At 35.4% G+C, this 68,056-nt stretch overlaps 5 protein-coding genes across 6 annotated transcripts; 2 read left to right on the top strand and 3 right to left on the bottom strand.

The window, feature by feature from the left end:
* The first annotated feature begins 8,623 nt into the window (after nucleotides 1-8,623).
* LOC129237359 (sin3 histone deacetylase corepressor complex component SDS3) lies at nucleotides 8,624-10,524 on the top strand. Of its 2 annotated transcripts, none has more exons than XM_054872047.1 (6): nucleotides 8,624-8,833; nucleotides 8,907-9,006; nucleotides 9,084-9,300; nucleotides 9,508-9,757; nucleotides 9,831-10,057; nucleotides 10,127-10,524. In XM_054872047.1, exons 1-6 carry the CDS (start codon nucleotides 8,731-8,733, stop codon nucleotides 10,217-10,219), a joined length of 990 nt encoding a protein of 329 aa, XP_054728022.1. In that variant the 5' UTR covers nucleotides 8,624-8,730; the 3' UTR covers nucleotides 10,220-10,524. The 2 variants fall into 2 exon arrangements, with proteins under 2 accessions (XP_054728022.1, XP_054728021.1); XM_054872046.1 differs by having other exon boundaries at nucleotides 9,508-9,775.
* On the bottom strand, nucleotides 10,384-12,261 carry LOC129237360 (RING finger protein 141-like). Its single transcript, XM_054872049.1, has 4 exons — nucleotides 11,837-12,261; nucleotides 11,552-11,780; nucleotides 11,194-11,480; nucleotides 10,384-11,128 (listed from the first exon to the last, which is right to left on the bottom strand). The coding sequence occupies exons 1-4, from the start codon at nucleotides 11,986-11,988 to the stop codon at nucleotides 10,987-10,989; spliced, it is 810 nt and encodes a 269-aa protein (XP_054728024.1). The 5' UTR covers nucleotides 11,989-12,261; the 3' UTR covers nucleotides 10,384-10,986.
* A 552-nt stretch (nucleotides 12,262-12,813) lies between these two features.
* On the bottom strand, nucleotides 12,814-13,688 carry LOC129237358 (40S ribosomal protein S10b). Its single transcript, XM_054872045.1, has 2 exons — nucleotides 13,616-13,688; nucleotides 12,814-13,360 (listed from the first exon to the last, which is right to left on the bottom strand). The coding sequence occupies exon 2, from the start codon at nucleotides 13,357-13,359 to the stop codon at nucleotides 12,886-12,888; it is 474 nt and encodes a 157-aa protein (XP_054728020.1). The 5' UTR covers nucleotide 13,360; nucleotides 13,616-13,688; the 3' UTR covers nucleotides 12,814-12,885.
* A 17,611-nt stretch (nucleotides 13,689-31,299) lies between these two features.
* LOC129238448 (nose resistant to fluoxetine protein 6) lies at nucleotides 31,300-43,170 on the top strand. The gene is made up of 8 exons (XM_054873472.1): nucleotides 31,300-31,639; nucleotides 39,363-39,768; nucleotides 39,845-39,918; nucleotides 40,558-40,757; nucleotides 40,828-40,943; nucleotides 41,030-41,243; nucleotides 42,071-42,727; nucleotides 42,796-43,170. The coding sequence occupies exons 1-8, from the start codon at nucleotides 31,372-31,374 to the stop codon at nucleotides 43,030-43,032; spliced, it is 2,172 nt and encodes a 723-aa protein (XP_054729447.1). The 5' UTR covers nucleotides 31,300-31,371; the 3' UTR covers nucleotides 43,033-43,170.
* A 4,700-nt stretch (nucleotides 43,171-47,870) lies between these two features.
* LOC129237557 (nose resistant to fluoxetine protein 6-like) lies at nucleotides 47,871-61,575 on the bottom strand. The gene is made up of 10 exons (XM_054872374.1): nucleotides 61,211-61,575; nucleotides 60,352-60,691; nucleotides 54,445-54,518; nucleotides 54,193-54,380; nucleotides 54,016-54,128; nucleotides 53,726-53,942; nucleotides 48,813-49,000; nucleotides 48,610-48,745; nucleotides 48,210-48,545; nucleotides 47,871-48,132 (listed from the first exon to the last, which is right to left on the bottom strand). Exons 1-10 carry the CDS (start codon nucleotides 61,449-61,451, stop codon nucleotides 47,950-47,952), a joined length of 2,016 nt encoding a protein of 671 aa, XP_054728349.1. The 5' UTR covers nucleotides 61,452-61,575; the 3' UTR covers nucleotides 47,871-47,949.
* Between the last annotated feature and the right edge of the window lie 6,481 nt (nucleotides 61,576-68,056).

Raw genomic sequence — 68,056 nt, 5'->3', positions numbered from 1 at the left:
TGGTCTGCCTCCTGAGTGCTTTAATTCAAGCCTGTTTTCTTTTTCTGCGCGTTCAATAATATTATAAATAGTTCTGAGCTTAATTGAAAACATTTCCGCCAACTCTTTAGCCGACTTCCCCTTATAATAGTTAAAATAAACTAACTGAATAACATTTTCATTAATTCGTTTGCCCGGCATTGCTTAACTGATTTAAATGTTCACTTTTTAAAAGCATAAGTCATACTAAATGTGTGCTAACAATGAACGACTACGACACGCGTTTATTTGCGTTCAAAATAAAAGTACCGTTAGCTAGCTTCAGTTTATTTTCAGTTGTGTTTGCATTTTGCAAAGAATTAATTGACAACGCAATATGTGCCGAATTGTAATGCTGCTTGTTTATTTTACTGTTATGTTTTGGTTTTTGTATATGTTGTACGTAAAACGGGTAACGAATATTGCCTTTATTCATATTGTAAAAAAATTGTCTAAGAAAAGACATTTTAGATGATAAGGCGTAAGACTAAATATGAGCTTATAGAATTTTTTTCATTTTGCAAACAATTAATTGACATACTGTATATTTTTTCTAAAAAACTGACAAGTGTATGCCTACTTACTATGTACAAGAAAACATACCTATAAACATACATACATACATATGTATGCACATGTAAATTGGTTAAATGGCCTTCAAACTCATAATCATGGAACTAAAATTTAAATTTTAAAATTTAAAATTTAAAACTAAATTAAAATTCGAAAGGCGTTAAAAAGTCAAATTTATTTGCATTTATATGTAACTAAATGCATGGGTACATACACACATACACACGTACTGTCTAAGCATTAAAACACTGTCACACTTCAATCGACTGATTAATGTTATTAAACAAATACTGATTTTAACAAATGTAAAAGTTACGTAGAAAAAAGTTGATTACGCTCATTGCTGTTTGCATTTAGTTATAAAAAAAACTGATCTTTGAAATATATAACATTTCCATATTAATTATTATTTTTATACTGCCTTCTCTCTGCCTACTCTTCTTTAAATTGCAAACGATATTAATAGTATGTAAAACCAAGTAAATAAAAAGAAGTTAATCACTCAAAACGCAGTACTAGATCGACTCAAGTAAAATGACGACGGCGAGTGACAAACATCAATACACTTTCATATAAATTTAAGCACTATTTATTTCTTAACCCGTAGACGAAATGCGCTGCAAACAAAAATTAAATCGATTAGCATAGTTAGACTAGGCTAAGCATAATGATTGATTCAAATCGACCAAGTGTGTGAAAATGTTAAAAAATAAAATGATTTCAAATTTAATTAAAAAACAAAAAATGAATACTAATTACAATAAAACGTATTGAAAATGAATAAAGCGCACGAAATTGCACTGCTTTGTCGGTGGAAATTGTTCGACAAAAGTCTTGTATGTATGTATAAGTTAGAAAGTAATGATTATAAATTTAAATGCAACTAGAATGCAAGAAAAGTATTAAAATGTACTTGAACTAAGAAATGCAAAATAATAAAATGCGAAGAAAAAATATAAAACCTATGAGTTGATTAATTTCTAATGATGCCTTGAAAAAGTCAAGAGGAAAAGTAAAATAAAGGGTGATCAGATTGGAGGTACTTTTTCCAATGTGGTTTTTTTGACCGATCACGTGTGACTACTGTCAAACTAAATACATAATTTTTTCAGTACATATTCCCTGCTATTCCATCATAACGGGTGATTTTTTTTTTGTTTCACTGTCAAACAACTTCAGTTTGGTCTATAATTTAACCATGAATCGTCTTACAAACGAACAACGCTTGCAAATCATTGAATTTTATTATAAAAATGCGTGGTCTGTTAAGGGTGGGTAGGGTTAATTCCACTAAAAATATTCACTTATTTATGAATTATTTTTGGAAAGATGATTCATGTAAATTTATTTATCCAATTAGTATACTGTAAACTCATATTTCAAAAATATTTTCAAAAATTTTCACAAGAAAATATACAAAATTGAGCCGTTGACAGCAGATCTACGCAGACGTCTCGAAAAAAAGGCAATTTGCCGTGGACAGTTTTTCTCAACATTGGATCATCTGTAATCAAAAAATCAAAGAGTTTTCATTAGGTAATCAATTGTCCGAGGTAACCCTGTCGAGTTTTTATAAAAAAAAAATTTTTTTTTTCAATTTTTTTTAACATTTGAAGTAGAAGTGCGATTTTTAGACGATAAATCGCATAATATTGTTTATTGTATATTAAAATAAATAAAAATTGAAAAAAAAACCTCTCAGGGTTACCTCGGTAATTATGTAGAGAAAGTGTGTACAAAATTTCAGGAAGATCGGTCGAGTAGATTCAGAGAAAAAGTGTCCACCGACTTGAAAAACGTCGTTTTCCAGAAAATCGATTTAAAGTTTTCCATAGCAGGTAGCCGAGTCGGAGCGGCCAACGGTTATAATCCTCTAACTTTGTGAGTTTTGCACCGATTCACTTAAAATTTGGACACAACATTCTTGAGATTATGTACATTCATTTTCTCAAATAAACCAAAATCGATTTTTTTGACCCTCACTCTTAAATAAATATCAGTTAAATCAAAGCTCAAGTTATTATAAGATTTTTAAAACTTCAATTTTCACCAAATTTCAAACATTTTAATCAGAAAAGGAACAAAAATCGGAACGCTGTTTAAAGCTTATTAAATTTTAGTATAATGAAGTGCAAAGGAGCTACAGCTGGTCTTCGAGAGCTCCTCTCAAAAAAGACGTTTTGCGGTGTCCACTATGTCTCTGAACTGGATCCCCTGAAATTAAAAAACCAAACAGATTTCGTTAAAATAATGTTAAATCTAGTAATTAATCGAAGGAATAAGCAAATAAATTTGTTTGACAAAATAGCGGTTTTAAAAAAAAAATCGATTTTTGACAAAAATTTAAGCCTTAAATTGTTTATAAAAAAAATATTTATATTATTGATCACCGACTTTGAAAACACCATTTTGAGAAAAACGCGTTTAAAGCTTGGACTTGTACTCTCAAGCACTCTGAAACGCCTTTTCAAATTTGCATGTAACTTCGAAAATATTCACCGGAACGATATTAAATTTTCTGTGTGTATTCTTAAATATTTGTACATCAAGAAAAAAATAAAAAAATCGATTTTTTGAAAATTGTAACTGTATATAACCCCTAAATTTCCGAGAACTCGCTCTCAAAGAGATAAATATCAAAAAAGGTACAGGAACGCAAAACCAGCAACAATTTGCAAGTTTTACCAGCAGCTTTTTTACTTGAGTTACCACGTATTAAATTAAAAAAGAAAAAATAAAGCAAATAAAATGCAAAATAACGAGTTTCGGAATCACATAGTTTCATTTTGTCCACAATAATTTCTCCATTTCATCATCGCTGTCAGATTAAAAACATTCCATTAGCAATTGCAATTCGCAAATTTTAATTCGTGCTTATTCTTACTTTGCGATCAGCTGTTTTTCTCACTTGCAAATTCTTACAAGCAAAAATGTATCCGGTAAAAACTTGCAGCTTCCGCTCAGAATGAAATGTCATTTTGCTCTCTCACTTTTCCCAACTTTGCAAGTTTTTTTGGGTACATGAACACCAATACGTGATAATTTGTAACAATTGTTACAAACTATTTGCGTCACGAACAGACCTATTATAAACAAAAAACAAAAATAACCAAACGTGGTCAAAATGTTTATGTGCTATCGTTTGTCGTGGACTGTAACCGGTTCCTGTTTGTTATTTCAGTTTGAAAGGTCCTTCCTTCCATTTCCTGTAACCTGTTGTATTTTCCATGCTTTGCTGTTAATTTATTTATTTTTTGGAATTAATTTTTTTTGTAAAACTAATTTTTTCTAATTTTTTACAAAATCGAATTATTTTGGAAGCTATAGCTTCTTGATTGGCGCAATAACCACTTACGCGATTTTGACCTGAAAACGAAAACAAAGCAAATTATAGCTATTAACTGTTTTTCGAAATTGTCTGGACTTTATTTATTTTGCCTAGCCTTGGATATAAAAACGCACTAAAATGCCCATTTAAAGAAAATAAAACACCAAATTTTTTAAAGAACTTTGTATGCGTGACAAATTGTCTTGAAAATGTGCGTTTTTTTTAAATAAATGTGTTATGGTTATATACAATTTAATTATATAATCTTTTGTTAAGAGAAACTCTTTTGTTAAGTGAACGACTTTTTTGCTATATTTGAGGTTATGTAACAAAATAAGGTACTCTTTTTGTAAAAATGCCGTTATAGTTTCTTCAGTAGTATTTTTTGCTTATTTTTACTATGAATACACCTCTTGATCCCACTAAGGATTGAGAACCGGATGAAACGATTACACCACTATGGTTTTAATTCGCAATCAGTGAATTCAAACGCTTTTTAAAATGTGTAAAAAGTTTTCAATGTTACGAAGAGTTGAGAGAAGGGCATTTAATATTCTTGCATAACCTTAAATGGAGCAAAAAATTAAATTTACACTTTCAAAATATCAAACTTTTTAAGAACCAACAAATTTTCATTAACACTAAAATCTTCTCAGAGTGACCTTTTTTAACATTCTTTTGTTTAATAATAAAGTTTTTTATCTTATAGTTTCAGTAGCTTTAAAATAAAAATAATAAACAAACACAAACTTAAAAATTTTCGCATTTTGATATATAAAAAAACACTAAATTTATTGCGAAGAGCAAATGGTTGGCAACACTACACAACTCGGCCAATGGGACGTCATGCACTCTCTGAGGGGCGCAATTTTCTTTCAAGAAGAGTAAAGGGTTGGCAACACTGCACAACTAGACTAGTGCGTCGTCACGCACTCTCTGATGCTTACTCAATTCCCCTTGGGCGCAATCTTGTTTCAAGAATAAATGTAGTGCTTTTGTACCTAAAATAAGAAAATTTTAATGCTGTGAATATCTCAGTGCTGTTGAAAATTTGTTCATTCTTATAAAATTAGATGTTTGAAAATGCAAATCAAATTGTTTTCTGCTTATGCAAGAATATTGAATCTTCTTCTCGTCAACTCTTCTTAACATTTAAAACCTTTTTATAAATTTTAAAAAGCTTTTGAATTTACTAAATATGAATTAAAGCCGTAGAGGTCATAGTGAAAAAATAAAACAATGAAATATCAGATACAAAAAGTGGTTTCGGCCTTTTTTTAAAGAAATTCTCTTAACATAAGCCTTAAAAAAAACGATGCACTTTTGAAACTCTTCTATTGTACATAATCATAGCCCATTTATTTAATAAAAACGCACACAGTAAAAACAATTTGGCTCGTATACAAAGTTCTTTAAGTAATTTAATAAAAATTTGGTATTTTATTTTCTTTAAATTAGCATTTTCGTGCTTTTTATATCCAAACTAGGCAACACTGCAATTGCGACAGAGAGACAGACATGAAAAAAAAGCGAAGAAATGGCCCATACAAATAAAGCCGACCGCAGACGGGAAAGAAATCAAAACAATCGGTTTAAATTCATTTCGCCACACACGTGTGGATTTACGATTTTAGTTTCACGTTGTCCGTTGCTGAACGAACATGGAACGTGGAAGAAAATGATTGCTATGTATGGTATTTATTTGTGAGCGAAAATAAGGGAGGAGAGGAAGAGAAAAAAATTTGTTTCAATTTGGGTGCAGAACTAGTTTAATAATAAATAAATATTCGCATATACATTTTTTTTCACACTTTCTTTATCAGAATTTTTATCTACTTCTTTATATTTATATATATTTTTCTAATGAAATTTAGACATTATTATGAACCATCATCTAGTGCAACATTGCTTTTATTTGTGCGTAAATAGATGGCATCACTACAAGCGAAATAAAAAATGGCTTACCATCCTGTATGTGAAGCCGCCGCACACTACAGATTTTTTAGTTAGCTAACTATTTGATCGGTTGGTGGAGACTGTTCGCACAGCGGATTAAATCCCCAGGTAATTGCTTACCCAGGATTGGATTCGTACTAACTATATAATTAAGGTTTTCATTCATATATTTCATCCCTGGATTGGTGTCGAACAACCCCTTCAGCATGTTGGTCGACAAAATGGTTTCCAAAACAGTTATTATCACAATTATTGAAAAATATGGACAGTGTGAAGCAATATTTAATTTCTCCCCAAGGCTCCGTTGACTTACAATATCGTAAAATCATTCGTACATTTGGGTTTAAGTGGCAGCGTGTTTAAAGGGGTAAATAGAGTTAGAATAAAAAAAAAATATTTTCTTAATGTACATATATTTAAGAATACACACAGAAAATTTTATATCGCTCCGGTGCTTTTCAAACTTTAAACGCGTTTTTCTCAAAATGGTGACCAAAGTCGGTGACCAACATTACTCTTAAATATATTTTTTAGTAATTAATAATAAGCAGATTTTTCCTCACCGATTATTTTTTTTTTATAAACAATTTAAGACCGACATTTTGGTCAAAAATCGTTGTTTTTGGAGTTTACTCCTTAAGAAACGATATATAAGGCCCACGGTATGAAAAAAATATGAGTAGTAAAATCGTGTGAATCCCTGGCGTACGCTGACGGAAGTGACGCGCTGCCCTTTTTCTATATTCTAGTGAGAAAAAGCACTGCCTACCTTGTGGCGCTACTTTGTTGGTGCAAACTTGTAAGAAATATATATTTCCTTCTAGTTGCTAATTTCCAGTGAGAAAAAGCACTGCATATCTTGTGGCGATTGGTTGTTGGTGCAAACTTGTAGGAAATAAATTTTCCTTGTGGTTGCTGATTTCTCGTGAGAAAAAGCACTGCATACCTTGTGGCGCTGGTTTGTTGGTGCAAATTGTAGGAAATATATATTTCCTTGTGGTTCCTAATTTCCAGTGAGAAATAGCACTGCCTGCCATGTAGCGCTTGGTTGTTGGTGCAAACTTGTAGGAAATATATTTTCCTTGTGGGTGCTAATTTCTAGTGAGAAAAAGCACTGCATACCTTGTGGCGCTTGTTTGTTGGTGCAAACTTGTAGGAAATATATTTTCCTTGTGGGTGCTAATTTCTAGTGAGAAAAAGCACTGCATATCTTGTGGCGATTGGTTGTTGGTGCAAACTTGTAGGAAATAAATTTTCCTTGTGGTTGCTGATTTCTCGTGAGAAAAAGCACTGCATACCTTGTGGCGCTGGTTTGTTGGTGCAAATTGTAGGAAATATATATTTCCTTGTGGTTCCTAATTTCCAGTGAGAAATAGCACTGCCTGCCATGTAGCGCTTGGTTGTTGGTGCAAACTTGTTATATAATATTTCCTTGTGGTTGCTAATTTCTAGTCAGAAATAACACTGCCCACATTTTGGTGCTTATTTCCGTTTCCTATCTAGTGCTTGTGCGTTCGTTGAGAACCTACATATACCAGTGATATCGTCTGAACCTTTGGAGGAGATTGTCTTCAAAAACCCTTACAATGGTTCATCTGCCAATTACACGCCAATGAACTACCGCTTAGACATTTGTTTGAATACATTGATGGCTCTACGTCTAAAAGCTTTAACGGTGAAATAGAAAAAAAATTGAAGGATTGTGAGAAGCTTTCTTTCGTCAATTATAAACCAATTGTATTCACACTACCAGATATATCCAGTGAAAAAGATTTAAGTACGGATCAAAAATACATATTTGATATTTGTAGTGCTATTATAAGTGGGCATTGCAACGACAGCTTAAAAAAGAAAAACCCCAAAAAAATTGTTCATTCCAGGTGGCTTACTATAGCGAATAGAATAAATAAATTTATATTTTTCCAGTAATATAGAAAAGGTCTTCTTTTACTCCTTCACCATGTAAGTGCATTAAATGGTGGCAATAGTGTTCATTTCCGTAATTTTTCTCTTTTATTATTCTATTCTTATCAAAACATGGCAACAATATTTTGCAGCTTGTCAATATCGGAGCAATTTGATTGGCCGCCGGTGTCTAAAATGTAGATATATACACATACACAGGATTGAAAAAAAAAAAACTATTTACACTTTATACACAATCTCCATCAAACACGCAGTGGAAACAGTTGACATTTCTTTCAAACCCAAAACTTATAAACCTTGATTTTGTCTTTGGTGAAAATATAGCTAGCAGCAACAAACCCAAAAGTAAACTGCGATTGAAACGTTATATTATTTTATACATCTTGCTCCCACTTGCCCAGGAATGCCCCTACTTACAATTAAAGCTGGTACTAACTTCACAGCCGTGAAATTTCGCCGGTTAAGTTTTGCTGTCAACATTGATTGTCAAATGAGAAGAAATGTCAAATTTATGAGCACCGCCCCAAATGCAAGGAAAAATCAAAGTTTTTAGTCAATCCGTTTTTATTGCAAAAGAGATTTGGAAACAATTAAAATAGCGGAAAACAAGATAGAGCAAGTGACTAATTTCAATGAACATTTCATTATGGATGAGCATTTCATTGAGATAAAATATTGGCTATCAAACTACCAGGTAATTCTTATGGCAAAAAATGAACGGTCTCCATTGGCAATATATTGCCTAGCCTATCAAGATATAAACTTTTACTTTCGATGTTTATAGGCAAACGTCAAAAAAAGGCTTGGCAGCCAATTTTGTTGTATTTTTGTTTCTCGCTTTGTGAGACATTTGCAGATTATTAAAGATCTCCAAGGAAAATATATAAATTAAAAATTATAAAAGGACAGCGCGAATAAATGTAGAAAATATGCCGTTCCCAGGGTACCCAAGCCAATTTTACGACAACTATGAGGATAACGACGATTCGCGGTCCAACCATTACGATCAAAATGCATATGATAGTGAAGAGGGTAATTAAAGAAATTTCACATACATATATATATTTGTTGCAAAAGTGTTAAAACAATTAAAAAATACTTGCAGACACGGACGACGCGAGTGAAACGGAATTTAGAAATCATAGTCGTTGCAGCAATGCTACAAACACAACAAATGGTGGCAGCAATCATGAGCTGAAGGAACAGTACGTCAAAATTTAATATAAAGGGCGTTTGCTTATAAATTCATTAAAAATGTTAATATATTTCTTTGTAACTGTAGAGTGTATCAACACAAGCTAGCCATATTAAACAAACAGCGGGAGGAACTGAGGTATCTCACGCATCCCGACTACATTAAACGTGTGAAAAAGCTTGAATATCAATGCAAAGAACGTGTGAGGCTCAATGACATCTACAGAGAATATTTAAAAGAGTGTGTGGAAAAGGACTACCAATCCGAACGACGAGCAGGGCAAAAGGAGTACGAGGAAAAGAAGGTAAGAGTCATTGTCCGGTAAATTGTATGAATATAATAAACAAGCATTTCCACGACAGTCTGGTCTACTCTAAGGAAAAGACCCCGTTTTATATCCGGTCATGGGCTGTCACTTCATCAGTATCACAAAGAGATTTTGAAGAGTGTTTCAAAGTGTTATTATAAAAACAAAAATATAATGATTTTGCATCAATATCCATACTTATAGATCGACTTAAAGGAGAACATTCTAGCTGATTTAGAGGAACGAAAGAAGCTTATCGAAAATGAACGGTATAATTTAGAACTAACAAATGACTCGACGGAGATAAAGCCCACTATTACACGTAAACTAAGACGGCGCCCAAATGAGCCAGTACCGGTGGTCGAGAAGCGGCGGAAACCTACAACCGGCCAATTACTTGTGTACTTGTTGGACGAAAAGGAAATCGAAATCGATGTGAAAACGATACTACGAGGCAAGCCACTAGCACAAAGTGAGTGCTTTATAGAATAAACCCATAAATTGATTTTTTGCTTAATTACTTATAGCAACGCAACAAAATGGTATAGGTGGCAGCCCATTTAGTAGCCTACAGCACGGAGGTATGCTAGCCGAAACCACCAACTCAAATGTCAGCCCTAGTGTTGAGACACGTATTGAAGATGGCAAACTACTATATCAGCGCCGATGGTTCCATCGAGGTCAACAGGTATATGTAGAAGGAAAGGATTTGGTAAAATTTGCAGCAACAATAACAGCCATCGGCAATGAAGTTGTAAGCATTCGAGTTAAAATCTGTTTTACAAAATTTTATTATAGCAAACATTTTATTTATCTGTTGAAGGTGTGGGTGAAAAAAACAAATGACAGCAAAGTTAAAATTAGCATGTCCCATTTGGCTAAGGGTAAAGTTACAATTAAACGACGTGCCAACTGATCCAACGCCAAATGCGGCTCAGTCGGCTGCAATTCTAACAAACCGAGCACCACTTCTTCTACAGTAACAATAGCAACATAGTTGATATTGTTATAAATTTAATAAATATTTAATTTTAATTGCGTGTAATTATAGCTGTAGTATTTTATGTTTAAACATTAATGTTATGTCTCGCAATAACTTATTTATTGTTCCAACAAGAGAAAAAACTAGTTTATAACACAAGTGTATAATACTTATATATGCAAATTTGTCAGTAAGCAGTACATGATTAAATTGTGGTGTAGCAAATAACATTACACATATTTGAAAATGTATAATTCTTTGTGGGATGATGGTAAGGCAAGGGTGAGCATACGTATGTATTAAATATGTGTAAAATAAAGTTAAATGAAATCAACCTGGTTATTATGTTAATGTTATGGTTTAAATATTGGATTCAAAATACTTAATAGGGAATAGTTTTCTCCTCCAGATGTGAAAAAAAACAATATTTAAGATTCCAAAAAAAAATAATTAGTTTGATTTAGATTTTGTTAAATTAATGGTAGTCACAGTTTAATTTCAAATCGCTGGTAAATTCGTAGCACGGGACTGACCATTGAAAGTTGTTTGGCATGCATTACATATTTGGACATTTTTGAGTTACTTCTTCTATTCAATCTGGAAATGGTTTTTTTGTTTCTTAATTTATTTTCGTCAATACACAAAATACTGGCGAAAAAATGCCGCTCAACTATGTATAGACGCACGTTTGGAATATTTCTTTAATTTTTTGCCAAATTCATGAATTCAGCACATATCTTCTCGTTTATCTCTTCTACTCCTGGTATATCAGGCATAACCCAAGTTTCATCTGTGCTGTCCAGTGTTTCAGAGCAAATAGGGCATGTTTTGTTGTTGACATTCCTAGAAAAGTACAATTCAAATAAAAAATAAATTATTTTGCTCAAGTTGCAATGCAATACACAAACCATTGTTCAATGCAGGGTGTACAGAAGCTATGCATACATGGCAATATGACCTCTGTACGCCGATCCAAACAAATTGAGCATTCATCAACATGGGCGACATGCGAACATGACGTAGGACTATTCAGGCCACTTGAAGTTTCACTACTTGAACCATGCCTATTATTTACAAGCGAGTTTACTCTCTCCATTAAAATTGAGGCTGTAATAAAATTGCTGCCGCCAACCGAAGATGCGCCAGTTGTATCATCGTCGTTGGGTGTTTGGGAAAGTGAGCTACGGCGTGAATCCTGTAATACGCGCACAAGTTCAAGCAGTTAAATATCATGCGGAATTTGGTTAATAAATTATCTTTACTTACCACTAGATTTTCACTCGACACTAAACTTTCCAAATGTGATTGGAATGTTCTAAATACGCACAAAAATTGCTTTAAGTTCAAAAATTTATAGCTATCGATTTTCCGCGTAGCAGGATCCACCTTGATGCAAGCAATTTTAACCGTGGCTTTCCACAATAGTGACGTGTCCGTGCCACGTTTTACAAGGAATACAAGCTGTTTGCCGTTGGGATCGATGCACTTACGAGAGCTGCAAGCGTTGAATTCAGAAAATGAATCGCAAAGCAAATGATGCAATTTACTTACAGCGCATTTAGGCTATCCAAGCAAGCTTTAAAATCCTCATAGCTCAGAGAGTTAATTTCGGAAAGAACTTTGGCGTGTCGCACCACCTGCATATGCATAGCATCTACGGTGTCCGGTATAGTGCAATCGCTAATTGACTGCACTTGGCCCATCACTTCTTGTTGTATTTGTGGCTTAAAAATGTGGTTATTAATATTCTCGGTGTTGAGCTTTCATAATAATTTTAACCAAATGTTGTTCTTTTAATGACTTTTACACAATTGTGATTATTATACGTTTGTCGATAAACAACATCCGTTCAATGAAATGGCGAAGTTTACAAGAAAACAAACCACATTTTGACATTTGTGCTATGGCGCTGCTGTAGATATGTGCACAAATATACAAACAAAGCGAAGCAAGCTTTAGATAAGGTAAATGGAGAGGAAACAAGCAAAAAATATGCCAGCTCGGGCCAGACGAAGGAGACGCTGCAAAACAAATCTCACAGTATTGTTGTGAAAAATTAGTATGCTTATTTTTTAATACTTTAAATGCAATCCGCTAGTACCCGAAGTGAAATTTCAATATCGGTACTACAGCCATAATCTATAATTTATTTCCCCCCCCCCGAGATTTAAAAAAATGTGTAAATGAGCAGCGTTTGTTTACTCTTCAAAAAATAACTTCTAGGTTTTAGAGGACTCTTAGTCCTGAGGTAATTGAATTTGCATTATCGGCCTTGATAAAACTTGTGCATAATTTTACAAACATTACAATACCTTCGTCACATTGCGCGCCAAACTGTATGTAGATGATGTAGTCCATCATGCACACTTTTGATTTGCTCTTCGTCCTCTTAAATGGCTGCATACTTTGTTTAATCTTTTTTCTGAAAATGTGCACATTGTCCAAATGTACGAGTAAACATTCGAAGCTGAATATCAATCGCACAAAAACTCGTTCACTATTATATTTTAACAAAAAAAAAAAAACTCTTTTCCGTGATTGTTTTTTTTTATTTACTTTAAAATAAAAACTTCCATCTGTAACATCGTTTTACAACTAAATTATTGAGGGCGTGCGCCACGACCGAAACCACCACGGAAATCAACATCGGCAGCACCTGGACCAGCATCACCTTTCTTGTCGGGTCCACCGGGCGCACGTCTGTACGCTGTACGGTCCTCACCGGTCTTGGAAGAGTCGCCAGTGCGAGTAGATGCCGCTGGGCGTGGACGCATTGTCTCTGAGCGCGCTGGGCGTTTCAATGTAGCCGGCACAATTTCTGGAGGCAAATGCAGGTAGCTGCGGAGGTACTCAATACCTTCGTTGGTCAAGTACCAGTAATAATGTCTCCATGCGAACTGTTCCTTCACCAGGCCGCGTGAGTGTAATGACTGCAATGTTTTGATTACATGCAAGTTGGGAATAGTCTCCAGCTCGGGGTGCTTGGGAGCGTGGAAATCCTTTTTGGCAACGATGACTCCCTCTTTGAAGAGGTACTCATAGATAGCGACACGATGAGCTTTTGGCATAAACATCCTGAAACGTAAACAAAGAGAAACAATGTAGTATTCAATACTATTTCAATTCCAAAATCTATGGGTTGAGTTTTAGTTATTCGTTTTGTCGATAAGAACATGAATGATAAAAGGCAGTTAATATATTTTGAACACTCTAATTTGCATATATCTTTAATACGCAAATAAATTTCACAACCACTTTTAAGTTCAGTGCACTCATTGCCAAAACGATTAGATAGATTTTACACGATATAATTTAACAAATTTTACATACTTTAGCGTCTTTTGTGTAGCAGTCACCGGAAAGAAAGGAAAGGCCAGCTGACAGCTGTCACTTGTCGTTTGACATTCAGCTAATCAGCGCGTTCGACGTTTTACACGATTTCAGCGCATTGCCAACAACCTAGAAAACCATTGTGAATAATAGACAAAGTAGCAAAAGAGGACTTCACACCGAATTCGCTATAATTTTATTTCGTTAGTAGATTCTTGAGAGCAAACAAAGCCTAAAAGTGCGTTCACTTATGCATTAATTGCCAATAAATCCACCAAATTAACCTGTCCGTTCACTTACGGCAGATTACCTGCAAAATTGACAATCAGCTGTCAATATTGTTGTGAAAGGTTTTTCTTCATAGAAATAATTTTGGTGGAATATTTCGATATTTTCGGTTTGTTTAATTATTATTAACGATATGAAGAAAAGACAAGGAGAAGGAATAGCTAATTTATTTGCGCAATTGGCTGCTAATAACAAACAGTTGGAGGAAATCCGTAAACGACGTTTCAAAAAATTATAGCAGCAATCCGCTTGCAAAAATATATATTATATTATATTTTATAATAAGTAATAAGAGGGCACACATTTATGCACACGCTTCTTTTTCTGTTATATACTAAAATACTTAATAATACCTAACAACAATTTTATTAGAATTATGTCTACAAACCTGTATCCATTTTATTTAGTTCTTACTTTGGTGTTTTTCTTTACACTCGTAAAAATAATGATATATTACACAGAAAATTAGATTATAGAATTATTTTATAACCTCAAAATCTGAGAGAAATTTTGTATGAAAAATCTCGCTTTTTAATTACGGATTGGGAGTTAAGCACGAAAAAGTAGGTATTAGAAGATTTTATGACCTTCCTTATATTTCCTTAATCCAAAACCGATACTTGGCGATGTCTCGAAACCTGCTTCACCGAAAAAAATTATATGGATTTGTGACATTAGTTACAGCATACATGCCTGGAGGAACAACCTGACTTTTAGGGACCACTGGGGCTCTTTTCATTTCATCAATGCACAAAACCAAAAAAAGCTAGCATATTTGAAACTCTGTTTTTGAAGAACTTTCATTTTTAAAGTGCATTTTTTTTTACTACCAGAAAACTTCTAAGTGAGTGATGAAGGAAGTTTTTTTGAACTTAATGTAACCAAAATTAGATCATCAGCTGCTAAATATTGGGTGCTTATAACTATGTAACTAACCCCGGGCATTAGACACCAAATGACAGAACATTTTTTTTCTAATAGCGGTCGCCCCTCGGCAGGCAATAGCAATGCTCCAGGAGTATTTCTGCCATGAAAAAGTTCTTCATCAAAACCATCTGCCGCTCGGATGCGGCATAAAAATGTAAGTACTTCCATTTGTCGAAAGACGCACACCACAAATGGGAGGAGAAGCTCGGCCAAACACAAAAAAAGGAGCCATTATATATAAGTATGTATGTATGTATGATCCAGAAGTAAATAATTGGAATTGGCAAGAGTGTATTGAATGTTGGCCTCTAGCTCATCTGAAGTAGTTGGATTTTTATTATTTTCCCACGACACGTAACTTGCTTTCTAAACAACTCGCCATATTTTATTAAAATATTCAAAAGTCCACATAAACTTTTTAAATATCTAACTTTCTTCCAGGTTAAACTTTCAGAGGTTAATGATAAACTGCAACTGCTTCTCATAGAGGTGGTCTCCTCCTCTCCTTCTCGATATAATAATCGTTTTACAAATTCTCTTTTTTTTTTGCTTTCATTGATGTAAAATAGCTTTTTCTGGTAATTATTCAATGTTGATTTACTATCTTTCTGTCTGTCTTGACGAGTAAATAAACAGCGACAAATTTTCCGTTTAAAATTATAGAAGTAATGATTAGTTCGTAATTCGTAAGGTAATTCCGATTGAAACCCTCTTCGATTTTCCATCCGTTAGCGAGTAGCAACTGGCATAAATAAGCATGCGTTGGCAGCACTGGAAGAGAGCTGCCAAAAATGGCATTTGTTTGGAAGCAGTTAATGAGTATTAGTAAAACAGTGTCCAGACACAACTCTAATCGAGTTGCTTGCATTTGTTTTTGTGTTTAGTCTGCAATCGAAAACTTTAGTCTGCAACTCGAGAACACAAAGCATGTTGCCCGAGCAATGAGCAACTCGGTGCCCTCTCCCCTACCCGTCGACTCTATACCAAAATTACGACCCGTTACAACAAAGATTGTCGTGTCTGAATATAGCCCAACGACGCTTGCCTAATATCAGAAAAGAGAGTTGGCAGCATTGAAAATAGTGAGTTATACCAGTTTTATGGCGCATAATCATACTCGCTAGTAGTGATTTCTGGTCGTTGTTGTTGCTTTCACATGCAAATTTTTCGTCCATCGAGCAGAGCCGAAACATAGCGAACAGAGAAGTGGCGAATCGAAAACGACCTGAATTACTTATTTATATATATATTATATATAATATAATATATAATTTGCGCGTACACCATTTTTGGGTGTTTGGCCGGGCTCCTCCTCCTATTTGTGGTGTGCGTTTTGATGTTGCTCCACAAATGGAGGATGTACAGTTTCAAGCCGACTCCGAACGTCAGATATTTTTATGAGGAGCTTTTTCATGGCAGAAATACACTCGGAGGTTTGCCATTGCCTGCCGAGGGGCAACCGCTATTAGAAAAATGTTTTTTTTAATTTATGGTGTTTCACCAAGATTCGAACCGACGTTCTCTCTTTGAATTCCGAATGGTAGTCACGCACCAACCCATTCAGCTACGGAGGCCTTTCAATCCTTACTCTCGCACAATAGTTAACATTGTGGCTGCTAAAACAAGCAACAACAAACAGGCCCAGTTACATATTTCATCAGTGGCGCCAGCAAGAGGAAGCGGGCAATCGCGGTAATAGCGCAGACATACCAAATTTAGCGAAGTCCTCAACCATCTGTGCGATCTTTCTGGCAGAAAAATTTGAAACACAGATGGCGCTCCAAGCAGTAAGAAGTCGTTGTTCCTAAGCAACGACAGATGGGCATTCCCACTACTTAGGACTGATAGCGGCGGCTAATCACCTACCCTGTCAGAAATCAAATAGATTAACGAAACCAACGCAAGACGAGTCTTGTCGAGGCCCTATGCTCCCGAGAGGAGTGAAAAGGGAAAAAAGACTTTTTTAAATTAATGAAAATTTACAACCATCAAACCTTTTTTTTAAAGTGGAAGAAAAATGATGTTCGTAATTATGGGCTAATTTCCAAACTATCAATCATCTCTAAACTGTTTGAATGCATTACAAAGGACAACATTTATTTTGCGGTTAAGTCTTTAATTAACACAAACCAACATGGTTTTGTAACTGCCCGTTCTACAGCTACTAATATTGCTGCTTTTAGCGAATTCTGTATGTCATCGTTTTCTAACTTGATTGCGTTTACACTGACTCTTCTAAGGTAGTTGACAAAGTGTCGCACAAGATTCTAGCAACAAGTAGCTTGTTTGGGCTGTAACTCCACCTTTCTGCAATGACTTAAGTTATATTTACATTATATAGTTATATATATATTTATATTGATAAAGTTTTACTTTGTTTCACTTTGTTGCTACGTCAGGTGTCGCCAAAGGGAGCATCTAAGAAACAATTCTTTTTGCCGTTTTTTTTCAATGACAGAAGCGAGAATTTTACTTTTCTAATTTCTTGCTCTGCGCGGATAATTTAAAAATTTTCCCAACTGTTAAGGACGCAGTGCATGAGGTCGCCTTTGTCTTTGAATATTAAAAAATGTTTTCATTTAACATTTTTCAGGCGTCGCACAGTGCGGCCGATTCCCGAAAAGCTGGCCAAAACTCAAAAAATTAAGTAATTGATTCAAAATTTCTTAGTCGGGGGTTGTCGGGGTCGCTGATTACGAATTTGATCTTAAAATTTTGAAAATCCACCCCCTTTCACCCCTATTGGCCACCCCCTCACGTGAAATAGCGTATATTCAAGAACATAATCAAGATGCATGTAAATTTATATGTTTTCGGGGTCGCAAGGTAGCAAGTGGTAGCAGCTGAATCTTGTTTTATTCAGTAACCATTACTTTTTTGAGTTACCTTTAATAGGTTTCAAAGCAGCATATGACGGCGTTGTATTACTATACAGTTTGAAAACTCAAATTTTATAAAAAAAATTGCAAAAAATGTATCTACGTATTGCTGCAGTTAAAAATTTTGTGTCGAGGTATTGATATGTACTAAAGATTTCTCGTATTTTACTAACCTTCCGAAGATGATTCCATTTGGTTTTGTTCAATTTACCCCATTACAAAATCTTTCAAATGTGTACAACTTTCACTATTCATCGACAGTAATACGATGCTCAAACGAAGGCCACGTTGCGACTGAAAATACAGAGGATACTTAGGGTACAGGACGTTGCTATGAACGGTTTTCCCTACTCAAGGCATTACTGTAGCCAACCCAAAGACAAAAAAACTCTATCTAGAAACTTTTTTTTCGACTTTTGGCCAGCTTTTTGGGAATCGGCCGCACTGTGCGTCGGTACATTTTTAACAAATCCTACACCATTTCTAATAATGCATTACAAAGTGTTACAGAGTTTAAGGATCTTGGAGTTTTATTCGATATGAAATTTTCCTTCAGTGGTTAATTGTATTTTTTCAAAATCGTACTCTGTTCTAGGCTTCATTCATAGCAATGCATCTGAATTTTCTGATCTGAATTTACCCATAAACCTCACTTATAATACGTTGTTATCATTTGGAGACCTTACGACCAACTTTCGATTAATAGAACAGAATTTTTGTTAAGCAGGTATTACATTCCCTACGATTTGAGTCCCCTGTTTCATCCTATAATTCTCGGCTAAAGCTAATTAATTTCGAATCTCTACAAAATAGAAGGAAAGTTTTGTTAATGGTATCGTCGATTGCTCAGATCTATTGGAGCGGATAAGCTTTAATGTTCCACAAAGAAGTCTTCTCAATTTTTATCTTGTTTATGGGGAAAACTATAAGACTAAATTTGCAAGTAATGCAATTATTGCTCGCGCTCTTCGAGATTATAAATCATTATGTAATCAAGACTGCTTGATTTCGCTTTGTTTAGATCTAATTTTGTAAAAAAAAATTAAATTTAGTGCATTTATATTGATATTATAAGTTCCCAAATATAATAATATTATAGTTGCCAAATCTGGCTTGCTTTTCTTCACATTTTTGTCTAGTCTGTAAGGTAATGCATACTGCAGAGTATTAAAATAAATAAATAAATAAATATATGACCTTCAGTTCTATAGTCCATACAATTTTGTTATAATAAAGTGTCCGCAAACTGGGATTTGAGGATTGTGCTAGGGCTATCTTCTGGTGAACTCCTGTAAGGAGGAACTCAAAAATCCCGCTCGAGCTGGAAACATCTCCCTTATCTGGGTTCCTGGGCACAGGAATATAGAGGAAAATGAATTTCCCGACGAGCTTTCCAGGAAGGGGTCGACAGAACCGGTTTCAGCTGTCCCCCTCTCAGACATCGGTGTCCCTTTGTCCGTTGTTAAACGGAAACTACACAATTTCTTTCTAAAAAAAGCGCAAGACAGACGGAGGTCTGTCTCATCGTGTGCTATTTCGAAAACACTATGACCCCAATACGATGAAAACAGAACACTTAAGGTGATGGGACTCCCCCGCCATTCAATTTCCAAACTCATTGCGGTGTTCACTGGGCACTGGGTGATCGGTACTCATGCAGAGAAACTTGGAATTCCGTACAACCCCTATTGCAGAAGCTATGGGGACCCTGCAGAGAAAGAGACTGTTGAACACTTTCTCTGCAAATGTCCGGCTCTGGCGGCTAGGCGTTTGAGATTCCTTAGCATGCCTTTTGGGGATGACTTGAAGAAATTCTTCAGCCTAGATCTCTTTTCTCTCCTCCACTACATCAACAGCACTGGATGGCTGTAGAAGGTTTTCTCTTCCCAAACATTTTTCTTTGCACAGGTAATGGTCCACATTATGGTATCAAAACGGCACGTAAGTGCTACTTGAAGTGTGCGCCTGTGGCACTCTTGCCATTTTACCTGCCTACCAAAGTGTCGCTAAGTGAAGTTGCTCAAAAACTGCGTTGATTTTTGACATTGTTTTTTTTGTTTTTTTGCAAACGAGGCTGAACATTTTCGTCCATATAAAAAAGTTCTGAACTTCCACTCATCACGATTTTTGAGCCGCTTCAAACTTTCATATATTTGTATTATATTAAAATTGAATGTTGGGTATACACCGGAAATTTTTAGCAAGCAATCAATCTACATTAGACTTATCAAATAATAAATACATACATATACATATTAAAAAAAAAAATTTACCACCCTATAATATTTTCTACCTGATTTACAAGAACATATACATATGAACGCCTTTGCACTGATTATAAATAATTTCCACGGTTATTCCATGAACTTTGATATCACGCTGTTAAGCTGATGATTATCGAAGAAGACTCATTCGATTACCTCATTGAAGAATGAATACGTTACCGGTGGTTTATTCTCAAGCGTGTGCAACACATCGTGGAAACATAGTAAATTTCTATGGCGTAGATAACTTTTATGAGACGCCCTTTCGTGGCAAAACTGCACTTTGGAAGCTTACTATCATTTTGATATTTTTCCGGATCCAGAACTGCTGTACATTAAATGTATCTACGCATTAAACCATCGAATGTACTCGTACATATGTATGTATGTAAGCACTTTTAACTTTTCTGGACATCAGGGCGTATACGTTATTATAAAATCCATTCTTATCTGCAATAATAAGACCAGTTAGACTAAGCAAGGAATAGCTTGAAGCCTGTCGTTGTTAGAGCAGTATAAACATACCTACTTGTATATGAGAAACCCAGCTGGAGTGACAATCCTTGGCTGGATATAAATCTAGGTCGTTCCGGTAACGTAACATAGCACCGACTGTCGTGTGAATGTAGCTAGAAGCCTTATTACGTTAGGTTTGTTGGACGCCCCCAAGAATTTGAGGGCTCCCTTGAATTTTCAATTCGTACGCTGATGTACCAGTGACCGCCATAACTTAGAAACTATTTGATCAATTCGATTCTAGCAAACAATCTATACTAATATTATAAAGAGGAAAACTTTGTTTGTTTGTTTGGTTGTAATGAATAGGCTCAAAAACTACTGGACCGATTTTAAAAATTCTTTCACCATTCGAAAGCTACATTATCCACGAGTAACATGGATTATATTTTATTTTGGAAAAAAATAGGGTTCCGTAAGATATTTGGATTTTTCGGACACAAACTGAAAAAAATCTTATATCTTATATATAAAATAAAGTCAACTTTTTGTGTGTGTTCGCTAACCGACCGTGTCTTTGCACCGAATTAAACCAAACTTACACACATTGTTAAGTAGGTATTGAAGATGGTTTACGTATAGTTTGGATGCCTATTGGTGGATAGGGCTCGAGATATAGGTCAAAACGTGGACCCGGGTAACCTTCGGACGTGTATGTACAATATGGGTATCAAATGGAAGCTGTTGGTGAATGCTTTAGTTCAGAGTATTTCCATCCGCTCCGTGACTAGGGTCTCGAAATAGAGACCAAAACGTGGACCCTAGAATGTGTTTGTACAATATGGATATCAAATGAAAGCTGTTGATAAGTGCTTTAATACGGGGTAATTTTCATACCTATTGATGACTAGGGTCTCGAAATATATGCCAAAACGTGGACCCGCCGTGTCTTTGCACCGAATTAAACCAAACTTACACACATTGTTAAGTAAGTATTGAAAATGGGTTTCGTAAAGTTTGGTTGTAATTCGGAGCAGTGGCAACGGGTACATCGTTCTTTTGAGCCAGCCATAATGTCGCTTACTTTTTTAACGCTTGGGGCGGAACTGAACTGTCAAATTGACAGTGTGAGTTACAATGTGTCAATATTTCTTTCTGATTTGGATGCCATAAGGAAAAAACGTAAGTGCAACATGTAAAAATTGTTTGTGAATTTTTTTGGAGTGGATTTTGGAACAGTGAATAATTTCTTACGAAATTTGAGAATTTAATGTGAAATCAGAATGAAATTATGTGTTCGTGGAAAAAACAATTTTTTTCGTTTTTTTTTTTTTGAAAAATATAAATGGATAATGGTTAAAAAAGCTCCAATGCTTAATAAAACATATAAATTGAAACGAAAAATTCATGGATGATCAGGAAAAAAGACGATTGTTTATTCATATGCGTTGATTTGAAATTTAAAAACAATCTTCTTTTTTCCTGATTTTCAATTTATATTTTATATTTACTCAAAAACAAATAGAAAAACAAAAAATATTGTTTATGCCAAAGCGCTTGAATAAAGAATAAAGAAATAAATAATATGAAAACCATATATTTTCTGTTCTAAACCATATCTATTCTATTTTAGTGTGCCCAGCGAAGGGGGTCGGGTTTGCTAGTATATTCAATAAAATGTATAGTCACTACATACCTTTAGCTGTATTAACTTCACATTTTCGAGTCAAACTCTGTGTTAATTTCTGCGCAAGTTGTGGAGATAATCGGCTCCAAATCAGCCAAATTTGCTTTGGTAACTCTTTGACCGTCTATATTTATTTTCCTTTGACTGTTTGTTTAACTAATGTTTGAACATTTTCAATAGGGTTGTCAACAGGCGATTGTGAAGGTCAATCCAACATTTCAATTCCATTTGAATGCTTCCACTCTATATACCTTCGATTTCGATGATTAGCATCGTTGTCTTCTTGTAAAATCCAAAATTTTTTTTCGGAAAAGCAGCCCCAAAACATGAACCAAAACTGGATGCAACAGTTCGTTGAAGTTGTCGATTATCAGCAGTACACCGGAACAGGCGTAGGCATTCACCCAAAAGGAACATTAATCGATGGATATTACGTTTGTACCATTCCATTCTGAATTTGCCTTAGGCCATGCAAGTCCCATTTTAATGTGTGATAATGACAGCAGCGGGTTTTTTAATGTGCTCCGGAATTTGAGGTCTTCTGCATGTAAGCGTCCTCAAATAGTATCTTTGGATACATAACCACCAATTTTCCTTAAAAAAGCTTCATCTTCCCTCAACTACAAACTCGGCTTTGTCCCAAACATATCAATGATCTTCTGATCTTGCTTTGGAGCTTTTGGTTATCTCTTTTTTTACGTTGCACCCATTTATTTATGAAGGTATTCAAATATTTGGTTGCCGCCATAGCCAGATGGGTTGGTGCGTGACCACCATTGGAATTCACAGAAAGAACGTAGGTTCGAATCGCGGTGAAAACACAAAAAATTAAAAAAAACATTTTTCTTATAGCGGCCGCCCCTCGGCAGGCAATGGCAAACCTCCGAGTGTATTTCTGCGATGAAAAAGCTCCTCATAAAAAATATCTGTCGTTCGGAGTCAGCTTTAAACTGTATGCCCCTCCATTTGTGGGACAACATCAACACGCACACCACAAATAGGAGGAAGAGCTCGGCCAAACACCCGAAAAGGGTGTAAGCGCCAATTATATCTACATCTATACTATAAAGGTGAATGTTTGTACGTTGCCCGCGCATCACTACGAAACGACAACACCAAATAACGTACAAATTTTTATACATTTATATTTTCACCCAATGAAGGTTATAGGCATGTTTTTATGATGGAACTCCCTTCCCACAGCTCCCAGGCCACGCCACCACTCTCACTCGTCACTAATAATCGAATATTTGCTTAAATTTAATCTAAAAAATCTTAGTTTTTCCTATTTCCCACTATTTATAGCACACTCTAGACTTCATAATCCGCATAAGCTGTTCAACTATGACCCAAATGCAAAGTTCAAAAACGGTTTGAGATAGAAAATTAATAAAAATACTTTTGCTTGTTATTTTTCTGATTGTTTGTTTTGATTTTATCCAACGAGGCATAGCAACGGATGCCGGATAGAATAAAAGAAACAAAAAAAAAATCCCTTAAAACTACTCCTACGCGAGAGGGGCTAGCTCTCTGCAGGAGGATTAGCGACAGTCGATCGGACATGACAGGTAACATCAGTTTAGTCCATCTGCAGCCTCTCTCAGCCTGTCAAGCTCGCTTGTGGGTTGTAAGAACCCATTTGCCAATTTGGGCCAAAGTACTGTAAATTTTGTGGGATAGATGCCTTTTAGATATTTGTATTTTAATGCCGTTAAGTGGAATTTTTTAAGGAATCATGGCTTATTTATTAAATCAGTCCAGCTAACGAGTGGTTCATCGAAGATTCGGAACATAAATTAGTTATTTGAGTTTGACATCTAAAATAGGTGTTGAATTGTGGCGATTTGTCAACTCTGCAATCCAAACGCATCTTTTATTCTCTCTTTTTAGGCATTCTCTCCTTTTTGACCTTTATAACGACTTAACATAATAAATGTTAGAACTAAGCGACCACTTGAATAAATTCTGTAACTGAAGCCGATTGGCTTTTTCGTTTTGCGCGCGCTCGGTCATAAGTATTCGTGGGACCTTATATCAGTAGGATTCGTGATGTGTCAGAAATTTAGTTTGTGACTAAATATTTATTGTTGCTGTTATTAAATTTTAGAAATTAAATGTTTGCATTAGCCATTTGTAAAATTGGCCGCTTTTAGCTGAGCAAACTTGAAAAATATTAAAATCCAATACTCATGAAAAAAGTGATTTCACGTGATCACCTAAGAGCTGAGATTTGACTGTATTAGATTAAGTTTTTTAGAACACCGTTAAGTATAAGTATGTATATAAGTACATACACCAACCATCCACCGACAATGCATGAAATCAAAGTTGCCATCGTTGGGATAAATTTACTGAATCATTGCGCTAGTCATTTAAATTAATTTATATTTGATGCTTAATGGCAAGCTGTACTCTTTCTATTATAAAAAAGACTCATACATACACATCAGAAAAGAACTAAAAAAACTATGTATTCGAATATTGCTATCCATTTTTTTTAACATTGTACTATATTAATTTTGTTATTTATTTAATTATTAATAAATTATTACATATTTTTCAAATATTACTATTTTTTAATATATTACTAACTCATTTCAAATTAACATTTTGTAACTACAGCCGTTATGACGATTGAGTTTAAGTCGTTGATTTATGCTGATGTTGTGATCTCCTTGATATTGAATCTATTTCCCGGTGTTATCAGCTCGATTCCAAAATGATAAGACAAAACTGATACCAATTTCACAAAGGCTGACCCTTCTTCAATGATAAAAAATCTATGTAAGTACGAGGGTGGTTCAATAAGTACCCGTGTTTGATGACAGAGGGCGTTCCTGAGGCAAGTTGGTATTAGCATCGTGTGCTGCCATCTATCAAACGATGTCAAAATAAATTTCAGACTGATTGGTTAGCTTGGATTCGAGTAAGACGTGTTTTGTGATTTTCGCTAAGATGGAAAAAGGGCAGAGTTGTTCGGTAATTCGCTTTTTGTTTTTGGATGGGAAAAATGCAGGGAGGTAAAAGCAAAGTTGGATGCTGTCTTTGCGGACTCTTCGCCATCTATGACCACAGTTAGATATTACATCAACGAATTTAAACGTTTGCGAACATCCGTTTTTGATGAAAAGCGACTAGGACGTCCGGCAGACATGGTTACCGAGGAAATAATTCAAAAAGTCCACGACATGATTCTCGCTGATCGACGGACGAAAGTGCGCGAAATAACAGAGGCCATAGGTGTCTCGACCGGAATGGCAATTAATATTTTACATGATAAGTTGGCGATGGTGCCGCGATTGATCACAAGTAACCACAAGCGGATGCGGCTGTTAACTTCGAAGCAGTGTTTAGAGCAATTTAAGCGAGATCCGAAGGAATTTTTGCATCGAGTTGTTACCGTTGTGAAAACCAGGATTCATCATTACACACCAGAAACTAAGCAACACTCAAAACAATGGATTTCTCCCGGTGAATCTGCTCCAGAGAAGGCTCCCATCGGCCTGAAAGGTCATGGTGACGATTTTTTGGGATGCGAACGGCGATCGCTGGACAATACTACAGTGAATTATTGAACCGCTTTCACAAAATATTGAAAGAGACACGCCCGCATTTGCGAAAAATAAGGTGCTGTTCCACCACGATAATTTACCAGCACATTCATTCGGAGTTGTTGCTGCCAAACTGCGTGAAATGAGTTATGAATTGCTACCCCCGTACTCACCCGATCTGGCTCCCTGCGACTTTTTGTTGTTCCCTAACATGAAGAAATGGCTCGAGGGAAAAAAATTTAGTTGAAATGAGAAAGTCGTCGCCACGATAGAGGTGTATTTTGGAGAGTCCTAAGCTAAGACCAAAAATCCTATTTTTTGAGGGGTTAAGAAAATGGCCGGAGCGTTGGGCAAAGTGTACCTCCTAAAATGAGACTATGCTGAAAAATAAAAAAAAAAACAATTTAAAAAAAATGGTGTCTTCATTTCTAACACGGATACTTATTGAGCCCCCCTCATATATGACACCAACGCCAGCCAGTAGGTACACCCAAAACAGTGTCAAGAGTGCCCAAAATATGTTAACGAATACATACCATTTTTTCAGCTTTTACGAACTGCTGCGCACTAAAAATTTGGTCGTATACTTGCCTAGACAATATTTATTTCTACTCCTGCGATTTCATCTTATATACAGCCCGTTGTAAAACTATTAATTCATAAATAATAAAAGTATAGTTCATACAACAACTAAAATCAAAGAATGCAAAGTTTCAAACTTTGTAGAAAATTAAAAAAAACTTCCAGCTTTTTAACCAGAACTTCTATAATTTGTTTGGGTATTCAGTTTTATAGCCCACTGAATTTAAAGCACAAGATTAAGGGTGAACAAAACACCATTGATTTAAAAAAAGAAATGGCGTTGAGGTCTCACGCTTTCTCTTCCGTGCATACTCGATTTTTTTTACGTGTAAGAAAAAGCACCGTCACCAAAAAAAATTGCCTAATATCAACGGTAGTTTGTAGTAATTTGAAACTTGCACTTTCACTTTGTTATGCTAGAATTCAATAGACTATAAAACTGCATACCAATATTTTAGAAATTCTGGTGGAAAAGTTGAGAGGATTTTTTTTTTAGTTTTTTATGGGTTTTGTTGTAGTGTGAACTATATATGTTGTGTTTATAATTTTTCAATGTATATATAAAAAGAAATCGTAGGGCTGGAAATTAATAGGCGTTAGGGCGTTAGTAGTACATATGTATGTATATGCACAAAAATATAGAAAAACAATTTGCACATTTTTAATATCAGTTTAAATTTCTTTTTCTAACCGATTTATTGCAAACTGCGTTCAATGCACTTTTAGATTTTTCTCATCTAATTATATTAATTTTACTGTAAAATCAGGTGAACTTTAATCAGCTTACGTGTATTTCAATTTTGCACTTACGCATTAAATGAGCTTCTGCTAAATATGTATTGCAATCAAACAGCTGCTGTCATAAAATATAAACCTAAATTTCGATAAGCTCGCAGATTTACGAATTATTGTAAAGTGTTATTGGCAACTGTTTAGGTGAGTATTGTACTATGAGTTTTTGAATACAGGGGTTCCGAATCATTTCTATATAGCAGCTTTTTTTTTTAATTAACCTCTTCGGCACCATCTTCAAACGTACTAAAGGAAGGTACTGATATCTGCGTGCTACCATATCAATTTGACTTTATTTATTACCTAGTCTTGCCATAATTTCTCTGACAAATTTTACATTGCATACGATGAGAACAAATTCGCGGAAAAAAGTGCCATTATTTTTGCTTTTGTTCACATGCATTGCCTACTCATAAATTATACTAATTTTTCGTGGAGTGGGGAGCTAAGGAAAACCGCATTGCAGTGATGACATTTCATAAATATGATAAAAGTGCAAGTAAGCTTTACGAATTGCCGAAAAAACTTAATATTTCAAGAATGTTTGTTTACCGTACGATCAATCGTTTCTGGCCATCGTCTGAAGCGCCAGACAGAAAAAGAAATGGTCACTCTCGCGTGGTTCGAACCAGTGCAGCCATAAAAGCCGTTCGAGAAAGAATTCGCAGAAATCTCCTTAGAAAGCAGAAAATCAAGTCCATGAGGTCCATCTCAAAACTAATTATAGATGATCCCCGCATGAAAGCCTTCCGTCGCTCAACTGGTCATCTTTTGTCAACGCGCGTGAAGAAAATTAGACTCGAAAGGTGCAAGCAGTGGCACGCGGTCAACCACCATGAACATAATCTTTTCACAAATGAGAAAATGTTCACTGTTGAAGAAGTTTTTAATGAGCGAAACGACAAAATCTATGCTTAAACTTCTAAAGACGCAAAAAATGTTGTTCCAAGAGTTCAGCGTGGCCTCCATCCAGCACCCGTAATGTTTTTGTGGGGAGTGACTTGTAAAGGCGTGACAACTCTTCATTTTTGCGTAAAAGGGGAAAACCGGGGCGAAAGTGTACCAAGAGGGTGTCTTAGAAGGTGTAGTGAAGCGGTTTAGCAGTACTCTCTTCAATGGAGAGCTTTGGATCTTCCAGAAAGATTCTGACCCAACTCATAAGGCAAAAACCACCCAGCAGTGGCTAAAAAAAAATATTCCTAGACTCATAGCCGCTGAAGATTGGCCGTCTGGAAGTCCAGATCTAAATCCATTGGACTACAGTTTGTGGTCAGAATTGGAGAACATAGCCTGTCGAAATTTGGAGAATCTCAAACAATCTTTGGTTCGAGCAGCGCCGTCAATATCTATGGAAACCGTGCGTGATGCAAGAGCTGAATGGTCTAATCGTTTGAAGGCTTTTGTAAAATCATTAAATTAGAGAAAAATTAAGTTCAAAAGTGACTTTCATATGTTTGTATGGACTTTCTCATATTAAGCCCCAACTATTATTTCCCAGTCCAAAACGAAATTTAAAAACAAATAGTGGATAATTTGGAGCTCTTCAATGCCTAGTACCAGAATTTATGCATTAAAACAGAAAACAGAAAACCGGGAAAAGTTGTTTTTTGACGATATTTTTGAATTCTACGCTACGCATCCAGTGTGACATCCAAAAAAATACTGTCACAAATCTGCCAAGTGAAAATCTGAAAACAAAAACATACAAACACTTATTGATGCTCGTCACACTATGCCTCAAGCATGCCTCAATCTCATCATACGTGACATGACGATCTTGCTCAATCATTTCGAGAAAATGCATTGTATCTCTTTTCGTATTCTCGTCTTGTTAACTCACGTCTTTCACGGTGGCAAGATGCCAATGTAAACAATAATACGAGTAATATGGCTCACGAATCAATCATTCTGATTGCGTTTATGGTAAAATATGTAATGGAAATATCAGAAGACGTCTGACAACATTAGAAATCCCCAAGATCAGAAATAGTAATAGCAACCGTCATATGGCTCAATGTAAGGTACTTATACATCGTATGATGTCACTAAAGACAAATAGCAGAAAATATTTAAAACTTTTTAGTTCATCTAATACATATAAAAAATAATTCGTATCAAAAATCTTAAGTGGTGGTAAATAAAAAAATTTAAATTTTATTCAAATTCAAAAAGCCAAAGGCCTATCAAGGTGGTATCGGTAAACCAGCTGATTTGTTTTTTTCGCCATGTATGTACATTCAGATGTCAGGATACAATGAATTGACCAAAATACGTTCCATTCGCACTATCGTCTTTGCTTGTAGCTTCAAATGCATGTCGGCTGTTCAACGCAGTTCATCCTTTTCTTTTCTATTTTCTTCTGATGTGACAATGTATAAAACGTTGTTTTTGGCAATAGCGCCATCTGCTTTGATGAATGCGCCTTGAAGTTACCCTGGAAATTTCAAGTGGTATTCAGTCCGACAATATTTTTGAAGTGAAAACTTCTTTAGAATCGTTGGGAGTGATTTGAGACTCGATGAAACGAAAAAGCGACACTACGAAGCGTTATATGTTGATATACGTATATGTGTGTGGATGCGTACTGCTAAACCACGCTAGTATAGTGAGTATTGTAGTATGTATACTACACTGCCTATTACTTGCTTTGGTGTTTAGTTCAAGCGTCATACGTATGTATGTTTGTATGTATGCTAGTACGTATGTGTGCGCGCCTACGTATTACGGAGGCACGGTGAGATGTATACCTATACTACACTACCTAATACTTGCTTAGACCAAGCGTCCTACGAATGTTTGTGTGTATGTTAGTACGTCTGTGTAATATACGCGTTACGACGCTCATAATAGCAACGGCGTGTGCTGTATTGCGTCCGTATTTTTATATTCGTAAATATTTTCATTTTTAAATATTTACCGCAATTGCAGACGGTGTTGCAATATTCCACAATCAAAATGACGGTCCTCGTATTGTAACTCCACAGATAGATCTGAATGCACAGCAACTAGAATCACTGTCTGTTCAGCTCTCTAAAGTGGGAGAAATATGTGCATGCGAAACCAGATTGAGCAATGGAAAAACAGTTTTAATTGGGGCAATTTACATTTCACCGAATCAATCAATAAATAGCATCACGGAATTCATTTACGAAAATTTAATAAAGTATACACCAGAAGTATCGCGGATACTTAGAAAAAATTACGATAAAGTTCCAATGATTTTAAGTGGCGATTTTAACGTAAATTTTGCATTGGACACTGCGGTTCCTTTAATTGGCTTTCTCAATACAACATTCAATTTAAAAATGTGTAACAATCGCACTGAATCGACAACACGATCAAAAACAACAATTGACGCGGTATTTCAAAGATATGTTGACAACATCGAAACCAAAGCATCTGTATCATATTTTAGCTATCATAAGCCACTCGTATCATTTGTTGAAATTGAAAACATTGAGGATGAATAATAATAAAATGAATAAAATAAAATATGAACTTTATAGCAATATTATAATGAACCTATAACTATCCCGCTCCTAATGTTGCTTTCGTCTCATTCTCTCTCAGTTTGTTTTACGGAAGGTTTCACTTCTATCGCGTCTAACCGTTGGACTGGTATTTTTTTTTTTTTTAAATATTTGTGGTAATGTGTCCCATGCAGAAGCTGCAACTTGAATGTTTTCATATTAAAAATTTAGGGAAATATTTTAACGAATAACATTTCACAATTTTCTCAGTCAAAATTGCACAACGCCGACTACAAGCGTATTTTTTATAGAACCAATCAAAAACATGTGATGATTGAAAAAATTCCAAATTTGACTACCGACTATTAGGAAGATCTTAAAGTACTGCCAGAAGCCTTCAAAGTGAAGATTTTTTTCAGTCTAACGTGTTGTCTCTCGCAACACTTTCAGGATAGAACTTTTGGGAACCTCTGAACTATAAATATACGTGCAATATTACCCCATACATGGACACATACATACATAGATATACGTTATTTAATTTGCGGTATGTTATCAAAATAATCTATTGACTATATGGTTAGATTTAAGAGTACTATATCTACTCAAGACATAAGATTTATTTGTGGAAAATAAAGGTATGCACATACATATGCGAATGTGTGTGCATATCTCTACGTTTATACGTAAACGTTTTGATATTGAATTTGTCTTGAGTTAAGTGGCAGCGGTGGCTATAAAAGTTACCACCAAATATGGATTGATTGCAGTTTATTTCTATAAATTCGCGCGATAAGTCGGATTACGGTTAAATCCTCGTACAGCGGCCATAACGATTAAGTGTTGAAATCGCAAACGAAATGGCAGCGCGGCATACATTTGCGGCGTTGTCGCTAATATTAGCTGTATTTGTACATAATTCTTATGCTACTGAGTCGTCAACAGCTTTGGCTCTCTCAGGATCACCCTTCAAAAATGATCTCTCGTATCTGTTTTACAAAGATGGTGCAAGCATTGGCGCTACAGCATTAAATATCACATCAAGGGCCTACGATGATTCGCAGTGCCTGAAGGATATCGACCGTATATCGGCAGCGCTTGACGAATATTATGAATGGGCTATCGAGTGTAAGTGTACTATGAATTCGGGTACTCTTAAGTATATTTAAGAAAGATGAGTATATTGCGTTCGAGGGATCAACAGTCAAACATAAAAAAACTCCCACTTTAACACCCTTTTAGGAAACGCACAAAAAATGAAAACAGTTGTGAGCAAAAATTGAAAAAAAAATCTTGTTTACTCAAAGGCAAAGTTCTATTATTCTTTGATGAAAAAACCGCGAAACATTAAAGAAGAGAAACAAGAGATATATCTTCCAATAAGTGAAGCAAAACTATTGATCATTAGCGGCTCCATACATTGTTTTAGTGAATTTGGAAAAAAGTAGCGACAGTGAAATTAGGGACACTCGAAAAATGTGAATAGTGTGCAACTAGATATAGATTGCCAAAAATGAATTAAAAAATATGTTTTGAAAAGATATTCTTCTAATTGTTTTAGCATTCAATAAAAAATAGACATTTCTGTATTAAAAAAAAAACAACAAATAAAGCAGCTGGTGAATTACAAGTATTTAAGTCTTTAGATTACTTCAATATAAATGATCACTTACGGAATATATTTAGTAAAAGATAGATACAAATATTTCTAAAACTGTGGCATACGGTTAATGTAAAACTTATTTCATTTGTTGCTCAAAAACCGGTTTACAATAATAATTTTTAGTAAATCGATAAAAATGTTAAGAGTTCTTAACTTCTATGAAAAGTTATAACTTATTTGATACGATACTTATACTCGTAGTAGATACGAGGTTTTTGAATTCGAACATGTAGATACGAGAAAAATCGAAACGCTCTGAAAAAATGCTATAATCATTATGAACATTGCATGTTTTGTTTTACGTAACAGGAGTGCTAAGGAGTGTTTTTCACTAAAAATCTCAATTTCGAAAAAAATGAAGTTACGAGGTTAACACAGAAAGGGGACGATTTGCAGGTGAAATTTTTTAAATAGATTCCAAAGTATGCATAAAACTAGCAACAAAGCGACAAATCAAATGTAAATAAATAAAAAAGTTTTTTATAATCGATACCGTCGGCTATTTACAGCAGTATTATGCATTTCAATGATTTTGCAAAACTACTTTGCATTTCGCTCACAATGAGCCTAAGTTTTCGAAGATTTATAAGTAGTTTATTGCTTGTTCTTCAACTAGCTTTTAATTTAGAAATGTCAGTGAAATGGAATGACGAAAAGTTGTTGTTGTGTTGCGAATGCGCGTCAAACTAATTTTATCTATTTGTCATTCATTCCATTTTTCTATTCTCTTTCCTCGACAGTTCTAATTAAAAAAATGTTGTTGTTGCTCGAATACTTCCACCTTGAATAGAATCGCTTTGGGTCTAATGTCGCTCAGAGGCAAAAAAAAAACCTTTTTCGAAATGTTTGATGGTTTCCAAATAATACGATTTCTTGAGACTTTTAAAAAGCCTTTTTATTTTATCTCTTCGTTCGATTGAAATCTTTTACCGATAATCCATTTTATCACATTCGGAAGCAGGATATAGTCGCAGGTTGGTAAATCTGCAATTTTGTTAGTGCCATTGCAAACTTGTACTCCAACACTTTATTCGGATAGAAAATATCTTTTCTCTTCGTCAAATGTGTTTTGCTTCAAATCGGCATTGCATTGACCCAACAGCGGATCGTTTTATCACAATAATCGATGTGAGTAGCAGCGCTCTTTTATCAAAGCTTTGGACTTCCTCGGCTTCTATTCACCACGAGAAGTCCACTGTACTTTGTCGACCATTTTTGGTGCACTGGCCTTATTTTAGCTTATCCAACCGCAGTTAACCTGCGGTGGATGGTAGCAAGCGATTGTGAAGGGTTTTCATAATATTTGCTAAGCTTTTGTGTCTTTAAAGAGCACGTGAAATTCACTTTTTTCACTTTTAAAAAATTTTCGCAGACACCTATTTCAAATGCCTCTCACAACAATTACTATTTGACAGATCAAACAGAGTATTAGTGTGCGTTATTTTCGTAATAATTTTATTGACAAGCAATATTTTGATTTTTATGTGGTGAGAACATCTATTCTAATTTTCAGATACTTTTTGATCCATTTTTCTATTTACGAGCCTTTTCAAACTAAAAAAAATATATTTGTTATTAATATTTTAGCAGTTAAGTCCACAGAGTACACAGTGAGCCAGCCATTGACAATATGATTATTTGACAATTTATATGTAGAGTCGTTTGCTTCCAGTAAAATTTTTTCTATTACACTTAATGATCATTTTCAGCCAATACATCCAAACGAATTGTCAAACAAGTACGTACCCTAAGCAAACCGCTATTCGAGATCCTCTTAAACCGCACAGACTAGATATAGTCATGCTGTAAATAACTGGTAAACAAGTTGATAACGACGAATCACCACTTAAACCAACCAACCAAGTACATTTTTTTCTTTGCTTTGACTACTTGGCTCACAGTGGGTTGCTAACATTAACGGCCTTGGGCACTTCTAATGTTGTCAGGCGCCTTTTGAAATTTCCATTGGAGAGTTTGACATATTTCACTATACGTGCACTTAGAACGTTTTAATGTGTGGGTCATAATGAGTGTTTACAATGGATTTGAAAATTTCATTAATTTCAATCTCGGGAAAAATTTTAGTTAAACCATGAATATTTTCGTTAAATTATTTTTCACAATTTTCGACATGGATGCAGTGATGAACTAAAATCATTATACGACGAGCAAGCATCATGCTTTAGGATTATAAAAAACTGGTACAATGAATTTTCTCGTGGGCGCTTTTCGCTCATCGCTGAATTCTGGGAAGGTCGTCCAACATCAGTTGTGCTGTGTGTTGTGCATTAAAATATCGATGCTGTGTGCGAAATGATTGAGCAAGATCGTCATGTCACATGCCGTTAGATGGAGGCATCTGTGAGCATTAGTATGACGAACATCAATAAGATTTTACTTGACCGCCTTGTGGTAAAAAAGTTACGTACGCGTTGCATCCCACACAATTGCAAAGTGGATTGTACAAAGTGCTTTGAATTTTATTGAAAGCGAATGCAAAAATGTACAATATGTGTGGAAAATATTTTGAAAAACATTAAAACTGTTTTCAATCAAAACGTTCAATTTGGCATTGTTAGCCCAGAAATGTGAATAGTAACCCTCGTATATACAAAAGCCGCCTTAAAGTTGTAAGCTATTGTTTTTACACAATCTACATGAGACGCATTAATATTGACGTACCTATATACATATACTCATATATACCCGTTATTTGCATTTAACTAATGGAATTTTCGAGTGCGTAGACTCGCATGAAAACATGAAAAGAGCAAAATGATAGAAAAAGTTGTTTCTAACAGCGGTAGATCCTCTCATAAAAAACCATTTGCCATTCGGAGTCGGCTCCATCCATTTGTGTAACAACATCAAAACGCACGTCACAAAATAGGAAGAGGAGCTCAGCCAAACACCTAACAGAAGTGTACGCATCATTTATTTATTTATTTTTATTTTTTTTATAAATGAAATTTGACTGAACATAAAAAAGGAAGCACCGAAGGCTCTAGTAGCCAGTGTGCTAATTAAGTTAGGGCTATTCTGCATATATCCCCTATAAATAATAATAATAATAAAAATAAAGGAATTTTCAAAAATCAGGTGTGACCCTTCAGTCGGATATTTTTGACTGGGGAATTAAGGTCTATTTAAGCACGCACATATTTTACAATTTAGCGTGATCAATAAATCTAATAATAATCTAATATATAATCTTTAATCATTTTCACAGTTTCGGCACGCAACGCCTTCTTAAAATAAGCCATATGCGGATAATCTTCTTTCCGTATAATACTTGATCGTAAATATTATTTTTACTTGTAATTTACAAATGTCTTGTCCGAGTTTGATATCTAAATCCCGAGAATTCAAGTAGTTATTCATAAATCTCAACCATTTTGGATTTATTATTCAACTCAAAGATAGTATAGAAGTAGTATGCAGCTGATTTTACCATTACGTATGTATGTATCCATGTAGTACCTGCGAATATTTTGGGAAAAACTACTGTAAATCACAATCCAATCATAAAAAGTCATAAAAACTGTAGATAGAAGCAGTGTGTGCTATGATGCAATCATAAAAATGTAGACATACATGCATACATATGCGGCTGCCGGTAGAAATAATTTCATTAACAGAAGCAACGGTATATTCATTGCATAACAAAGCGTTGCGGTTTTTAGCTTTTGATTAGACTCGGTTAAGTTATAAAAGTATTTGTGTTAGCAGCAAAGTTCAGTAATTGATTATCGGTTGATAAGTAATTGTTCTTTTATTGTTCTTTAAAATCTTCATTTGATTCTTTTTATTCGTTTTTCTTTTTTGTTTTGTCGTCATTACTGTTGATTCAAGAATATTCAGAAAATTTTAAAGAAAATATCGAAAAATCAAAAAAAAAAAAAAAAATTTTGGTTTCTTATGCGGAAGTTTTCTATGAAAATGCACTTGACATGACATAATGATCATGACTCAGTTATTGAAGGTTTGCTCACTTGTGACATTAGACTTTGTTACTCCCTTACAAAAGATTGCATTTAAGAAGGGTGAGGAAAGTGGAAATAATGCATTTCTTTTGGTAAAATAGGTGGCAAAAAATATTTTTTTTTACTTAAATGGAAACAAACTGCGAAAGGTTTAAAAAATAAATTCAATTTGAATGCAAATAATATATTTTGTGGGCCGCCGTAGCTGAGTGGGTTAGTGTGTGACTGCCATTCGGAATTTAGAGAGAACGTACGTTCGAATCTGTGTGAAAGACCGAAATGAAGCGGTCGCCTCTCGGCAGACAACGGTAAACCTCCAGTGTATTTCTGCCATAGAAAAGCTCCTCATAAAAAATATCTGCCGTTCGGAATCGGCTTTAAACTGTAGGTCCGTCCATTTGTGGACCAAGACGCACACCACAAATAGGATTTTCGCTTTTTTTCGAAGTGCTTTGAACACTTCATCCACCCATTACAAACATGTTCCGTCAATCGAAGCCTTCTTATAATGAAGCTTGCAACCCTTCTCCCTAATTTAGATTTTTGTTAAATGCTAGCTCGTTGTAAAACCGTAATTCCTTCAAATCACCTCAACATCAGAAAGAAAGCGTTTTAAATTCCCCATTGATGTGTAAGTTATCGAGTACACTCGGTTTCATCAGTTCACAAGTTACCACAAGCAGCAAAATTTGCACTGTTGCGGGCTGTGATTACTCACTGATTGCTAAATATACTTTTCTTCAGAATGCAAGTATTTTTAAAGCAACGTTTCCTAATTAATTTCCTGCGCTTTTACACAAAATTTCTAGAGTTAGCAACCCAGTGCCGCTTTGACTGCCTCTAATTATTGAATCATGATCAATGATATTTGTATTTCGGGAATGAGTAATAGGGTGGTTCAAATGAAAAAAAGTTTAAAATGCTGGAAAAAATTAAAATGTTAAGCATGCCGGTACCACAAACAGCTCGGGTTTGGTCTTGGCCATTCTCACTCTTCTACACACGGTACAGGCATCCATTCTTTAAGTACAAACTTTGCCACTGTGCCCAGTACGCTGACCGAAGGCTCTCACCAGCTATATCTTGCCAGTACGACTGCGCTCCACCATTTTTGGTTTTATTAACCATATCAAGATCCACGTCGTACCACGGGTTCTCTTGAATCCCTTCGAAGTTCCGTTATGTTCTGGTAGCACATCTATCAATCTCAAATCTATTACATGTTTTGTTGCTATCGACAGCAACGCTTGTTTGCTAGACATCGTGACAAAGCATCGTCATTTCCATAGCTGCTTCCTTTACGATGTTCAATCATGAAATTATAACTTTGCAGTCGCTTTATTTATCGCGCTATCTGTCCTTCTGAATTCTTAAATTGAACTCACCATCGTAGAGCTGCATGATCTGTCCTCTACTCAGTAGAAATTCTTGCCCGAAGTAGTGTTTCTGAAAGTGCTTTTGCTTCGTACTACGCAATAGTTTTTTTCTTGTTTTGGTAAGACCTTGCTGTAATAAGCGATCACTCTGTGCTAGCGTCTGTGCCCACCACAAACTTCTGTCCAGTAACAGGGTACGCCAGAATAGGCGCTGTACATAATTGCTTCTTTAGCTGCACGAAAGCCTTTTCTTGCTCGACATGCCACTGAAAACCTTGATTTTTCTTTGTTAGTTCTTGAAAGCTACTTACGATGTCGACAAAAAGCGATTATAATATTTGTATATACCCAAAAATCTGAGTAATTCATGCAAATTTTGCGGTCGCAGCCACTCTCTGACTGCTACATTTTTTTCTTCATCAGTGTGTACTTATATTCCTTTAGTAGTCGGCTAATCGCGTAAGCATTTGACCTATCTTCGGAAAAACGAGCATTTTTCAGAATTCAGTCTCAAACCAACTGTCTGCAGGCGGTGAAATACTATTCCAAGTTTTACCAAGTGATCTTCAAAACTCTTTCCCATCCCTGTAATGTCATCAAGTTACACTAAACAGGTATTCCTTCCACACAGCCTTTCCAGTACAAGTTTTATAAGACGTTCAAAAGTAAGAAATGCGTTACATAGGTCACTTGTTGCACTTTGTTGGTTTCGGATAATCTGATTCTATAACTGACAATCGTTTCGTCCCATCATCCTCATCTAACCTTCCCCCATATAATCGCTTCTGAATTGGCTGGAGTCCTTAGGCGATGGTTCCCAATTACTCCTCTTCGCCAGTCAAGTGTGAAACCAAGTCATGAAATCCTCGCCAATGATCATATCACCATGCCTCATCTTAAGTATATCGCATGTTGCTGTTCTCAACTGCACACCCCTTAGCAGCACGTAACTTCCCACTTACTTGCCTCTGATAATGAAATGCGAGGCTCCAGTGTTCAATGACAACATTTACGCCTTGTTATCCATTATTCCTTCAATGCTCAAATTATCTGACTTTCGTTGCATCCGTTTCGTTTGAGGGTCGGGGCATGTACTGACACCTTTTAGTTCAATGAGAAATTTCGCTCAGCCGCTTCTTCTCCTTTCGGAGGTGATAATGATTTAGTACGCTTTCAGCGCAGTCCGCAATCACGAGCCATATGTTTGACCTTTTCGCAAACCTAGCAGTTGGCTTTAAAATTTGCTACTGGAGGCTTACGCAGCTAGTTTGTTGTTCTTCTGTGCGGCTGGAATCTACTCTGCGCACTTTCGAAGTGGCAACTCCTGTAACTCCTGTCCAAGCCACCTCATACGTCAGAGCATGCGTAACAGTGTCGGTGAGAGCTGGCTTACTCATTCGTCACTGGTTGCTCACTTACTCACAAATTAATGCCTTGCATTTCATATGCTTCGTGCAATCGGTGATGTAATTCCGCCTTTTAGTCAGAAAGTTCTGTCAGCTCCAGCTTCTTCTTTAATTGGTCCACACTCAGCTGTTCCATTTTAACTACAATATTTTTAATATGTTTCAAAATGGTTACAATTTTTTTTTAATATTTTATTTCCAGTAATCCCACCGCTGTTACCAATTGTTACGAAATTTATGAAATTCTCAATCTATGAAATATTTTTTTCTGTTTCCAATTTCTAAAACCATTGAGATCTGAGAGAGATTCATTTTTAAAAAGTGTAATAATTTCACATCAACAGCGCTTTCGCCGCAATATTATCTTATGTTTTCTCAATACAAACACTTTACATTTACACACTTCATTCCCCTTCATTACAGTTACCGACACATGGGGTCGTCTGCCGGTCGGCCTTATGTGGGGCCATGCATTGAGCTTTGGCGCTTATGAAGAATGTATAGCGGCGTCTTGGCAGTTCACCCAAAACGATGAAGTGCGAGGTCAGTACTGTCTGGCAAGTGTGCCCATCAAAAAATATATGGACGAAATCAAGCCACGAACTCAAGTCACCAGCGCAGCTCGAATCAGTTATAAATATAAAACACCAGAAGCATACGAATTGGGTATCTGTATACCGAGCTCCTGCTCTGCTGAATTGGGTAATAAGATATTGACTGGTGTAATGAACAAAAACTACGATTCCAACATCACTTCAACAATGATATCTGAAACGTATTGCAAATATGAAGAACCAGTGAAATTGCGTCCCATCGACATCTTTGCTATGTGAGTGGCATAAATATCTAACTGAAGAATAACTATTATAATAAATGACTGATAAAATATCTTAAATGTTTTGCAGTGTTTTCTTCAGTTTCATTGTATTATGCATGTTGGCGAGCAGTGTCTACGATTATGTGCAAACGAAAAATAATGGTAAGTTAAGCAACACTTTCGGATGCTTTACTTGAAAAGTTTTGGCCATTTTTATGTTTCTATATTTTTTATGAAAATATGGATCAAACTTTGTCCAAATTAAAAAAAAAAATCGACAAATTTTTATCAAAAGTTCACACGATTTAAGAAGAATATTTGGAAAATTTTCGAATATACAGTTTTATAGCCCAATAAATTTTGATGTTTAGATTGTTTTTTTTTTGCTGACAGTGCTGTTGGATATTTTCTTCCATATAAAAAAATTTTGGGCATTCGTTATATGAGTATGAAGAAAATACACAAGACCACCAGCAAAAAAAAATGTCAAAAATCAAGGCGGTTTTTAAGCTAATATACTTGAAACTTACACTTTATTATACCAAAATTCAGTGGGGTATAGAGGTGCGTACTCAACATTGCTCTAAAATTCTGATTAAAAAGTGTGAAAGTGTGAAGCTAAAAATTTGTTGAATTTTTTCAAGTTTGAAGCTTGGATTTACATGGTTTTGTACGAGAAAGAATTTTATTTGCATACAATTTTTTTTTAAATTAAATATGAAACATCTAAAGTGCCAAAACTTTTTTAACACAGTGCACGTATTACAAAATATTCATAAACTCATTTCACATTAATTTCAGCACCCAAAAAACCACTGCTGGTAGCTTTCTCCGTAATTACCAATGCTCAAAAGATTTTCACAGTTAAGAAGTCCAATAATCCCAATGTTATACAATGTCTCAACGGTTTGCGTTGTTTTTCGATGATGTGGGTCGTTTTTGGCCATGGTTACATGACTTTCTACGAGCTGCCTCATATTAACAGGGATAAAGTCTACACCGTATGTGGTTCAAATAATTTTACTATGTTTGAATTATGGAAATTATAAACATTATTTTTTTCACTTACAGTGGATTGAAACTCCGTATTCGTTATTAGTCCAAAATGCTACTCTTTGTGTGGACACATTCTTCTTCATGTCAGGTTTATTGATGTTGTGGGGCGCTTTCCGCGAAATGGAGCGCACGTAAGTATATACTTATATTTGGAATTATCCAATTATTTCGCATGAAGAAATCTAAAACAAAAAAAATGTCTCCCCAACTAAATTAGTAAAGGCAAACTGAACATAGGTATGATGTACTTCCATCGTTATATTCGTTTGACACCCGTTGTGGCGGTTGTTATCCTATACATTTTGTCGTTATACAAATATTCGGGTCATGGACCGATGTGGATGAAGATTGGCACACAAGACGCACGTTGTTCAGATACTTGGTGGGCAACTCTGTTGTATGTACAGAACTATGTTTTCCCCAAGAAGATTGTAAGTATTCTTATATGCAACTCTCATACTACTTAAGGGGGGAAGCTGGTCTAGAGCGCAAAAAATGGGCATATTTTATGAATTTATTTTGACTCAACAAAGGAATCAATCGAAAATCTGTGAAATAGGTTTAATAATATAGCTTTCATGGTACAAATACAAAATTTTTCGTCTGAATTAATTTCAAAATGGCCGCTGTCCAGCAGTTCTCCTAAGGCGCCTTTTTTTCTAGTGGGTCCATTGCCGAAGACGTAAACTCCTTAATTTTTGTCCTGGATCAAAAAATAAAATTTTTTTAGTTTCTATATAACAACAGAAAGAGACGTACGTAGGATATTTTCGATATTTTGTTTTTTCGCGAAATGGTGCACGTTTGAACAAAAAGCTACAATTTTCACTATAAAGAACGACATAAAATTGTTGATTAAAAAAAAAACTATGTAATATAAATAAAAAATCCTACGTACGTCTCCGGAGAAAGGTATTTCGAATGTATTGTCAAAATTTCGTAAGAATCGGTAAAGATTTGTTCGAGTTATGTCTTCGGCCAGTTTAAAAAAAGTGATTTCGAGAAAAACGCGTTTAAAGTTGTAAATAGCGTTCGGGGCATACCTGCGAGGCACTGCCGTCGAATGAAAAATTTGGGCATTTAGACATTTTTGCTGGCATCCCTCATTTGGTATATTATTTCTAAGACCCTAAAGCACCTTTTAAGACAAAAAAAAATTTTTCGATTTTTTCAAAATTCTAGACCAGCTTCCCCCCTTAACTTACACTCGTATGTATGTATAAATTAATTTTCTTATTATTTTTATAATTGGTTTTAGTGTATCAGTCAATCGTGGTACTTAGCTGTGGATACACAACTTTATGTCTTGTCACCACTCTTCCTTATTCCTCTTTGGAAATGGGGCAAAAAAGCGCTCGCTCCAATTATTGTTGTCGGTCTTCTTTGCATGGGTTGCACTTTCGCCACATTCATGAAATGGAAGTTTACTCTGTTCCGCGTCGATGATGATAATGTAGACGATCGTCAACGTTTGACATACTATCCCACGCATACTCGTGTACCCACATGGTTAATTGGTGTCATTTTCGGTTACTTTTTGTACACCAAGAATCGTGGTAGGCAAATACCGTTAGCCAAAATATGGGTCATTACTGGCTGGCTGTTAGCATTTGGTGTAATGTTGGCCGATTTATGGGGTCCTTATTGGCGTATACTACCAGAAAATCCGAGCGCGCCCATTATCGAAGGTGCATTTTACGAGCCCTTAAGTCGTGCCTCTTGGGCTGTGGCTATCGGCTGGATTGTGTGGGCCTGCTATAATGGCCATGGTGGTATAATCAACGATTTCCTCTCTTGGGGCTTCTTCACAGGCTTCAGTCGTCTCACATACTGTATGTATGTTACCCATAGAATTGTGCAGCTGGTTAATGGTGGACGCATTCAAACCGATACCCATTTTGGCGACTATGATATGGTAAGTAGTTGATGGGGTTGAGATGTGTGGCAAATAAAATTATAACATTTTAAATTATTGATTTACAGATCCTTCGCTGGTGGCACGATTTTGGTATTTCTCTAACTATTTCCATTTTCGCCACGCTGGCATTCGAGGCGCCGATTTTGGGTATCGAGAAGGCAATTTTTGGACACGGCTCTAGTAAACCGGCTCCCAAAAAGATAGAACCAACCTCTACCCCTGCTTCCGTTCCCGTTCCAGCTGCAGTCGATGCTGAGGCAACAGTTATCGAAACGAATATACCTGAAGTGACTAAAGCTTAATACAATCAGCTGTATTGTAGTCTCTCTACTCGAGTATGATGATTAGTTCAGATAGATATTAGCCCAAGGGCATATTAAAATTTAATTGATAACACAAACAAAGAACATCGTACTGTATACGGTGTGTTTAATGTTGTAGACGATAGTAAGAATAATTTAATAAATTGTTTTTACTTAACATGAAAGAATTACGTATTTTTAAACGAAACTGCTTAAGATTATGTAGGTATTCAAAAATGTGTTACAGAATTTTATAATTTGTATTTAGCACACGTCGATATGTTCTTCTCAACGATATATGATATACGATATACTGGCGCCAACCTACGAGGGGGGTTCAATACGTACCCGTGTTAGAAATTAAGGCACCATTTTCTCAAAATTGTTTCTTTTTTATTTTTCAGCATAACCCCATTTTAGAAGATCCGCTTCCCACAATAGTATTTGTCAGACTCTCCAAAATACGGCACTGTCTCGGCACTTGTCTCGGAACAAGAAAAAGTCGCAGGGACCAGATCGGGTGAATACGGGGGGTGCGGTAACAATTTATAACGCAATACAATACAATTATCGTGGTGGAACAGCACCTTATTTTTCGCCAAATGCGGCCTTATCTCTCTCAATGTTTTGTGAAAGCGGTCCAATAAGTCACTGTAGTATTGTCCAGTGATCGCCGTTCGCATCCCAAAAAATCATCACCATGACCTTTTAGGCCGATAGCAGTCTTCTGTGGAGCAGATTCATCGGGATAAATCCATTGTTTTGATTGTTTCTTAGTCTCTGGTTTCATCAACGGTGATAACTCGATGTAAAAATTCCATCGGATCTCGCTTAAATTGCTCCAAACACTGCGTCGAAGTTAACAGCCGCATCCGCTTGTTGTGGCTCGTGATCAATCGCGGCACCCATCGGACTGACAATTTTTTCATCGCCAACTTATCATATAAAATATTAATTGCTGTCCCGGTCGACACACCTATAGCCCCTGTTACTTCGCGCATTTTCGTTCGTCGATCAGCGAGAATCATATCGTAGACTCAGGCCCGACGAGAGGGGGGGAAGGGGGGGGGGGGGGGGAACGGGTACTTTTTCCCCCGGGCCCGGAGTTCTCCGAGGAGCCCGGACTCGAGATTGTACGTAATTATATGAATTAGACATTATTGGAAAGGGCCCGCATTTGAAATCTTCCCCCGGGGCCCGGAATTTTCCCCCGGGGCCCGGATAAGCTCTCTACGGCCCTGCGTGGACTTTTTGAATTATTTCCTCGGTAACCATGTCTGCCGGACGTCGTAGTCGCTTTTCGTCAAAGATGTTCGCCCACATTTAAATTTGTTGATGCAATATCTAACTGTGGTCATAGATGGCAAAGCGTTCCCTTAGACGATCCAACTTTGGATGGGAAAAAATCCCAACCAAAAACAAAAAGCGAAAGTCACGAAACACGTCTTACTCGAATAGCTGCCAAATCCAAGTTAGCCTATCAATCAGTCAGAAACTTGTTTTGCCGTCGTTTGATAGATGGCAGCACACGATGCCACTTCCCTTATTGAGCCACCCTCGTACTTCAAAGACTGTTGTGTTGCAAAATTTAATAAATTACCTTATCTGACAAAAGCAAAAAACAAAAAAAAACTGCAGAAACTTTTATTGAGGCTTAGCTCAAGTCGGAAGTGCAGTAAAATTTAAGGAAAATGCTACGGGAGAAAAATTTCATATGCGACCAACCTACCGTGTGAAAACCTCTATTAACATAACAAACTTTCATTGCATTTCATAATTAATAAACAATAAATATTTGATAAATACAAAATAACTAAATAACAAAAAGAACTTGATAAACATTGCAGCAATTGGCTAACGAGAAAATTTAAAAAACCTTGCTTAGAAGAAGAGAAATCAAATTCTATGGAGGAAGAATAAGAATAACATGTGGCAAGCAATCGACTTAGCGCTCTCTTTAAAGGAGCATTAATGATATAAAATGTTTTAGCAACTGCCACATAAAAGGTCAAACGGACAAACAATAGAACCCGAAATCGAATCAAATACAAAACACAACACCAATAAAGTACGCCTGCGTCTAAGGGCAAAATATTTATTAATAAACAGCGAATAAGACTGAGAGGGTGCTGCATTTTTTATTGAACGAACAAAGCATAAAAAAACCTTCTGAGCAGAATCTAATCTTTTAATACAGTGTACGCTCGTAAATATATTTTTTCACGTTTAAATTCACATTTTATTCTTGTTTTCGTTACATATGTATGTATTAATTGAAAATTAAGTCATACGATTTTATTTAAAAAAATCAGTCATCTTTTTTTGTATCTTCTGTTTTTCTAAAACTTGAAGCACAGCTTTCTCCCTTAACCGTCTTAGCACACTCATATCATTTTGATCGACGTCTTCATGACCAGCCCATATAACGCCTTGTTGAAAATTTCAACTGCTTCAGTCGGCTTAATTTTCTGCAGTTGCTCTGATAGATGATCGTCATCTGTGAATTCAATCTGAAATTAAAAAAAAAATGTTTTTCAATAACCCATATACATATCTTTGAGCATGTCTGCGAACACGAACGAACCTCAGGATTTAAACTACTAAGGAGATCGACGGTGTTGCTCACCAAGGTGCGAAGTTCAGCTTCCATTTTTCTTTTAAAACCGCCAACGGAACATTGTCTTCGGGATCATCATTGCTTACCGCAAAATTTAAAATACTGTTCCAGCACTTAGATAATGTTGCTTCACCATCGCGAAACCAAGCCGCATCCAAAAGATTTATAGCTGTTTTTAAGTTAATTTTTTCAACGACTCGAGCAAATCAGACTTTGTCGCTGGTATTGAAGCTAGAAGGCTGTTTCTGTAATGCAACTTAGTGATTTTTATTGCGTTCTGATCTATTACGTTTGGTGGCATAAACATTGCCGAAATTTGCCCATTCTCCGTTGTCAGTTCAGCTTCATTTGGGTGAGAAGGAGCGTTGTCGATTAGGAGGAGACCTTTAATTCGTAAGGCTTTCTCCTTTAAAAACGATGTAACCTTAAAAAACAACCAGTTAACCTTAAAAATTGGACAAAACTTAAAAGGAATATTCACCTGTGGAACCATTGACTCATGAAACCATTGCTTGAAAATAGCCGATGTCATCCAGGCGGATTTCGAGCTCTTATAGTTGGCGGGACATTGAAAGTTTTTAAAGCAGCGTGGATTCTTCGCCTTTCCAATTACCAAAAGCTTAAGCTTGTGGGATCCAGTGACGTTTGAACAGCATTAAAACGTGATTCGCTGCTTCTGGAACTTTACCCCTGGGACTCTCTTCTCCAAACTTGACGCGTACGTTTTCTCTGGCAAAAGTCTCCAGAATAACCCCGACTCATCAGCATTATATAACTGATCGTTGCACAATTCCAATTCGGCCATTTTAGCTTTAAGTTTTTCCTTAAATGGGTCCACTAGCTGAGGTTGCGAAGACAGTTTTTCGCCTGATATTTTAAGAAGACGTACCTCTTCTTGAATCCTTGGAGCCATCCATCACTAGCGAAGAAGTTTGCTTCATTTTCTTTAAATTTTGCATGCAGTGTTTTTGCCTTTTCTTTCAACATTAGAGCACTTACTGGCCAGTTTTTACCTCGCATTCGGATAACCCAACGATAAAGAGCTCTCTCCATTTTGGGCAACTCTAAAGAACGCAGTGTTTTTCTATTTCCAGGCCCACAATACGTGTTGTTTACGCATTTTAAAATCACTTGATTTTTCGCTTTAATGTTACAAATTGTTGATTTAGCAACATTATATTTCTTTGCAAAAATCGTCACAGATGAGCCTTTTTTTAAAAAGCCGAGAATTTAAGCCTTTTGTTTTAATGTCAAGCACACGGGTTTTTAGAACTCATTTTCACCAGAAAACATAAGACGAAACATTCTTTGCAAAACCAAAACCGCGACTGAAATATTGTATCCTTACATGTATGTAATTAAGAATAAAATGCCTTTTTTATAATTAGGTGATTTTCTAATTTCAGAATTACTTGAGATCAATGTAAACTACATTCAAATATTCAAAATTGTAACGTTTATTGTTGATGTTATAGAGCTTTTTGGGTTTGTACACGTTTTAGAGTAGTCAATGCACAAAAATGGCTGTTCACGTTCTGGGGTGTTCATGCTTTATAGCGTTCACGTTATCGAGCGTGCGCTGTAACAAATCTAGTGGGTTCTCTCACAGGACACAATGCGCGAGGAATGCATGCTGTGAGACTTGGAATCACCTCGAGTCCTTTTTGCGCTGGATGTATGGGGGATGAGGTGGAATCATCTCAGCATCTTCTTCTTAGCTGCCCTGCTCTGGCGGGGCTAAGATCCAGGCTTAATGGCTCTTACTTCTTTGTCCCGCCAGCTGATAAAGCTGGTGCAGACATTAAAATCTGATAAATTTCATAAGCAGCACAAAGCGGTTGACGCAAACATAGTCATCGTTCGTAATCCGCACGCTCCTAACCATCACAGCACCACCTCTCCCCGCCCTCTGCCTGCATTCCATCGGTCTTTCCCTTTCACCTCACCTCCTTCATAATGGTATCACAAAAGACGAATCTTTCTTCGTCCAAGTGTGCTCATTCCCTGGGCAACCATACCAAGCTAACCTAACCTATGGGTCAAAAACTTGAAATTTTTTTAAATCAAAATTTAGTTTACCCAGGTTTACCTTTCTGACAAACTTCTCTCAATTCGACGATAGTCATTGCTTTAAGAGAACATCCAAACGAAGCGAGAAAAAGAATAAAAAGAATTAAATAATTAATAAAACATCGTAGTCGTCTATGTAGCCATCAACAAATATTAAATTTACTATGCTAATTAACAAATTAAAAAATAAATAATAATATCAAAAATGTGTGGAATTCTCTTAACTCCTGTCATTCGCATAAATTCTGTTGTGATACTGTTGTTGCAGCAGGCAATGTAGGCCGTTTATCGGCCTTAGGCATATTGCGTGGCAACAGGTAACTTTCAATATCAGCAACTGGCGCCTCAACAGCCAAATAAACACAAACTGATACAAATAACGTAATACCGAAATTGCTCCAAAAACTCAAAATCTGAAATCAGTTGAAGAAAATACATAAATAGTTTTGCATAAATAATTTTTATGTAATATGTAAATCTTTCCTCTTACCACATCATAATCTGAAAAGTATGTATTCGTTTTGATAAGCGACGCATTAATGGTAATTACAATCAAATGCCAAATATACATGCTGTAGGAGAGTTTCGAAATTGGTTGCCAAAATGTCCACGAGAGAAAGCTGTTGATTATACCGCCATAGCCATTCACACAGGCGTACACCACCCAACATATAGCCAATGGCCACGCCATGCGCCCGAAAGCCAAGTAAAAGGCGCTTTCGAGTACGGTGGGGCCGCCTGTGCTAGGCAGCGTTTTTGGATACCAGGCAAATACCAAAGTGAAAATCGTGGCGAGCGAAATAAGCCAACCAACGGCAACTAACCACTTAAAATAAAATTATTGCTTTAAACTAAATTAACGTGTAAAATTGGGATTTCAAATATTTTACTTTTGGGATTTTAGCAATGCGGCCATTGTTGCGATGCAAGTAGTAACCAAAAATTAGTCCGACTATCCAAGCAGAGCATCTGGTATGGGTTGAGTAGTAAATTTTCGGCATTGCTTCACTATTCACACCATAATTTCTAAAATTACATTTGAATATTAAATTGTTGCATAAATTGTTTTCAGAAAGCAGAAAGTTAAATTTACCGTGCAATATCATAAATTGTATACTGATTTATTATTATGATCGTAAACAAGCAAGCAACCAGCAGTAAGCCCAGAGCTATGGTGGCAGCTATACCAATTTTTCTCCATTTCCAGATAAGAATTAGAAATATGGGCGACAGGAAAAATAATTGAGTATCGACTGCCAAATACCAGGCATGTCCCAGACACTAAAAATAAAATGGTTTAAATCAGTGGTCATTTTGAAAATCAAACCAATGTTTTCTAAATAATTATAAAAAGTTATAATGCTTATGATTTTATATTAAAGGGGTTAAATTTTATTATAACTTTATTATGTTATGTTGCGGTGATTGGCACTCTTCGCACCTAGGCCGAAATACCCATTGTGATATCAAGTGAGCGCACTCTAATCCTGCACCTTTAAATAACCAATGAGTTTCTGCTATGAAATACCAGAGTTTCCGCATGTCTATTGACTTCAAATCTGCTAGGTATTCAAGGAAATATTTCTTAATATGGAGATATGATACATTTTGCCAGAGTGGTACATTGGCACAAAGCATATTTGTGGGAAGCCCCTTCACTTACCGGGCGTCACTAAATGACGTGGCACGGTGAAAGGCAATCTAAACGAAAGAAGATATACTTCTGCTCAAATATGAACGAGACTGATTTAATAAAACACAAATGGTTAATTATTGTTCAATTTTTATTTTATCTCCTTCAAAGTAATCACCATTGGAGGCGATACACATATGCCAACGTTTTTTCCAATCATCATAGCATTTCTGGAAGGCCGATTTCGGTATGGATTTCAGTTCCTTCTTCGAATTCTCTTTTATGACTTCAATTGTCTCAATATGTTTTCCACGGAGCGGCAACTTGAGCTTGGGAAACAGGAAAAAGTCACAAGGAGCCATGTCAGGCGAATACGGTGCTTGTGGAACGATATTAACATTATTTTTGTTCAAATAATCGCGAACAAGACGTGATGTGTGAGCTGGTGCATTATCGTGATGCAAGAACCATGACTTGTTGTCCCACAATTTCTTCCTTTTAAGACGAATGTTCTCACGCAAACGCTTTAAGACGTCTAAATAATATTCAGCGTTAACCGATCGGCCTTGCGGAAGGAACTCCGAGTGCACCACACCTTCGTAATCGAAAAAAACAGTCAGCATAACCTTAATTTTTGAGCGACTTTGGCTTGTTTTTTTGGGTTGATGTACAGCCCTCTTTGAACGATTTGTACCAGTGGAAAACACGTGCACGCGATAGAGCAGAGTCCCCATAGATTGTCTGCAACATTTTTATGGCGTCTGAAGCCGAAATTTTGTTGGAAAAACAAAATTTCAAACAAATTCTTTGTTCAACTTGAATTTCCATCGTTAAATTCGAAGAACACACTCGAGCTTGACTTGTTTACAGTAGCACAGAAAACAAACTATGTGACATATCACGCTGAAATTTGCCATGTAAGCTTATAACAGTCCTACCAAAAAACAAAAAATTTATTTATTTTTTTTTTTTTTTTTTTTTTTGCCATATGTCGTACGCGGACCGTTTTATTGATAAAGTCTCGTTCATATTTGAGCAGAAGGTAAGTCTACGCAGCAAAGTATATTTAAATCTTATTTCATTTAGATCGTCTTTTATCGTGCGTTCTGTTTTTTCTTTAACAGCTTCAATGGACTCGAATCTTATTCTGTTACATGTAGACTTGAAATGGTATAGAGTTATTAGAGGATGCAATATGCAATGCAATAAGAGCGAGGGAGATTATATCGAATAAAAAAACGAATTTAATTTAAAATTCCCTTTCTTTTATTTAAACTTTCAATACCTTTCTACCAAGGGTGATAGATTACAAGTTTCGGCAATTCGAAGCAAAATTGTAAGAGTAATAGGGGTTTGTTGCATGCCTTGTGGCAACGAATTTAATTGACGTGATGTGTAAAACGTTTCGTGGTGCCACATTGAAAGTATTGTCGCATATTTCGTTGGATATACCCAGGTTTTTGTTGGTTGTGAAATGTAAAAATGTAATAAAATTAATGCTTATTGAAGCGAAAGAGGGACAAGCCTAGGCCAAAGTGGTAGACCTATAACTTCCGCTACCACGTCATCGAGCATTTAGCAGCAGAATTCCATGATATACAGAATGCAGAGATGTGGACAACATCATCTCACAATTTTGCTTTGGATGGCCGAATTCTGCCCGCTCATTTCACACGCATTCACACACCTGTCCAATCAGAAGTTGTTCAGACGGCGGTTCAAATTAATGATAGCTGCATTGATTTTTTTCATATATTACCAACATAATCTCAATCTCTGCCAACTACCAAATAATGTTATAGCCCCGGTTACGTCATCAAATCAGCTGATTCCTTAAAAATTGCTGAGAGCCGGTTAACACAAGGATGATAGGTTACCAGCTATGCCATCAGCTATGGTTAAAAACGTAATTGAGCGAGGAACTCGGTTACCACGTCACCGGGAACTCGGCAGCAGAATTCTGCCTACTCATTTCACACGTATTCATACTCTCGTCCAATCAGTTGTTGAGCAGACTGCAACGAAGTAACATGAGCAGGAACTGCGCTGATTTGTTCGTATATCCCCAAGAAAATCTCAGTTTTTTCGTAAACAAATCGCTGCCATGAGCCCGGTTACGTCAGCCAATCAACCGATTCGTTCATAATCGGTTTGATCTTAGCCACACCTCTAAAAATCATTTCATTTCATTAGGAGTCTGATGTTTGCCACACTTCTTCATTCTGTACCTGTATATATTCTAACTATTTTGTGCTGTTTAGTTAAAATGTTGTAGTAAAAATTTCCAGTCACGTGTTGAGGCTGTATACAAAAAATTTTTTTCCAAACTATTTTCTGTTGGGAGGTAGTTTTTCTTAAAGAGTAATACTTTTTCTATCTGACTATTCTCTTCCATTTTATAAGCCTTCCAAAAATTTAAAAATGATAAATAAAAATCTAAATATATATGGTAGCCTAAAATGTCTCTAAGCCGAAAATCTCGAAGTTCTCAAACTTTAATTTTCCTATATTTTCCGAAGCATAAAAAAACTCCTTTTTTGAATTTTCATCCAGCTCATATAGGTTTGTAAAATAATGACTCACGTATGTACAAGTAGTATTGTACTTATATCCATGTAGATTTTTTTACTCGAAATGAAAGGCAACTAAACCTCCGGGGCGTATGAGTGATTTTTACGCCTTCAATTTTATTTGCTCACGTGTGCAAGTGTACGTACTCACTGTCAACGGTAGTGAACAGTCATATAAGTAGTTGCAGTTCTTTAACCAGTTAACTGTGGCGCTCCCATTTAAAAGTGCGCACAGTTTTGTGTCGCCAGAATTGGGCTATGACGAGTATATTCGTCAATCACAGAGTAAGTTGCGCTGGTAAGATATTGGATGAAAAAGATAGTTGGAGAGTTGCTCATTTTGGGATCAAATGAACTAAAAATAAAAAAATAGTAATTTACAGAACTTCTGGACAACTTTATAATATTTACGCACTTGAAATTCTTACGTTTCACTGTACTTATTTGATAAGAACCGCCGACACTTGGTAAGATATGCACTGACATACACGAGTTAGCTTTCTAGTTTATAAATCCACTTTTTGACTTTTGTCTTTGCCCCTTTTAGGTTAACATCTAAAAAACGTTATCATCGCACATAAATAAATTCATTATGCGAACTGGTGAACTTTTTCAACCAGTGCATTCGGGGAAGCATGACATCATCTCAAACTGTTTATATTTTCTATTTGTTTGTTTTATTCCGGCATAGCCTCAAAATATTCTAAACGTCTTGAAATTTGAGAATATGTGTTGGGTTTCTCAAAAATTGTAATTTAAATAGCCAATGGTCACTAATTTATACGCATGACGAGTATACTCGTCAATACACAAAATTTTGCCACTTCTTCATGACGAGTATACTCGTCAATCACAGTTAACTGGTTAAGGACTCAACTCTGCACAGCATCGCTCACAGTGTGTATGTGCATGGATTAGTTTGCTGAATAAGGCAAATTTACGATAAACGCAAATTTCAAAACTGTTAATGATATTTTTTAATATTTCAAGCTAAAATTTAAACATTCTAATTTTAAAAATATAATAGCCTGGCTGATGAGTTTTAGTTTTCATGCAACAAACTGAATTTCTTTTGAACCAAATTATTGGTAAAACGTATTTCTTTCCGATTCACATAAACTCTGCTCTGATGATTTACTTTGTTTCGCAAACTGGCTAATATACCGGGTGCTTCAAAAAAATGTATACACACTTTGAACTTCCATAGAAAATTTATTTACCGGTCTACAAAGTTAAATTTCAGGAAAATAGAAAGCTGAAAGTCCAATGTAAATGAAACATAAATAACAAATGTTAATACTGTTCAAATTGGTGACCTGCAGCATCAATACATTTTTGAGTACGAGTCACCACAGATTCTGTACATCGTATCAAAACGTCCAATGAGATTTCTCTACACACTGCTTGAATCTCATTCCAAAGAATGTCTAGGTTACGTGGTTTACGTTTGTACACCTCATCTTTTACTGTGCCCCACAAGAAGAAATCCAGTGGTGTAAGGTCTGGAGAGCGTGCTGGAAACTCGATTGGCCCCCTGCGTCCTATCCACTGGCCCGCCAAATTTTGATCCAGGTAAGCAAAAATGTATTGATGCTCCAGGTCACCAATTTGAACAGTATTAACATTTGTTATTTATGTTTCATTTACATTGGGACTTTCAGCTTTCTATTTTCCTGAAATTTAACTTTGTAGACCGGTAAATAAATTTTCTATGGAAGTTCAAAGTGTGTATACATTTTTTTGAAGCACCCGGTATATATATGTAAATTTAAAAGACTATGTATGTATATGTTAGTCACTTACCATTTCACCTGGAGCTGCGTAATTCTGCACATACAATATTGTGGCCCACCAAGTTTTATCGCACATTTCGTTGGCAACGGTAAAGCTCTTCCAAATAGGACCACTACCAATATAATTAAATAATGACATGTAAAACAAAACGGCTACAGCTAAAACCGGCGTTAGACGTAAATAACGATGAATGTACATCATTGGTACATTAAGTTTTCCAGTATTTCTATGAGTACAAAGTGTTTTAAAATCGCAAGAAGGAAACTTCTTTTTTATAAAAATATTCTCATATATATTACTTCTCCATCTCCCTAAAAGCCACCATAATGACCAACAATCCACTGAGAAAGAAAAACGAGTCCACAGCAATTGAGCCGCTTTGCTCAATCATTGAAAATGGCGTATGCTCCCACTGTGTGAGAATAATCATTTACAGTCAAAATGGCGATGAACAAATATTCTCTAAACGAACTCACGCTTTGTATGTCGACGGAATTGATATTTGGTGATAATATGCGATATAAATAACAGTGTAGGAATATAATCCAAAATAGCGAAAGACAACGTATGCCATGTAGACAAGGTATATGCCCATGTTGGACTTTCAATAACTGGCGCAAATTTTTAGTTGCCGAAAAAGAGATCATTAGTTTGTTAGGCAATTCTGTAAGAAAGACATGTTTAATATGAATATGCATATTTTTGTAACACTGTGTGTAATTACTTACTTCTCTGGTACGTCCAAAGGCAATCATAGAGAGTACTTAAAGTCATTAAAGCTGCTAATAAAACGAAAAGTCCACTGAAGAAAAGTAAACAAAAGAGTTGCGGATGGAAATTATTAAAACTTTCATGCATTCATATTTTTATGCTAACTATCTTTATTAGAGTGCATCACTCTCCTTAAAAAAATCGGTATTATTTTTCCATTGGAGTTATAAAATGCATGCAATTTTATGGTTCCCGCCAAAATGTTTCTGATAAATTTGAAGATTTACGTGAGCTGGGCCGATTTTAAAATACCTCCAAAAACGTATTTATAAAGCAAAATTAATTACCTCAAATTATAGAAGAGTTTAAGCTTAATAGGTCTGCATAAAAGTACAATAGTTAAACATTTTGTCTACAGAATCAGGATATCCTAACTGGAAAAAATTTGGAGCGGGAATGATTTAATTAACCAAGATATGAAAATGGAAGCCTTGAAAACCTAAATCCGTCAAAGATTTGGCTAGTTATTCAAGATATTCTTAAACCTATCTTCCAAACAACGTCAAATAAATCATCAAAAATGTCATTATTTTGATTCCGTTTATATGATAGAACTTTTAACATTTCTAAGTAGTCCTTTTAAATTTAAGCTCTTGCAGGTGTTTTTATCAAAAGCATTTACTTTTATTTAAAAAATATTTTCAAAAACTAATTGTAATTATAAATAAAGAACTGTAAAGTTGTATTTATCTTATTATAAAATATAATTTAATTTATTACAAAATTGTATTTTTGTATTGTATCTTGTATTTTTAACCGTAATAAAACTCCGGAAAACAAATGCGTTTAGTAAGCTAAGCTGCGCGAGCAAGAGCAACACCTGTTTTGCAGCGGCTAGGCAGCGCTGTCCACACTACAAAGGTAGGCATTGGCAAGCACCTAAGCTCTGCTCACCGCCGATTACCAAACGGAATGTGTTCTTTCTAAAAGCGCGTAGACTTTTTATAGGCAAAAGCAATCCTATTAGAAAATTCATATTTAGAGTTTGAAAACAGACATCTAGTAGTCATGGCATGGCCATATATGTCAGAAAAACTTTAAAATAAATCTTAAGAAGTAGAAGGTATTGCCATATAGAAATAAATACATTAATATTTATTTATAAAATATAAGTAATACTTATAAAATATTAATCCTACCTTCCAAAAAAAGGCGAATATAGCATTAAAAATCTTATTATTTTGATTCCGTTTATAGAATTTTTAACATTTCCAAGACGTCCTTTTAAATTTAAGCTCTGCATGTTTTTGCTCTGGTGTTTTTATTAAAAACATTTACTTTTATTTAAAAAATATTTTCAAAAACTAATTTTATTTATAGACAAATAACTAATTTTTTGGAGGTATTTTCGAATCGGTCAAGCTCACGTAAATCTTGATTAGTTTCCCGAAATGTTTTGGCTGGAGCCCTAAAATATAATGAATTTTATAATACTGTTGGAAAAACTACAACTTTTTTAGAGAGGCACCCTGATATTTATATATACATATGTAAATATTTAATAAAAAAATCCCGTTTTGTAATTATACTCTTATATTGTGTCAGATATATCAATCAATTTTAAGTTATGGCATGTGATGCTGAAGGGTAACAAGTGGATGGTTGGGATTCGGACGAATAGAATCGAGAAGGTGTATTCTCTCAGTCTTATATGTAAGTACCTATATTTCTACTTATATACTGTATTTCAGTCCGCATGTCTTACGAATCTTTTTTTTTTTTTGGCGATTGGCTAAGAAAGGCAGGAGTTTGCTGTCGATATCTAAAACTTTTAAGCTGCAGAAAAAAATTCATCAGCAGAATGAAAAATTATAGGCCTGAAGGAGGCACAGGTAGCAACTGTAGAGCAGAAACCACAAGAGCAATTTTGTTTTTGTTTTTTGTCCCTAGAATGTCAAAATTTATAAACATAAACCGACAGTTAAATGGAGCTTAAACAAAATTTGGCAATTTAAAGACCAAATAAATGGAGAAAAGCCAAATTGTGACCCTGTTTCTTCTCCTTCTTCTTGGTTAGCGCAATAACCGCTTACGCTAACGAAACCGCTGGATCATTCATTCACTGCACTATGTCTAATAACTATGTTATGTCGTCGTACTACTACTATGTATTTAATGTGCCTTGCTCATCAGTCATTTATTGGGAGGGGATAGATTCATTTCTTTAGCGATGAAAAGCTAGTTCTATGTACCTACGGGGACCACAAACATGCATTGAAAATTGCGGATAATGTTTCAAATAAAAAGCATGCATATGTTATGGTGTTTACGTAATATGAAAATAGAAATAAAATAAAAATTTTTTTCTTTATCGAATTTTAAACTAAAAATATAAGTCCCGTGGCCGCCGTAGCCGAATGAATAGTTGCGTGATTACCATTCACTACCGAAATCTCCGGGTTCGAAACCCTGAGCACGAAACACCAACTGATATAAAAAGTGTTTTCTAATAGCGGTCGCTCCTCGTCAAACAATGGTAAGCCTCCGGAACGTATTTCTGCCAGAAAAAAACTCCTCATAAAAAACCATCTGTGGCATAAGGGAAGAAAAGCTCGGCTAAACATCCAAAAAGGGTGTAAGTGCCAATTATATATTATATATACATACATATATAATATTTATAACACCGTGCGATAGCAAAAGTTATCCAGGGCAAATTTCATACTCACAAAAAATATAGATTTTATAAAGGACTCGTAGAGCTGCATAGGCAGTTGTCATTTCCTAATCAATTTAATTTTTTGACTATTTTTTTAATTATTATTAATGTTTCATATTCCTTGGATAGCAAAAAAAAAAGAGGTTGTCTGTAAAGTCGGTTTACTGACGATAGTTTAACGTGATAACGTCATAAGAAAATACTGATTGAATGGTTGCATTTTTCAAAAGAAAATTTTAATTTTATTTGTTTGATAGATATTTTGTATGGATATAGAGAATGAGTTAACATTAACATAATATAATATACTTTAACATAACATAACATAACATAACATAACATAACATAACATAACATAACATAACATAACATAACATAACATAACATAACATAACAAAACATAACATAACATAACATAACATAACATAACATAACATAACATAACATAACATAGCATAACATAGCATAACATAACATAACATAACATAACATAACATAACATAACATAACATAACATAACATAACATAACATAACATAACATAACATAACATAACATAACATAACATAACATAACATAACATAACATAACATAACATAACATAACATAACATAACATAACATAACATAACATAACATAACATAACATAACATAACATAACATAACATAACATAACATAACATAACATAACATAACATAACATAACATAACATAACATAACATAACATAACATAACATAACATAACATAACATAACATAACATAACATAACATAACATAACATAACATAACATAACATAACATAACATAACATAACATAACATAACATAACATAACATAACATAACATAACATAACATAACATAACATAACTTAACATAACACATTATCACGTCAAAAGTATTTTCGGTCGCACGGTGCAGGAATATTTTTTTTAAATATAAAGCGCTCGTTAAAATCATAGCACCAATTTTACCAATTTCAAAAATTTTTTTCTTTCTTTTTGCTGTTTGTTACTTTAGTAAAAATGTGTAGGTCATTCTGTATGAAAGATAAAATCCCAAATTTCAAACTTTGAACAAAAATTAAAAACAAAGAAATCAACAAAATTTCATTAAAATTTTAAGCTTTTTAATTGGAATTTCTAGAACAATGTTTGGCAAGCACTTTTCTGGTCTATTAACATAGATTTTAAATCGAAAAAGGTGCGCAGCCTCGAAAGCAAAAGCAATTATCAGAAATTGATGAAACTTTTTAGCAAAATCAAACTTATTTGTTCGATGGCCAATCGCTGCACAGCACTCAAAACTGCTAGTTATTATCAATAACTGCTTACAATTTGATCAATAAATAGCTGCTAAATAAATTTTAAATATTATCAAATAAAATGCAAATAAGGCAAGGACACCTGAAAAAACAAAAAGTACATTTTCTAGTATTTCTGATTTCAAACGTTTGAAAAACAGTACGGTCTTGTAAAAAACAGGTACGAATACATCAAAAATGCTGCAAGAGGAGTTAAAATATTGGCATAAACATCGAAAACGGCCATTTAGTTCGTAATTTGTTTCAGGCTTAAAATGTATTGATACTCGAGAGAGAACATAAACTGGAACCTCCGCCCAGAATAAATAGGCGAGCCTGCAAGCAGTTGAACTCGAAATATTATTCCTAAGCCTTTTTACGAGCTTAAGGGAATCTTATCGTCAATGTATTAAGGTAAAAAGTAAAAAATTGATTTTGAACGGTAAATTTTGTTTCTTATCTCTTTGATATTCAAATTACCAAAACGAAAGAAAAAACGGATCAGATGCTCTAGTAGCACCACCTTGTAAAAATTGGTGTTGTCATTTTTGTATATTAGTCCATGCACACAATAACGTGTGGTATTAACACGTTGAATGCCATGGGGGTCGCCAGTGACCGGCACTAAGCTTTTTGTAGCGCCGTGGGGGTCACAGGCAAACCATGTAAAATCAGCATGGCATTCAACGTGTTAAAGGCCGGTTTTGCAGTGCCAATTTACAGTCTGCGTCAGAAAAAACGAACAGCGATGATTCATGAAGTATAAAAGATATATATTTAAAATTTTTTTTACATGAAAGTATGAAAAAAACTCTCAATTACTCAATAAGCCATGTAGTCTTCATCGTTGTCGAGTATAGCCTGAAGATGCGTGTTTTGAACCAGCTTTTCTGCGTAGCTCGTCGACAAACAGGACTAGATTTTGCGAACTTAACGCACGAGCTGCTTTAAATCATGGACTGGCCTTCCGGCAAAATGCGTTTTCATAATTCCCCACACAATTTTCAATGGGGTTGGCGTGTGAGAACTGAGAAAGCCAGTCCAATACTGTGACGCCATTTTCTTGTTTTGTTTCTCAATGTGTTTTTCTGAGATCAGTGATTTTGATGATGTGGGACAGTAGGATATGTTCGCCTCCTTCAGTCGACGTTCGATGGTGTGGATACTTACATCTATGTCACAAAGAAGGGTCCCACTTAAAAAGTTGGACGATCACTTCATCCTGCTTTTTTGTCGTTACTCGCTTCAAGCCGCGCTCGAAAAGTCACAAGTCATCACTTTGTACACTTTATACCGCTGATTCCACATCACAACAAACTTTTTTGATTTTTAATCACTTTTTCAGCCGCGGCGTAAGATAATTTCGGCCCTTTCAAATGCGTGCATAAAAAAAAATACTTCTCAGTCATTTTTGTTTGGTCGCGTTTACGGGAAAGTTTCGAACGACACTAACCTGAGTTAGCACTGGCGTCGTAGCCCTTGAGTGGAACTATTATGCAGCAAAAAAGAGAACGAAATATATATATTTTGAAGTTACAAGAAAAAAACCTGTTCTTTTCTTCTGACACAGACTGTAGCAGTGGTGAAATTTTTTAAACTGAGTTTAAGCCTGCACAATTGGATGCTTTAAATTTGATTTAATTGAAACTATCACTGAAAAACTGGCCCCAGTTAATCATAAAAAAAAAATTAATTAGAAAAGTATTTTATGCTCATCACACTGTCTAATCGATTTAGCCACTTTGTTTTTAGATCGCTTTCTATTGACCATATATACACACCCTGCGTCATATGCGTTTCAATACTGAATACCAAATACGCATTTCTAACAACAAAGCATCAACATCTAACAAAAAACATCAATAATGAATAATATTAAATATCAATATTAATTCACACTCACATTGCAACCCAATCGAGAGGCTCAAGTTCAACAAGTTCGCCAGTTGAACAAGTGGATGCGATCAGCAAGTTCGTTGTTGCATTAAAACTAAAATTATACGAATTCTCTAAAGCCTCTTTCAAAAGCAAATCAAAATCATTTGGACTGCATCTATTTGGGATGCAGACACCCAGTTGCAGTTGTACACTCAAACCAATTGCTGCCGAATTGAAGGGAATATTTGCTTGACAATATTTGCCAATTAAAGGAGAATTGATATCGAGGCATTCTTCGAAATTGCCCATCTCCATGCGATGTCCATACAGTATGCCAGACGGAAATTTTGCCCAAGCATCAAGCACTAAAATTCGAAAACTAAATTTATTATACACACATACATACACCCCGCGGCAAAATGGTAGCACATTGACATTCATATCGTGCATTTGTTCGATGGAGTAAATGCGCAACACCGCCAGAAAAAAAAAATTATGAAAAATCAACGGGATTTTTTAGCAACTTCACACTTTGTTAAACTAAAATTTAATGAGTTACAAAATTGTATACGATAAATTTGTATACTAAAAATTTTAATTAAAAACCGTAGAAGATTTACTAATATTTTTTTAAATTATAATATGTATTATTTATGGTGTTTTTGAATGCATTTTTCTAAACTTTTTATACAAATTTAACTTAAATTTGTTGGATACTTTTGTAAAACAAAAATTATGAGCATTCAAAACCCAAATAGTCCAAACTGGTCAAAATATTCATGTGCTATCATTTGTCGCGTGCTGTATACTCTTACATACATACATATACATAGTATATGCAAAAGAGAATGAGAGTAAGCAACTTTTCTTTACTTTTCACATACTTCTTAAAGCCCAAATTTCATTGGTTTCCAACGCATTCGCCACAGTTCTAAGTTGTGTTGAGCACTCCGTAGTCACATTCTTTAAGCTACTAAGTAGATCAAGTTGATCAAAGAACTGAAAGCCCAGCGCGAAATTTTCACTATGCCACAGCTCGCTTCCGCCAACAGGCATTCGGATGTTGATACACGTGAGTATGAAGAGTTGCAAAATGTTGCACTTCCTGTTACACATCGATGACATTTTAACACCGTTATTTTGGAGGCACTAGTTTAATAAACGTTTTCACATATATTTATATAATGACGCAGTGCAGTAAAGTTCTCTCCGAGTTAAAAAATCACACGGTGATGACCAGGTTAACAACACATTGGCGGCTCATTTAAAACTCGTTCCCGACGTGCATTGTTATTTATAAGCGGTTGTCTATATAATAATTGTCGAATTGCGCTGTGTAATCAGATATACATACATACATATTTAAACTTGCACTTCAATCTTTTGAGTACCCGTATGTAGATAAGTTATAAAATTTAGTGCGAGCAAATTAATGGCGTACAGTGTATTGAAAAACATATTGGAACATGTTAAAAATAGCGCAGAGGTGAAAAAAATATAATCTAGTAATAATAAATGAAAAAAAAATTAAATTCGCTCTGAGAAATATCAATTCATATAGTATTTATAATTAGCGCGTAGATTCTTTATATTAGCTGCTCGGTCGAATTTCGCTTTCAATTTTTGGTGTGTATGTTGATGTCGCCCTATACATATGTCGAATCTGAACAACAGATGGTTTTTATGAAAAGACTTTCATGGCAGAAATGCGCTCACGGTTGACCATTAAAATAACGACTTTTTCCATAGTTTGATCTTTCTTGCCCACACGGACCTACCGAACAGTAGTCGCACACAAGTTATTGTTGTAGCAGCATAAATATTCTTCATACATGTACGGAGAATGCTGCTGGAGTGACAGTCCTTGGCCCGTTATAAATCCGGGTCGTTCCGATAACTGCTGTGGGAACAGCACAAATCCATTCAATAATACATATATTATTAGTAGAGTAATAGAATATTCTGAACCAACACCATCAGCAACAACACGCTGTGGAGAAAAACGAATAAGGAACCGATCATATGGCAAATAAAACGCAGAAAGTCGCGATGAATAGGCCACACGCTTTGAAAACCACCAGATACCAATACGATAATGGCACTGGGCTGTAAACCGCTAGGGATAGAGGTTGCGGTCATCCAAGGAATACTTGGAGAAGGTTGATGTTGTGCGATATGATGTCGACACCATATGGCGCAAAAACAATAGTCCAGAACCGTGTAGAATGGACGAGTCTTGTCCAAGTCCCATACTCCCGAACGGGTGAAAAACGAAAACAAAAATATATGTATATACATATATAGTAGTTATTCTATCTTTAAACCGAAACAAATTAAGAAAAACTATAATTTTTTATATTATTTGACTGTTTGATCTATAAAATCCATAAATCTGTTAAACATAGCAAATGACTTCTTCCTCAAAGATCTCACGTCCAACACAACAATGAACTAAATTTGCGGCCACTCTTTCAGACATTTATATGGTCACAAATATTCAAGAATGACACAAATATTATGTCTGCTTCTTTGCACGAACGAGGTAGGGCGCGTGCTCGAAGCTGGCCATTTTGTGTTTCTTTGGTCGGTTCTACGGCGATTGATACCCACTTTGAGAGAGTGATTTGTGTCTCTGACTTGCCCGATGTCGGCCGGAAAAACAAGTTTGGGCAAGTTTGAGAAAACCTAATATGCTGTTGCAATGCTTTCCTTGTGATCGGTTTGTCGGCATAGATTTGTCACTTAACACTCACAAAAAATAGTCTAATGACGTCACAACATAGGCAAACTGATCTTGAATTTCAGTTATGTATGTTTGTGAACAACCTGCAATCGTTTTGACCTGTATAACATTCCAAGATGATTTTTAAAAATTCTTTGAAAATAAAAGCCAAGAACTACTATCCAAGAAAATAATAATATTTACCGATATGAGAGTTCGAAAAGCGAGAACAGCAGATCTAATAAGATAGTAAGTTGTTAAGTAAATATTGGTTGGTTGATTGAGTTTTCTATTGAATTCATAGCATTTTTATATTTTCTTTTATTTTACAACGTTTTTTTACTGTTTGGTCAAGAGTAAGTATTCATTCGATAGAACCCTTTCTGCTCTACAAACTGTTTTTGAGTTATTTAATTTTTTATCTTACAAATGGGATACCCCTGGAGGCGAAAATCAATATTTTCGGCACCTGCTCTTCTTTTCTTTTCATCGAGGTCAAAAAGTGCCGAAGAAGACCGGGACATTTGCGAAGAGTATGGAGAAGGTGTCATAGGCGAGTCTACAGCACGGAAATGGTTTGCAAACTTGCGACTTTGAATTGGCGGAAAAAATGAAGTGCGATCATAAAACGATTTTCAATCACCCTCATTCAATGGGATTTACTAAAAAATTGGGAGCCCGTGTGTCTCTCGATCTCAACGAAAAAAACAAAGAAAGTCGCGTTCAAAATGCTTCTCAGCATCTCGCCCATCATCGAGCAGTCATCAACAGCGCTTTTTGTAGCGAATCGTCACGAGAGATACAAAATTATGCATATACATCAATATGAAGCAAAGAAAGGAGTAGTTGGCTCCAGGGCATACGCCAAAGCCGAGAGTCAAGCCGGATCTTCATCCAAAGAAAATCATGATATGTGTCTGGTGGGGCTGGGACGGCATTGTAGACTGAGAAATTCTCGAAAATAATGTCAGGGTCAGCGACGAGCTCTACATCGCCCAGTTATACAGCATGAATGAGGCTATTCGATTAAAAAGATCTTATCGACATGGTCAAACCATACTCCTTCATGACAACACCAGGTTCCATGTTGGACAAATCGTCAAAGCCGCACACCAAGAGCTCAAATGGGAGTTCCTTCAGCACCCGCCGTATTCTCCGGACTTTGCACCGACCGATTACCATATGAAGGGCGTTACCTTCGATAATAAAGAGGTCCTTAAAAACTGGCTCAACAACTTCTTTGACACCGGACTAGGGGATTTTTGGCGGAACGGCAAATTTGTAGGTCTTATAGGAATCAGTCAGAAGTAAAAAAAGTTAAATACTTACAAAATACAAAATTTTCCATTTTATTTAGTATAAAAGGTGGTAAATATTTAGATATTGAAGTATAAAAGATGTGGCAAAACATAAACATAATAAACGCGGTGTTTTGTAGCGGCTAAAAACGAGTTTTTTGCTTTCCTGCACTTTTCAAGGCAGCTCTGGCGTCGTTCTATTTCAAAGAAACATTTAATTCCTTGACAGTTCTACAAGTTTTAGTGCAAAGAATATTTGAGCAGGCCAATTAGTTAGTCCTTTCATTACGGACAGTGTTATATACTTTTACTTATAGTAGTTGGATTGCCTTGTTACGGGCAGTTCTTGCTCGTCATGGTAAAGGTACTTCGCCCAATGCACGCTAGTTTTAGTTCAACAATTTTTAAAAAAGAGTAGAAATATCCTGTAGTACATGAGAATTTGGCAAAGTATCAACTGAAAGTATCGAAAGTCGCAATCTTCCTTTTGACAGCGCTTTGTAGGCCTTCGACATTTTAATTTTACTCGTTGCTTCGTTTTTTTTTTTCTTATTATTATGGCAGTATTCAAAGCTACCATTTGGCGATAGAAGCTTTGAAAGTAAAACAAAACAAAGCAAGAAAAGCATGCAAGCCTGCATCGGGGTATCATCTCAACATAGACCGTATTGCCGTAAGTGCAAAGTGCATATCGGATTGCCATATGATTTTGTTAATTTTAACACGTCGGCCGCCATCGTACAACTATCATAAAAGGAGGCGTACCACTAGACAATAAATAGATAATACTTTATTTTTTATTTTTTATATAATACCATAAAACATTATTTTAGAATAGATAACATTCGCTTAATTTACTAAAAATCGAAATAGACGAGAAATTTTGTTTATACATAAATAATAGTTTTTCGAAGAGCTAAAGTGAGTTTGAACCACCTCAGAAAACAGAAATTAGTAACAAAAATGAACCTTGAAAGTTGGTTACCTACTTCTGAGAGTTTTGTAGGTGGTTTAGGAATAGAAAATTTCTACTGGCACAGTATTTGAGCTTCATAAAGTTGATTATATGTATATGAAATTATTTCACGCAAATGTAACTATTTTTTTATAAATGAATAAAAACACATCGGTGTTTTTCTTTCAATACAAATAAGAAATCCGATTTTTTCCAGCATGTGAAGGTTCTCGCCTGGCACTAACCACCTCTTCAGGCACCGTCTCATCTAACGCCTCTTTCCCTCTTACCCCACCCTGTTTTCTGTGCCTCCCGTTAGAAGAGAAAGGGTTTTGTACACTACCACAACAACAACAACCACGCTTTTCTCATTAACTTATGCTGATCTACTTGCCTCACACATCCAAGTCAAAAAAAGCAAGAAAATAGATTAATAAATCAATTCCGTAATAAACACGGATTTTTATGCGGACAGAATTAAGCCAATATAGTAGTACCACAAAGCAAAATCGCAAGCGAGATGCATTGATATCTGCATAATACCCTACGACTATATGGGTATAAGCTATAAACTATAAGCTCAACTTCAATACACTTCATAACATTTTTCTACAGTTTTATAGCAAGCTCAACATAATTTCATTGTTTTTTACATAGAAATATAACAATTTTAGCAATACCTCTTCACAACTGCATTGCCTTATTTATACTTCTTCGCTTTATACAAATGCGACACTGTGCCGCCGTGATTTTCTACAAAGGCAATGAGGTGTTGGCGTTTAGAACGGAGTGATGCGCCATTCACAATACTCAACGATCAATATTTGAGAACTACTCACTCGAACGTATATATGTATGCGTGTATGTATGGATGTATGAATTATATTAATAATTAAATTGAGCTATCACAACTCAAAGAAAGAAATCTATTGCTCAACATTGATTAGCTTTTAGAGAATGCAGAAATTTCCACATGTGCATTGTTGTTTTACGTCAAACTAGACGGTATTAAATACTTGATGGCGCATTGACCTATATACTATTAATATTATCGTCTTTTTAGGTGTTCTACTATTCCCAGTCGGAATGATATCGCAATAAATTCAGTTAGTAACAACCGCAACTTGTGACTCGTATCACTTTACCAAACATGTATGTATATATAATATATATTTCCTCGTATATATATATATATATATATAGTAGGTATGACATGTCATAGTTCGAATGTAGATATGAACATTTCGCTCAGTTGCTGTAACAACGTAATAACGAAAAACAAACTAAGTTGTCGTGAGTGGTTTACCGTTTTCATTAACACTTACTATGACTCCCTGAGTAAAACTCAAAAGGTACTGTTAATAGATATCGCCAGGAGTTTTTCTTACCGCATAAAAGAGAGCTGGAGGTCATTTTGCACAGTTATTTAAAACAAAACATCCTTTTTGACAATTGCAACAAACTTTACAACGAATCTTATTGGTCAAATGATTGGTTGTTGTTGTTGTTTTAGCAGCATAAACATTGCCCATACATGTACGAGGAATGCTGCTGCAGTGACAGTACTTGGCCGGATATAAATCCTGGTCGTTTCAGTAACGTAGAACAGACTGCTGCTGGAATGGGTCAACTGATTAATCAAAAGTTATGTTTGTTATGACGTCTATAATCTATTTTTTTTTTTTCAGAGAAAAAAGTTACTAAAACAGTTAGCTTACTGTATCGTAAATATGTACCTAATTGGTCAAGGGGTGGTCTAGAATTTCCAAAAAATCTATTTTTTTAATATTTCGAAAGTATAGACTTTTAAGAATATACTGTCAAATTTTTGGAAGGATATTCTCAGTATTTTCCATTCTATAGTCGTTTTAGCAGGTAGAGTCAGATTCGTCACGCGGCGGCATTACTTGTCGCATTATCCACTCTCAAAACTGGAAACTTAATTATCTCAAAACTACTTGTTTCGGCCTGGTGTTGTCAAAAAAAACTATTCAACCGAATCGTCTGAAATGTTAATATATTGTTCACAACATCAATAGCTATCGCCCGTACTAGAATCATTTTATTATTTCAATTATTTCGTATTTTTTTTATTAAAAAACTAAAAAAAAAGGGTTTTTAGAGTGTCAAATTCAAAACCGCGCCATTTTGTCAATTTTTTTTTATTCTAGTACGGGACAGAGCTGCAGTCATACTGATTAATAATTTTTTTGGCTTTTGTGTTTCAGATAAATAGAAGAGCCAAAATGAACAACACCGTCCAGGTCCAATTTTTCGAAGGGGGTCAACTTCAGCGCCATTTTTTAAATTAATAAAATTAAAAAAAAAAACATTATTAAAAATAAAAGTGAAATAAAAAGCCTAAAAAATTTAAATATCGTTTTTCATTTTTTTGTTGTTAAAAAAAAATACTGAAAATACCCTAAATTTGCGACCACCAGAACCCCTTAAATTTCTAATCACGTGCGTTTAATTTTTTTCCATGTCGAATGGCAAGGAAAAGATTTCCGCATGGGTTTGCAAATGTAGCCTGAGTGGGGTTTATGACTATTTCGTAAATAAGTCAACAGTTTTCAAATTAGTTTTAGTTAAGGTAAGAAAACAAGAAACTGTTTTTATAATTGAACTACCTTGAACTTTAGTATCGTTTATGATTATTTTACGTACTATAGAATGAGTGGCAGCTGATAAGTTAGCTAGCTGTCTGAGGTATTCAATGAATGAAAAGTATGGTATTATATATAATATATATATT

This window comes from Anastrepha obliqua, chromosome 2 (genome assembly GCF_027943255.1).
Source record: "Anastrepha obliqua isolate idAnaObli1 chromosome 2, idAnaObli1_1.0, whole genome shotgun sequence".
Classification (NCBI taxonomy): Eukaryota; Metazoa; Arthropoda; class Insecta; order Diptera; family Tephritidae; genus Anastrepha; species Anastrepha obliqua.
The sequence above is the reverse complement of the archived record's forward strand: the minus strand, read 5'-3'. Positions and strand labels throughout refer to the sequence as shown.

Excerpts from the sequence above, each read along its gene's own strand:
- LOC129237359 (XM_054872046.1), top strand. The coding sequence starts at position 8,731 with ATGCCGTTCCCAGGGTACCCAAGCCAATTTTACGACAACTATGAGGAT. Across the intron at positions 8,834-8,906 it reads TGCATATGATAGTGAAGAGG|ACACGGACGACGCGAGTGAA; the intron begins GTAATTAAAGAA and ends AAATACTTGCAG. Across the intron at positions 9,007-9,083 it reads AATCATGAGCTGAAGGAACA|AGTGTATCAACACAAGCTAG; the intron begins GTACGTCAAAAT and ends TTGTAACTGTAG.
- LOC129237360 (XM_054872049.1), bottom strand. The coding sequence starts at position 11,988 with ATGGGCCAAGTGCAGTCAATTAGCGATTGCACTATACCGGACACCGTA. Across the intron at positions 11,481-11,551 it reads TGTCGAGTGAAAATCTAGTG|GATTCACGCCGTAGCTCACT; the intron begins GTAAGTAAAGAT and ends CGCGTATTACAG. Across the intron at positions 11,129-11,193 it reads ACACCCTGCATTGAACAATG|GAATGTCAACAACAAAACAT; the intron begins GTTTGTGTATTG and ends GTACTTTTCTAG.
- LOC129237358 (XM_054872045.1), bottom strand. The coding sequence starts at position 13,359 with ATGTTTATGCCAAAAGCTCATCGTGTCGCTATCTATGAGTACCTCTTC.
- LOC129238448 (XM_054873472.1), top strand. The coding sequence starts at position 31,372 with ATGGCAGCGCGGCATACATTTGCGGCGTTGTCGCTAATATTAGCTGTA. Across the intron at positions 31,640-39,362 it reads TTATGAATGGGCTATCGAGT|TTACCGACACATGGGGTCGT; the intron begins GTAAGTGTACTA and ends CCTTCATTACAG. Across the intron at positions 40,944-41,029 it reads TTCCGCGAAATGGAGCGCAC|TAAAGGCAAACTGAACATAG; the intron begins GTAAGTATATAC and ends CAACTAAATTAG.
- LOC129237557 (XM_054872374.1), bottom strand. The coding sequence starts at position 61,451 with ATGTCATCGATGTGTAACAGGAAGTGCAACATTTTGCAACTCTTCATA. Across the intron at positions 53,943-54,015 it reads GCTTTTAGGGAGATGGAGAA|AAATACTGGAAAACTTAATG; the intron begins GTAATATATATG and ends TTGTACTCATAG. Across the intron at positions 48,546-48,609 it reads GCATTGCTAAAATCCCAAAA|TGGTTAGTTGCCGTTGGTTG; the intron begins GTAAAATATTTG and ends TTTTATTTTAAG.